This window comes from Terrapene carolina, unplaced genomic scaffold, assembly GCF_002925995.2.
Source record: "Terrapene carolina triunguis isolate 2854851 unplaced genomic scaffold, T_m_triunguis-2.0 Scaffold211, whole genome shotgun sequence".
NCBI classification, from domain to species: Eukaryota; Metazoa; Chordata; order Testudines; family Emydidae; genus Terrapene; species Terrapene triunguis.
The window spans coordinates 13,694,196-13,766,284 of record NW_020664562.1 but is presented as its reverse complement, the minus strand read 5'-3'; the positions used below and the strand labels follow the sequence as shown (position 1 = coordinate 13,766,284).

The 72,089-nt window shown below is 45.1% G+C and overlaps 1 protein-coding gene across 4 annotated transcripts; it reads left to right on the top strand.

Annotated features, from left to right (window-relative positions):
* Positions 1-47,801: 47,801 nt before the first annotated feature.
* On the top strand, positions 47,802-70,468 carry DDX59 (DEAD-box helicase 59). 4 transcript variants are annotated; one of them, XM_026656048.2, is made up of 8 exons: positions 47,802-47,887; positions 53,255-54,090; positions 61,759-61,926; positions 64,644-64,733; positions 65,407-65,550; positions 66,476-66,628; positions 67,623-67,751; positions 70,070-70,468. In XM_026656048.2, the coding sequence occupies exons 2-8, from the start codon at positions 53,266-53,268 to the stop codon at positions 70,331-70,333; spliced, it is 1,773 nt and encodes a 590-aa protein (XP_026511833.1). In that variant the 5' UTR covers positions 47,802-47,887; positions 53,255-53,265; the 3' UTR covers positions 70,334-70,468. The 4 variants fall into 4 exon arrangements, with proteins under 4 accessions (XP_026511833.1, XP_026511832.1, XP_026511830.1 ...); XM_026656047.2 differs by having other exon boundaries at positions 47,802-47,897; positions 65,407-65,658; XM_026656045.2 differs by having other exon boundaries at positions 65,407-65,658; positions 70,070-70,467.
* Positions 70,469-72,089: the final 1,621 nt, after the last annotated feature.

Here is a 72,089-nt window from a genome sequence, read left to right as displayed (position 1 = left end):
ACAGTAAAACAGATAAATCTATTTTGAAAACAGAAGGCAATAAGCATCTGAACTGAAATTTATAGTACTCCTGGTATCTGATAAAACCTTGTCCTAACTTTATGTAGGTATTCCATATTAATGGAGCCTGAACAGAAATGGAATAACAATGGATTCAAGTATCCATATCAGACAAATGGATATTATGTAGCCTATTTTGATTTCTCAGATGCATTGTGTGAATCTGTTCTATACACCAGGCACAGCTACTCTTAAGTCTGTAAAGGTTCTCTTATGAAAACATCTAATAGATTTTTAATAGGAATGAAACCAACAGGTTTCTATAGAAAAGACTTCTTAATATTGTGTAAAATTTAGTAGGGAATTATCTCTGTTCAGGTTTATATCCCCTCCATACATAGAAGTGGAAGGGATTAATTGTTTCTTTATTTTTCCTGGGTAGAATGTATAGCACTGGATATATATTTGCCCTGATTCATCCCACACTTTTTATATCACAACCCCTTTTTTGTAGGCTGCATGTCTTTTGCAGATCTTGGACCAAAGCAATTCCTGCTGAAACTCAATTCACATCAGTGAAATTGCACTAGAGATAATTTGGCCCTTTCAGCATAAGATCATTTTTGTGTTGGAGGCTGATATGGCACCATGCCAAATAAGAGATTTTATCTTGTATGTAGATTCTGGTGTTAGGGTTTGAAAAAGTAGCTACACCCTTCAGCATACAAGCTATGTGAGCATATGGCCCTATGGGATGACTTTGTAATTATATGACAATATAAATACATTGAGCCAGCTTCTTACATAATCCTTTGGAAAGAACTTTGGTTGAAATTAAGTTATATGGGTATGCTGTTAAGGGCAAAAAATTTCTCTTATATCTTTATTCCATATTCCATATGTACACCACATGAAGAACTCTCATTAATGTGAGTGGGAGTTCGTCACATTAAATTAATGCAGAATATGCAATAGATATCCAAAGTGAAGATGAGAGATCCATATTGTAACTCAGTGGAAATAATTTTGTGCTGAAGGAGATTATTTTGGAAAACTCTATTACAAGGTTTTACACTGAACACTCTACATACCAAGGGTGAAATTGGTGTATAATTTGAAGTCAATGGGCTAGATAATCACCTGTGATCAAGTAGCACTCATCACAGCTGGGGAGAGATGGCACAAAGGACACCTTTGTGACCTCAGTCCTAGGGCTGTCTGGCCACCAGGGCAGTCCCTGGTGGAAAGAGGAGCCTGAAGGTTGCTCTATTTTATGACAGCTGCCGATACCCTCCAGGGGGAAATTTTGGCAGCTGGAGATAGCTGTAGAAACACCTTGGTCTTGCTCCCAACACAAAAAGGAGAATTACATAGCAGCTCCTATGACTTCTCTGTGCCACACCAGGACTATTTTATGCAGGGGTAGGTTGGCCGCACACAATAGTTCTAAATCTGCCCTGAGTAGTGCAAATCAGCCTTAACTCAGGGCAGGATCTGACCTGTAGATTGGTATCAGGGAAGAATTTGGCACCATGATTCTTAAGGAGTCAAGTGTAGGACACCTTCCAGCACATTTCTCCCAGATCAAACCACTCATTGAGTTTAAAGCCAGAAGGGACTACTAGATCATCTAGTCTGACCTAAGTACTGTGGTTTTCTGCCATTGCTGTTACAGAAAAAAAATGTACCCATCCACTTCAAAGGTGTGCAATGTAAATCTTTTATTTGTCTGTCACACCAATAAATCATAACTCTGCGCTGCTTCTACCAGTCTCCATCTAATGCAGCTGAGATGGAGCCAGTCATGAACTGCTAAATTAAATATGTTCATTGACTAATTAGAAATATTTTGCTCTCCTAAACACCAATATGATTGGAAAGAGAGAGAAGCTTATGCGGGGGGGGGGGGGGGGGGATCACAAATCAAGCAAAGAGGTAATCTGCCACACTAGCACTAGTGATTGCTACTCTCTCGTTTTTTCCTTCTGCTGTCCTAGTCTTATGTGGAAAAATTTAACAAGTAAGAAATATATAAGAAATCTGATTTTTGTAAGAGAAAATAATTTCAGTAAGTGTCATTTTGGAATGTGTCATTCTTGTTTATGCCTCCAAATCAATTACACAGGCTATTGAGCTTGAATCTAAATGGCAAGCTAGTGTGAAACATTTGAATGTAATGTATTTTATACATTTCCAGTGAAAAGAATAAGGCAACATGGAGATTTTGGATTCCATTCATTACAAAATATCCACTACTTGCTGTTAAATATGAACCCACAGACTTGCATGATTGTTCTAATGATAACATGAAAAACAAGAGTAAGATCTGTTTATGTAACATCAACTAGAGTAATCTCTTGATGAACCATATGATGATCTATTATTGATATCTGTAGCACTGATGGAAAAAAGTAATAGTTGTCACAGAAGAAATACAGCCACGATTATGGGCTTGATAGATCTTGAAGCATTACATGAGCATTTAACACTATATGCAGTAAAAGAAAAATCCTACAACTTGGTAACAGTCAAAAATAGCATGAGTAGGTGTCGGCCAATATCTTTACTGTGCAGGTCATTGGCTCTATGCGCTGCCTGCAGGCGTCGCCTCCGCAGCTCCCTTTGGCCACGGTTCCCGACCAACGGGAGCTGCGGAGCTGGTGCTCGGGGTGGGGCCAGCGTGCAGAGCCTCCCTGTGCCTAGGAGTGGACATGCCAGCTGCTTCCGGGAGCTACGCGGAGCCAGGGCAGGCAGGGAGCCTGCCTTAGCCCCACTGTGCTGCCAACCAGACTTTTAATGGTGCTGACCGGAGCCAGCAGGGTCCCTTTTCGACCAGGCGTTCTGGTTGAAAACCAGAGGGGGGACAGTTTTTTGTACCAAATATGAGGAATGCATAAGATGCCTGTGTGCTTGAAGCTACATATAATTCTGGTACATAGACATTTGCATCCTATGATTTTTTTAAACTGGATTTATATCTTTGGAGGATGCCTCCAAATGGATGACTGCCCATGGCTACGGTCTTCTACTATCAGGGTGCCCATGTTTACAAGATGCTTAGTCTAACATTATAGTAACTGCATCATTTAAAGTATTGTTTTCAACATATGCACACAAAAATACAACCTAAGACCTAAACCTATAAATAAAATTTCTAAGAATAGCTTACTCAAGTTAGCCATTTTGATGTAAAAACCCTTAAAAACAAACAAACAAACAGTTGAGATGAAGGATTTGGGGCCATTGATTCCACACAGATGTGGCTCTACTAGGACTCTTTACCTCAGCTTTCCCTCAATGGCATCCTCCATAGTTGCCTACTTGGAAGTGATAAGGCATGGGTCATCATGGAGTGTTGGGTTTTTTTGGTAGAGGGAGCTATAGACATTTATAGAGAGGAGAACAGAAATGTGTGACAGAATTTACTTTCTAGGGCCTCAACTTATATTTTTAAAAATAGCACCTTAGGATTTACTAATGTGTGTAAGAAAAATCATACTCACAGTGTAAGTTCTGACCTGTGTGCCATTCTGTACTTAAAATTGGCAGATATGCAAATCCATGGATGTCTGTGGGAGTGGTTTGTGAATGTTGCTGGAGGAACTAGCAGTCAGGAGAGAGATGACTCCTGTGCGTGTGGAGCTTGTTGCAATGATCAGCTGCTCCAGATTTTGGAATGATAGTAAGGACCAGTGAGTAGTTTTTTTATTTTCTAGTTTAGTAATTTTGGGGGAAGGAAGTAGTTGGCTTTGTTTATTAGTTCAATGGTTATTAAGCTCTACCAATATTTTTTATTGTTTGGTGCCAACTAATTATTGACATTATTAAAGGTAACCTGAGTCTAGAGGAATGAGTACAGGGGTGAGAGTTCAACCCCCCCCCCCCAGGTCTAACTCTGCCACTGACTTTGAGTGACTCTGGGCAAGTCACGTTGCCTCAGTATTCCCTATGTAAAATAGGGATAATAACTTACCTAACTGACAGGGATATTGTGAAAATGAATTAGTAAAGCTGGACAAATAATAAAAAAATCTGGAACATTTGTTTCAGTTCAAATACCAATTTATTTGGCCCTTTTTGTGTTTACTTTCTGCCAACATCACAGCAATTGAGTTTGACTAGTATGAATTATCATGAAAGGTACATTATAAACTTGCAAGTTTGAATACTCATGGTAAACAAATATTAAATTCACTTTCCATGAGTGTTCACCCCAGAAAACCTGTCTATAAGAATTATATTTATCAAATCCAGGAAGAGGAAAGATACCAGGTAAGGCCAGGTTAAACTGAAATTTACACAATTAAGGCCAACTATTTCCCTTGCTGTAGGGGTGTGCTGGAGGGAAGTGAAAAGGATGTAAGAGCCTCTTCTTCTAGTGCAGTTGTGTAGTCTCTCTTAGCAAGCAATGTTGTTTGTATATTCTTTATCCTGTTTGTGGACTGACTTGTCTGGGGTGGGGACAATTGTCCTGTGTTCCAAAATAGAAATGGGACAAAATTGCATTCAGTTATCTGAAACTGAGTACAGACCATGTTGTGCCACAAACTCACAGCTGACCTACTCATGCACCTAGAGAGCAGTTAGGATACAGGAAAATATCAGTGGCAGAGCTGATAATAAAAACATAAGTTCTGACACAAAAATCCTCTGCACTGACCACTTGGTCAAGGTTTCTGTTCCCTGCCCCCAGAATATTTAAGTATGCCAGAAATGAAATTCATTGGCTAATTGAAATCAATGATATAATATGTAATTTACCTACCAGTTATTTGCCAACAGCAGATTTTATTAGCAATGTCTGTATTGTGCTGTGTCAGTGACTGAATGAATGCTGCAAGCATATCCAGCTCTGAGATCTTATTCTAAGTCAATGAATGAGTATCCAGTGTCCTTAGAAAAACTTGATTTACAGGACAAGTTCTGGTATACTGCAATCACAAAATTGAAACAGCTTCATTAAGAAGCAAGTGCAGGAGTAATCCATCAGTTTATATCCATGTATACTGCTGAGTTTCATGATTTATATGTACAAAAGCACAAACCTAAAAAAGGTAATCAAATTGTCTCTCCAACCACTTGACTACTCTTCTTATTAAATTGTAAGCAGAGTCAGGATGAGCTCTACCCTGACATCTGGTGGTGAATTATGGCGAGTGTGGAAAAGAACTCCAGGGGCTGATCTTGTTTGCATAGGCACACCCACTCGCCTGGCATGAAACACAACAACTGAAAATGGTTACTTTGGCTGGTGTGGGATCCCCAGTTTCTCTATTATTGGGGCGGGAAGAATAAAGTTTTGTTACCCTGATTCTGTGAATCAAGGCCAGTGGAACTGTTGTATGACAGAAGGACTGAGTGAGTCCCTCACCATTACCTAAGTAGCACTTGCTTGACAAGGGGCATGGGTTACAAAACCCAGTGAATTGAGAGAGGATGGGGACAGGTATTTGTACCTGATGGTATGGGCCCCCTCTGAGGGTTTGAAACACCAATTGCACTGCCTCCTCTCTCCACTGTTGAATGTCAGAGCTAACTTTGATTCCCTTAGGAGTCTAGTTACAGGCTGCGGAGCTAAATTCACTTTGGGCCAATGGTGCACCAGCACTGGGGCTCCCCTACTATACTATGAGCTGAAATCACTAAGAGCTGAAATCACAAAAGAGCTGACGTTATTAAGAGCTGAAATCACTGAGTGCTGTGTTAACTAGTGGGGGAGCCTGAAGCTATATTGCTCAGCAGCTGGCGGAGCAATTTGTGGGGACGACTGGAGGAGCAGCGAGCGGCGTGGAGCCTTGCGGGGCCGGTTGGAGTGGCCTAAGGAACGGCGAGCGGAGCTGTTTGCGGGGACGGCTGGAACGGCTCACAGGTTGGTGAGCGGAGCGGAGCAGCTTGTACAGCGGAGCAGTTTGTGGGATGGCAGGAAAGTGGACTGGCTCGTGGTAAAGGCTGCGGCGGAACCCCCACGGAGAAACAGACGGCTGGCCAGCCTCGGATCACGTAAGGTGCCCCTTAACACCCTGCGTGCCCGCCCCCTTTTACTCTGGGACTGCACTGATCAGGGACAGAGACTTTGGGGGTTGTTGGACTTTTGGGACTTTGGGTGGTTGCTGGACCCAAGAGACTTTGGGGGAGTCGGACTTTGGGGACTCTGGATGATTTTTGGTTTGCTGGATTCAAGAACCAAAGGGAAAGGACACAGCCCAATTTGCTGGGGTGGGTTTTGCTCATGGTTTGTGTTGTGAATCCTGTTTGTGGTGTTTTTTCCAATTTTATGCTGATGTCGTTTACCTCATGTTATTAAACATTTTCTGCTACACTCAGACTCCGTGCTTGCGAGAGGGGAAGTATTGCCTTTTAGAGGTACCCGGGGGGGTGGTATGTAATTGTCCCAGGTCACTGGGTGGGGGCTCGAGCCGGTTTTGCATTGTGTTATTGAAACTGAACCCCTAGATACAGAACCCGGCCCTTGTTGCTGCCAACTAGATGGGCAGAAGGGTTACAAAATAATCAGTGGCATTTAACGTCATCTCATTTTGGCAGTCTTCGCCATTCGGGTTCTTCCTTTTTTTTTTATTTATGAGGCTTTAAGAATTTTACATCCGTATTCTTGAAAGGCTGAATGTTATTAAAATGATTGGGGAAGAGTCGTAAGAGTCTACAATACCATATTACATTCTCTGTAGCTCAGGACTGGGAGTCAGAAAAATCTGGAATTTTCCATACTTGACAGATGAATTAAACGTATTTTTTTAAATGACCACTTCATCATGTCCATTTGTGTACAAAAATGCAAATAAAATATCCATATATCTAAATGTCAATAAATTAAAACACAAATAACTACAACACATATTTCAAATTTTCATTAGTCCCATAGTGTGGGTGTGTAAATGCGGAAGGCACCAATGATAAGGGACCCAACAAGCCCTTAAACAAGGGGTGGGCAAACTATGGCCCACGGGCCGGATCCAGCCCGTCAGGGCTTTCAGTCTAGCCTGCGGGATTGCCAGCCCTGTGGCACAGCAGGGCTAAAGTGGGCTCCCTGCCTGCCCTGGCCCTATGCCGCTCCCGGAAGCGGCTGGCACATCCCTGCAGCCCCTGGGGGCAAGGGGGAAGAGGGCTCCGCGCGCTGCCCTCACCTGTAGGCATCACCCCCCACAGCTCCCATTGGCCAGGAACAGGGAACCACGGCCAATGGGAGCTTTGGTGGTGGTACCTGCAGGCGAGGGCAGTGCGCGGCGGAGCCACCTGCCCCACCTCACCCCCAGGAGCCACTGCTGGACATGCTGGCCACTTTCGGGAGTGGGGTGGGGCCAGGGCAGGCAGGGAGCCTGCCTTAGCCCCACTGTGATCTGCTGCCACCCTGGAGCCGCTCAAGGTAAGCGGTGCTGGGATGGAGCCCAAACCCCTCCTGCACCCTGCACCGCAACCCCCTGCCCTGAGCCCCCAATCCCCTGACCTGAGCCCCTGGAGCACCCCTCTTGTACCCCAACCCTTTGCCCTGAGCCCCCTCCTGCACCACACACCCCTCCTGCACCCCAACCCACTGCCCCTGAGCTCCCCCCTGAACCCTAAGCCCTTGCCCTGAGCCCCTTCCTGCACATTGCACCCCTCCCACACCCCGCACTCCCACCCCAACCCCCGCCACAGCCCTACATTCATGGCTCTGCATGCAATTTCCCCACCCAGATGTGGCCCTCGGGCCAAAAAGTTTGCCCACCCCTGCCTTAAACATTAGAAAGTCTGGAGGAATCCAGTTAATTTTCTGCTGCCATGTAACAATTGCTCATTCATTATCACCTGAACCAGTTTCTACCACGCAGTCAATCTTACATTTGCCTCAATCCCACAATCCTTTGGCCCCGATCTTGCAATCTATAAAGTGTGAGTGTAACCCACACACCTTCTGGGTGTGGTATTCTGTCCCATTTAGTGGCACCGAGACCACTGAGAGAGCAATTAATGAGTCTGCTCTACAGCCTTAGCTAACAGCCAGTTGGCTTTTAGCTTATGTGGTAGAGGCTCATGCATTAAGCTCAAGGGTGCTTCTTGGCCATGCAGAAGTGGCCCAGGGAAATGCAGTGACAGTAGAGGCAAAGGAAAGGAAGTGACTGTGGTTCGGAGGATCCCTCTTGACAGTCTCTACCCTAGCCTGGTTCCTGGGCATGCCTTTTCTATCCTGCCTTTTCCTAAGGGGGCAATGACTTTTTATATGGCCCACCTCATGGCATTGAAAGCAACCTTTTTGCCTCCTTTTGGCCATAGGCCTCCCATTGTCCTCCTTTGCTCAGCCCCTTTACCTGGGCTAGCCTTGACTCTACAGCTCATGTACGGGCACTCCCACTGCAGGTGCCCCTGTTGCTCACAGGCCCAACATGCCTATCCCTTCCCTGTTTCCTCACATGTGGGACTCTCCTGGGCTCTTTCTTCCTCCCATTCTCTGGGTGAGGCTTCTGACCCCCATCCCGGTAGGGGCTTTCTCCCTTCCAGTGTCCTTGTCACCCACAGGCATAACACAGCCCTGTCCCAACCACCGGCCTGATGCCGTGCTTCCCACTCACACTCTGTGGCCTCTAGTGACCTCTTCCCACAGGAGCCTGAATATATACAGCTGTTGCTCAGCTAGCTGTGCCATAGAGGCCTGCAAGTACTCCTGTGCCTCCCACTATCTGCTGGGTTTCAAGTACCTGCCGCAGCAGGGTCTGGAGTCACCCTTGCTGACTGTCAGCCCCTTTCTGCAGGGGCTGCGACTCTGGAGTCCAGCCTGGGAGGGTGTATGATCCCTCGGCAAAACATGCTTCCGCATATTGCGGTTCCATTGTCTCTCCACCTTCACAGTCTCTCAAATAGTCTTCCAAATCCCTATGACAGGCAATCATCCCCACAGTGCTCTATCCTCCCCTTATAGTGGGGTGACCATATGCCAGCATTCTCCACCAAATTGTCACAGTGTGCATCACTCATCACCCAACTGGCACCTCCAAGTCATTCTCGAGATTAGCTCAAGGTCAACATCCCCGTTCAAATCTGCACACCATCACTTGATCTCCACCATCTACCTGCAGCCCCGCTTGCCACCTCAGGATCCGCAGCATCCTCTTCATGGCTCAGCCCTCCAGCCACATCACTCTCTGTGTTCCCCCCTTCTGTTCGAGATTTAGCTCTTCAGTAGTCCTTCCACTTCCTCAGTGGCAACTGCAGTCAGTTGTCCTTCCACTTCCCCAGTGGCAAACGGGGGAAAACCCATGCCCACCCACTACTCCAGGTCCCAGCCCAGGGACCCTCCAAACCACAGTCACTTCCTTTCCTTTGCCTCTGCTGTCACTGCAGTTCCCTGGGCCACTTCCGAATGGCCAAGAAGCACCCTTCTCAGTCTCAGGAACCTGTCCAGAGCTCCTTCTCCCCTCCATGGGTTCCTGCCTGCACTACTCTGTCTAAGGTGCTCCAGGATTGCAGCCTGCTCCAGACACAGTACTCCTTCCACAAGCTCCAAACAGCTACTGACCCTGCTCTGTCATGCAGCTCTTCTTATATGGGCCTGCGGGTCCCTGATTGGCCACTCCTCACAGCCCCTCTCCTATTGGCTGCTTTTTGTGCGGCCTCCCTAGGGCTTTGTTAACCCCTTACTGGCCAGTGTGGGGCAGGCGCCCCATCACACCCCTGCAGATATTTTTTCCCCTGCAGAAAATACATTCTGCTGGAGAGGCGCTGAAATTACACCTTTTGCCCATCAGGGGCTACTGTGGCACCAGAAGAGAGGACACCCAGCTCACGGGCCAGAGAGGGAGGGGGCAGAGGCCAGGTGAGGAGGCACAGGATATGGGGGGATGGACAGAGCAGGTCACATGGGGCTGTTGGGGGGATAACAGAGACTGGGTTTCAGAAGGGCTAGTGGAAGGGACAGACTGAGGCAGGGGCACAGGAACTAGTGGGATAACAGCATTGTCCAGGGGCTGAATGGGCGGGGTTGCAGGGCCACATGGGGATGTGGGGGAGGATGTGTCTGATTGGGGGTGCAGGGACACATGGGGAGGGGAATGCAGGGACACTGGTGGGAGAGTGCAGGGACACACGGTGAGGGGGCAGATGTGCCTGACTGAATGGGAGAGGCTAGGGGTCAGCCAGGGTCTGCATGAGGGAGACTCCCCAATTCTCTAACAGTCTCTCCCTGCAAAAAAACCCCAAACCCTGTTCCATACTTCTCCCATCCACACCCAACAACTCTCCAGGTCCCCTCCCAGGCTCCTTCCTAGCAATTACTTCCCTGTCCCCCGTTACCCCTAGCTCCCCCAGTCTTTGCACTGCTTCTGAGGGATGTAGGAAATATGTTTCTGTATTGTAGTTTAAATGCCTAATAAGGAATTTATTTGTCAAAAAATATTCATTGAATTTTTTTGTTGTCTCTATTGTTACAGACATACTTGCTGACAGGTATTTTGAAATAAATTACCAAAATAATTGAAAATGACAGGATTATATTGTGTTATTTTGACAAATAAAATATGCAGAGTTTTGCAGAATTTTAAAATATTGTGCGCATTCTTTAGCACAACATTTTTTTTTTTGGTGCAGAATTCCCCCAGGAGTAATAATAAACTGCAAGTAGAGGAAATTAAGAAGCAGTACTGATGATTAAAAGTGCAGTTTGTGTGTATTTAAACTTAATGAGTCTGATACTCTTTTCACTTCTGCTGGTTTTGCCCTGGGATAACTCTATTTTAATAGAATAACTCCTGATTTACTCAATGTGAGGGGAATTTAAACCCTAAATTTTCTTACTGTAATTTCTGAAAGAGATGTATTAATAACTTAAAAGTATTGAAGAGAACAAAAAGAGAGAACTGCTGTAAACACATTTTATTTATTATTATACTGGCAAAGTAAAACCTTCAGAATTTTCAAGAATGCCATAATATAGAGCAGGGCTGAGTTGACTGATCCTCTTTTGAGGCTTTGAGAATTTTAGCTCTAAGAATTAAAGGTCATTTTGAATAGTTCTTTAATTCAATGGTTTATGCTGTTTCATAAGCAGGAACAGTAAGTAGCAGGTGTTGTGAAATGTTCTGAGACTGCATATTTGCTGGAGATAGAAAAGCTTTGCTGGATATAGATTACAGGGAAACACTGTTAAGAGATTTGTTACCAGTTCACTGCTTCATTAAGTGGATCAAAATCCATAACAGTTAACAATGGACTTGTGCTCACTTATGCCAATAGTACATTTGGTCTTTACATTTTAAATTGGTATCTCATACAGTGGCAGTTTTCTCAACACTAGATTTTGGATTTGTTGTACTTAAACAAAAATAACATAGGCATTGAAAGTCTCTTAAAGGGTAAAATCCTGATTGACTTTCCCCATTTTTCCTTTCTTTAGCTGCACCCATTGGGTTTGGTCTGAAGAAGGACCCCAGGTTTTGGCCAGAAGTTAAATTTTGGCCCTGTTCTTCTGTATGTAGAGTATGTATTTCATTATAAATACATATGGTGCTCATAATTTACACATAGTGAAATGTATGCAAAGTGCTATCCTCCAAAATGTAATAAGTGCTTGTAAGTAAATTTGCAGGATTATCTCAGAGACTTTCAGTTTTCCAGTGAACTGGATGACTTGTGAAAGCCAATAGTATGCAGTTTGTGTCTCTGATATTTTTTGAAGCTACTTGAGGTATAAATATTAGCTGCCTTAGGAATAAGTTATTTATGCAACTGCACAGAGCCTTATGCTTCCAGGGGCTCTCCTTGATCTGCTATCAAGAGACAGCAGCATCCCTAACTCTCCAGCTGCAGTACCATCTGACCCTGGTGCCAGCAAGCCATCACAGAATCAATCTCTTAACTTCCCTCCCTCGCTTGGACAATTGCACTTCAGCTCTACATCCTGGCTTCCTGGGCTATATAAAGGGAGTAGGTGTCACAAGAGGACATGGGGCATTGCAAACAGACAAGAGGGGTTTGTCACTATTTGAAGATGGTTGGAGCAGGAAGGAAATTGTGTGTTGTGAGTGTGCAGAAGTGGAGTGGCCTGGTCTCAAGAAGCTGGAAGGAGCGTCATAATTAAAGAACTGTAGAACTGTAAGACTGAAGGGAATTTGAGAGGCCATCTAGTCTAGCCCCTGCACTTAGACCATCCTTGACAGGTGTTTATCTAACCTGTTCTTAAAAACCTTCAATGATGGAGATTCCACAACCTCCCTTGGAAACCTGTTCCAGAGCTTAATTAGCCTTATAGTAGAAAGGTTTTCCTAACATCTAACCTAAATCTCCTTTGCTGCTGATTGAGCCAGATACACCTCTACCCCAATATAACGCGACCCAATATAACACGAATTCGGATATAACGCGGTAAAGCAGTGCTCCGGGCGAGCAGGGCTGTGCACTCCGGCGGATCAAAGCAAGTTCGATATAATGCGGTTTCACCTATAACACGGTAAGATTTTTTGGCTCCCAAGGACAGCGTTATATCAGGGTAAAGGTGTACTTCTTGTCCTACCTTCAGTGGACATGGAGATCAATTGATCACCTTTCTCTTTATAACATCCCTTAATGTAATTGAAGACAGTGCTGCCCGGAGGGGGAGGGGGGGCAAGTGGGGCAATTTGCCCCAGGCCCCGGGCCCCACAGGGGCCCCCATGAGAATATAGTATTCTATGGTATTGCAACTTTTTTTTATAGAAGGGCCCCCAAAATTGCTTTGCCCGAGGCCCCCTGAATCCTCTGGGTGGCCCTGATTGAAGACTGTTATCAGGTGCCCCACTCAGTCTTTTTTTCTCAAAACTAAACGTACACAGGATTTTTAACCTTTTCTCATAGGTCAGGTTTTCTAAACCTCTTATCATTTTTGTTGCTCTCCTCTGGACTCTCTCCAATTTATCTACATCTTTCTTAAAGCGTGACACCCAAAACTGGACATAGTAGCCCAGCTAAGGCTTTACCAGTGCTGAGTACAGCGGGACCGTTACGTCCCGTGTGATACATATGACACTCTGCCCCAAAATGATATTAGCCTTGTTTGCAACTGCATCACGTTGTTGACTCATGTTCAATTTGTGATCCACTATAACTCCCAGATCCTCTTCTGTAGTACTACCACCTAGCCCATTATTTCCCATTTTGTATTTTTTGCCTTTATTTTTTTCCTTACTAACTGTAGCACTTCATGCTTGTCTTTATTTAATTTCATCTTGCTGATTTCAGACCAATTTTCAAATTTTTCAATTTATCATTTTGAATTCTAATCCTGCCCTTCAAAGTGCTTGCAACTCTTTCCATCTTGGTGTTATCTGCAAATTTTATAAGCATAAGCACTCCGTTATCCAAGACATTAATGAAATATTTAATAGTATCAGATCCAGGACAGACCCTGTGGGTCCCCACCAGATTCATCCTCCCAGTTTGACAGCAAACCAATGATAATTACTTTTTTAATATGTTTTTTCAACCATTTGTGCACCCATCTTACAGTAATTTCACCTAGACCACATTTCTGTAGTTTGCTTGGGAGGATGTCATAGGGGACTCTGTCAAAAGACTTACTAAAATGAAGATATATCTGCTGCTTTCACTCTACTCCACTAGGCCAGTAACCTTGTCATAAAAAGAAATTAGGTGGTCTAGCATGATTTGTTCTTGACAGATTCATGTTGGATATTACTTATAACCCTATTATCTTCTAGGTGCTTACAAATTGATTGCTTAATAATGTGTTCCAGTATCTTTCCAGGTGTTGCAGTTAGGCTGACTGATATGTAATTCCCCGGGTTCTCTTAGTATCTATGTGTAAAAAGGGGACCAATGTTTGCTCTTCTCCTGTCCTCTGGGATCTCACCCATCCTCCATGAATTCCCAAAGATAATTGCTAATCATAGCATCATAGAATATCAGGGTTGGAAGGGACCTCAGGAGGTCATCTAGTCCAACCCCCTGCTCAAAGCAGGACCAATCCCCAGACAGATTTTTGTCCCAGTTCCCTAAATGGCCCTCAATATGCTTCTGATAGTGCTGCAGCTAGTTCCTTAAGTACCCTAGGGTGAATTTCATCAGGACTTGATGACATGAATGCATCCAACTTATCTTATTCTTTAACCTGTTCTTTCTCTGCTCTAATTTATGTTCCTTCCCCCTTGTTAATATTAATTGTGTTAAGCATCTGGTCACAGTTAATTTTTTTAGTGAAGACTGAAGCAAAATAGGCCTTAAGCACCTCAGCCTTCTTGATGTTGTCTGTTATTAGCGATCCTTCTTGACTAAGTAATGGTTCCACATATTCCTGTAACTTTCTCTCGCTCCAAATTTACAGAACAACTTCTTACAGCCTCTTATGTCCAACGCTAGGTGTAACTCATTTTGTGCCTTACCCTTTCTGATTTTTTTCCATACTTGTTTATCAGTTTGTCCATGTTTCCACTTTTTCTAGGATTCCTTTTTGATTTTCACTAAAGAGAGTGGCCTCTTACCTTTCTTCCTATCTTTCCTTTATGCTGGGCTAGTTTGCTATTGTGCCTTCAATGTTGTCTCTTTGAGAAACTGCCAGCTTTCCTGAGCAAATTTTTCCCTTAGATTTTCTTACCAGGGGATCCTACCTCCAGTTCTCTGATTTGTTAAAGTTTCTTTTCTTCTTCGAGTGATTGCTCATGTGTATTCCACAATAGGTGTGTGTGCTCGCCACGTGCACCGGTGCCGGAAGTTTTTCCCCTAGCAGTACCCGTAGGAGACCGCCCCAGCGACCCCCAGAGTGGTGCCTCCATGGTGTGGTATAAGGGGCGCTGTGCACTCCCCCCACCCTCAGTTTCTTCTTGCTGCCAGTGAAGGTGCTTCGGAACTGCTCTGCTCCAGTTTGTCTGCAGATTTCCTCCAGAACTCTTGTTTGTTCAGTGTAGTAGTACCTGTAGTTGAAGTAGTTAGATTAGTTAGTTTAGTTTAGTTTAGTGCACCCGGGTTGGGGCATGCCCCATGCCCTGGGTTTTAAGTCGTGTGACACTTGTAGGCGGCCGATGCCAGTGAGTGATCCACATGTGGACTGTTTACGCTGTTTGGGTGAAACCCATTTCAGCGATCGCTGCAAGATTTGCAGGTCTTTCAAGCCTCGGACCAAGAGAGAAAGAGACATTCGGCTCCGGGCTATCCTGATGGAGTCGGCTTTGTCCCCGACTCCAGTGCGCCACTCTGAGTCGGCACCCGGTACTGTGGCGTCGGTGCGCGGTGACCCCTCGCTGCCATCTACCAATTGGCACCGCTCCCCTCCATGGGGCATGCCAAGAAGGCTAAGAAGAGGGCTTCTCCGCCGTGGCACCGGAGCAAAACCGGGGGAGAGGCTAGACCTATGTTGGGCAGTCCTCAGTCCCCATCAGCCTCTAGGCCTCCGACTCAGGTCGAGCGGAGTAGCCCGGCCCATTCGGAGCAGGCTTCCCCGGATGTCCGGATGCCCTCCACACCAGAGGCCCTGCAAGCGACCCGGAACGTTATGTCCATGCCAGTACCAGGGGCACCACCAACGGTGGCTCCACGGTCCAGAGGCAAGCCACCGCTGGGATCTCCGCAGTTGCCGCCGGCTCGGTACCGTTTGTGGTTGAGGTAATGTTCCCTGACGCCGTTCGCCGCTCAGTGACCATCCTGTGCGTAGTCCATGCCAGTCACCGTCGACCCCCACCAGGTTGTGTGTCTGGGTTCCGACTGACAGGGGCTCCAGGCACTGCTCTGCCTCGAGGAGCAGGCCCCGTCAAGACCGAGACAGACGACACTGAAGGTCTTTGTCTCTGGGGGGCTACTGTAGCCAGTCACGACACGAATGTCGACACCGTTCCCATTCGTTGTCTCGCTCCAGGACTTTGACATGGCACCGCTTCCGCAGTCCCAGGCATTGATCGCCGGTGCCTCGCCGTTGCGGATCTGCCCGCTGGAGCCAATCGCGGAGCAGCTGCTACTGGCAGTACCATTCCTCCACGTCGGGATCGCGGTCTCGTGGTCGGCACCGTTCCCGACACCACCGCTCCTCCCGGTCCAGGGACAGCGGCAGGTCGTACGCCAGCCTGGCCTCCCTTCATAGTCGTCAATCGATGAGACAGGCCAGTCAGGCTGAACAGCCTTCTCCCCCAGTGCCACAGCAGGTGGAGTGGCACCGGACTCTGTGGCCAGCGCCGTGGTACCAATGGGCCCCATGGCCACTAACGCAGCCCCCAGTGGGGGCTCGCTCAGTGGCTGGAGCCTCGGAGCAGCCGTCAGCCTCCCTGTCCCAGCCTCCGAGAAAGGAGTCGGTGGGACGTGCATCATTGGTGCCGTGCCCGGAGGGCCACCAAGTGGTGGGTCCTCCGGTACCGGTGGACACGCAAAGTACCGCGCCTGCCTCCTCACCCTCTCCTGATGAGGCGATTACAGCCCCTCCCCCCTCTGTTCCACAGGAGGACTCTAAAGCCCACCACGAACTGTTGAAAAGGGTGGCATCAAGCCTCAACCTTCAGGCTGTGGAGGTGGAGGAGCCCTCAGACTTCCTCTTCAACGTCCTATCCGCCTCAGTACTGGACAGGGTGGCCCTTCCACTCCACGAAGGGGTGGCAAAAATTTCAAATGCCTTGTGGCAAACCCCGGCTTCCTTGCCCCCCATCTCTAAGAGGGCAGAATGCAAGTACTTTTTGCCCACCAAGGGGCATGAAATCTGTACACCCACCCTGCCCCCAACTCCATGGTAGTCAAGTCAGTCAACCAGCCCCTACTCCGAAAAATAAAGACTCAAGGAGGCTGGACTTATTTGAGAGGAAAATATATTCGTCCTCGAGTTTCCAGTTACGAGTGGCAAGCCATCAGGCTCTCCTGGGTTGGTATGAGTTCAATTTATGGGGCTCTCTGCCCAAATTTGAGGATTCCCTCCAGGAGCGTGACAGGAAGGAGTTCAAGGCTCTGGTGGAGGAGCGTACAGCGGTTGCCAGGGCAACCCTGCGGGCAGCGTCGGATGCAGCAGATACGGCTGCACGGTCCATGGCCTCCGCGGTGTCCATGAGGAGGGCGTCATGGCTCCTGCTATCTGGGCTGTCCAGTGAGGTGCAGAACTCCTTGCAGGACCTTCCATTTGATGGCAAGGCCCTGTTTGCGGAACAGACGGACGTGAAGCTGCACGACCTGAAAGATTCCCGCACTATGCTTAAGACACTGGGCCTCTATGTTCCGGCTCCGGTTAGACCTAAGTTTAAGCCGCAGCAGGCTCCCACCCAGGCCACCCATTCTAAATACGAGCCCCCTTACAAAAAGTCGTGGGATTATAAAAAACACCCGCAGAGGCGGTCCTGGTCTGCCCCCTAGCCTGGGTACTCAAAGGGCAAACAGGCAGGGAAACGGCAGTTTTGACGGGATGCTTGGGGGGGACCTACCAGTTCATGCCAGGGATCCACCAGCAATAAAGCTTCCCTTCTCCAACCGGTTGTGTGCTTTTCTCCTGGAGTGGTTGCGGCTGACTTCGGACCGTTGGGTCCTCAACACTGTCTCCAGGGGCTACACCGTCCAGTTTACCTCTACCCCACCCAACCACCCTCTGTCCCCATCCCTCCTGGGGGACCCCTCTCTGGAGGTCCTGCTCGAGCAGGAGGTGGGGGGGTTCCTTGGCTTAGGAGCGGTGGAAGTGGTGCCAGCGGAGTTCAAACGCAAGGGGAACTACTCCTGCTATTTCCTTCTCACGAAGGCCAAAGGGGGACTCAGGCCCATCTTGGACCTGCGAGGCCTGAACCAGTACATGGTAAAGCTCAAGTTTCACATGGTCTCTCTGGCCTCCATCATCCCCTCCCTGGATCCCGTGGACTGGTACTGTCACAACCCAATGGCCCCCTCCCGTTAGGAAGTCCCCTGGGAAGGCAGATCAGCACTGTATATTGCTAATGCAAAGCATTTTGGGGAGGGTCAAAAGTGTGCGAGTGGGGAGTGGAAGTTTTCTTTACAGGGTACGAGAGGCTGGGGGGGGGGAAGAAAGAAGAAAGCAAAGAATGGGTTAACTCAACACTGCAGCTAGCAAGCTCAGTCCGAAGATAAGCCACTAACTCCAGCCAGTTCAAGGCCACAGCACACATCTGACTCTTGACTGCCAGCCAAGAAAGTGGGGGACCCGGAATCCACAGACCAACCATGAGAAAGGAAGATTCAGCTGAACAGACACAGACCTGCCGAGCCAGCCCATAACAAGCGAGGCAAGCGAAGGCCAGCACAAAGGAAAACAGAGGACAACAGAGTCTAGCCGGTGTGTTTTGGAAAAGCTGAAGAAACCATGGAAGGCCGGTTTGGACTGGCACAGGTGGTCCCCGAATGGAGTACTCTTTCCCCCCCCTTATGAGGAGCCAGGACTTAAAACCCTCCTGAGAGCTGGAGCAATTCGGAGAACGCAGCAACGCAGCAGATTCTTGGACGACCTGGGCCCAGGACAGCACTCCCGTCCACCCTTCCCGCCCCCGTCTTCTTCTCACGTTACATCCAGGCCTGGACGGCTTTGGGTCGGACGTATGTGAGTATGAAAGTGGGTTAGGGCTTGGGGCATTAATGCTTTCTTTCTTCCCCTGAGTGACATGGGAGAGTTCCCAGCACTCTCTGCTGTTATTTTATTATTTTATCAATAAAGCTTTAAAATTTAGACACTTGGTGTGCCTCGTCATCTCCTCCCCAAAAAAAGATCCTGTGGCCCAACCTGATCAACTATGGCCCAGACAGATTGGTAATGAGAATCTGTCACAGTACGCTGCCCTCGATCTGCAGGACGCCTACTTCCACATTCATATATTCGAGGGGCACAGGTGCTTCCTCCATTTCATGGTTGGGCAAGAGCACTACCAATTTACAGTCCTCCCGTTTGGCCTGTCCACTGCTCCCAGGGTATTCACAAAGTGCATGTCTGTGGTGGCAGCCTACCTCAGACGTCGTGGGGTCCAGATCTTCCCCTATCTGGACGACTGGCTGGTCAAGGGCAGCTCCCAGTCGCAGGTGCGGGATCACATGGCACTCCTCCTGTCCACGTGCGCCACCCTGGGCCTGTTGGTAAATGACACCAAGTCCATGTTAGTCCTGGTACAGTGCATAGAGTTTATCAGGGCAGTCCTGGACGTGACATCGGCCAGGGCCTCTCTCCCACTGGACAGATTCGAGACCCTGAAAGGACTCATCGACACAGTCACAAGGTTTCCAGTGACGACAGCCAGAGCATATCTCCAGCTCCTGGGTCACATGTTGGCATGCACATTTGTGGTTCGCCACGCCAGACTCGGGATGAGGCCCCTCCAGCTCTGGTTGGCCTCGGTGTTCTCCCAGGCCAGGGACAGGATGGACAGGGTCCTCACGGTGCCCGAGGCGGCGCTCGCCTCCCTACAATGGTGGTTCTCCCCGGGGAACATGCTCCACGGGGTCCCGTTCAGGGGCAAGCCCCTGTCGGTGGAGCTGGTGTCCGACGCATCGGACCTGGGGGGGGGAAGCCCATGTGGAGGATGTTCAGACCCAAGGTCTGTGGTCCGCACAGGTCCTTGCCCTGCATATAAATATCAAGGAACTCAGGGCGGTTCGGCTGGCATGCGTGGTCTTCCACTCATACCTGAAGGGCAGAGTGGTCAAGGTTTTCATGGACAACATGACCTCTGTGTTTTACATCAACAGGCAACGCGGGGCCCACTCCTCTGCCCTCTGCCAGGAAGCCCTCAGGCTGTGTGACTTCTGTATAGCCCATGACATTTGCCTACAGGCCTACCACCTACCAGGTGCCCAGAACTCGCGGGTGGATCACCTGAGCCGAGACTTCTCCTCTCAGCACGAGTGGTTTCTACACCCAGAAGTGGTGCACAGGCTTTTCCAAGAGTGGGTAACTCCCCAGGTGGACCTGTTCACGACTCGGCAAAACCGCCGGTGTCCCTGGTTCTGCTCCGGGGGCTGGGAGTGGGTGCTATCGCCGATGCCTTCCTCCTATCCTGGTCAGGCCAGCTTCTCTATGCCTTCCCTCTGTTTCCGCTGATCAGCAAGGTCCGAGAAAAGATAAACATGGACAGGGCCAGGGTCCTCCTGATTGCCCCAGCGTGGCCCAGGCAACATTGGTACAGGACCCTCACGAGCCTGGCGGTCACCCCGCCATTGCCGTCCCGCCCGGACCTGCTCTCCCAGGACCAGGGCCGCCTCCTCCACCCCAGCCTAGTGGCACTCCACCTCACGGCGTGGCTGCTCAATGGTTAGACCAGGAGGAAAGGACGTGCTTGGAAGGGGTTCAGCGCGTCCTCTTTGAAAGCAGGCGACCCTCCACGAGCCGAGCCTACTTGATAAAGTGGTCTCGGTTTTCCCGGTGGGTGGCTGAGTGGGGCGTTTCCCCCATGGCTGCCCCAATCCAGCCAATTTTGGACTACCTCCTTCATCTTAGAGCCCAAGGCCTGGCGCCCTCGTCTGTCAGGGTGCACTTGGCGGCCATATCAGCCTTCCACCCGCCAGTGCAGGGGCACACGGTATTCTCCCATGCTATGACTGGCTGATCCCTTATAGGGTTGGATCGTCTCTTCCTGTACGTTAGGCCCCCAGTTCCGCAGTGGGACATCAACTTGGTGCTGGCCCAGTTGATGGGTCCCCCCTTTGATCCGCTACCTACTTGCTCCTGGTCGCACCTCTCGTGGAAAGTATCCTTCCTGGTGGTGATCACATCAGCTAGACGGGTCTCAGAACTCAGGGCTCTGACCTCCGAGCCCCCGTACATGGTGTTCCATAAAGATAAGGTCCAGCTCCACCCACATCCTTTGTTCCTCCCGAAGGTGGTCTCTGCCTATCACATGGGTCAGGACATTTTCCTGCCGGTCCTGTGCCCCAAGCCACATGCATCCAGTGAGGAGCGCCACCTCCACACGCTGGATGTGACGCAGGCTCTGGCCTTTTACCCGGACCAGACTAAGTCATTCAGGAAGTCTTCACAGCTGTTCATCGCCTCAGCTGAATGCATGAGGGGTCGGCCAATCTCCACTCAGTGGCTTTCCAACTGGATCACCTCGTGCATCCGTACCTGTTATGATCTGGCGGGAATCCCTCCGCCATCAATTGTGAGGGCACACTCGACTAGGGTGCAAGCCTCGTCAGCTGCCTTTTTAGCCCATGTCCCCATTCAGGACATTTGCAGGGCTGCCACATGGTCTTCAGTTCACACGCTCACCTCGTATTATGCGATTGTCTCCCAGACCAGGGAAGATGCCGGGTTCGGCAGGGCTGTGCTCCGTCCCGAGAATTTGTGAACTCCTACCCACCTCCAACAGATATAGCTTGGAATCACCTATTGTGGAATACACATGAGCAATCACTCGAAGAAGAAAAGATAGTTACCTTTTCCATAACTGGTGTTCTTCGAGATGTGTTGCTCATGTCTGTTCCACATCCCGCCCTCCTTCCCCTCTGTCGGAGTTGTCTGGCAAGAAGGAACTGAGGGTGAGGGGAGCGCGCAGTGCCCCTTATACCGTGCCATGGAGGCACCACTCCAGAGGTCACTAGGGGCACTCCCCTACGGGTACTGCTAGGGGAAAAACTTCCGGCACCAGTGCACGTGGCGAGCACGCACACCTATTGTGTAATAGACATGAGCAACACATCTCGAAGAACACCGGTTACGGAAAAGGTAACTGTCTTTTTTTTTACTTGTTGTCTTTACTCTGCTGCTCTCTGTGCTTCCTTTCTTTAGAATCATGAAATGTATCATTTCATGATCACTCTTATGCAAATTGCTTTCTACCTATGGATTCACCACCAATTCCTCTTTATTGGTCAGAATAAAGTTTAAAATGGCTGTGGCCTAGTTACTTTCTCCACCTTGTGAAAGAACAAATGGTCCCCAACACATTCAAAGAATTTATTTGAGATTTTTACTTCCTTACTTCCCATAGAGTTTTGCCAAATTTGGAGCTACCCAAGCACAAAACAATCCAATATAATCTCCCAGCCTTCTATAGTAGAATTTTTAATAGAGTGAAATTTTACCATAGCAAGGATTTCACTGTTTTCATATTGTTAGAACTTGTGCATTGGAAAGTGTCTGAGTTTATGCCAAACTGGATCAATTATAAAAAATGGTGATACAATTAGGTAGGGGACAATTCCCCGAATTAGTATAATTTCCACATGAATTCACTCAAATTTGACTGCTGCCTCTCTTTGTACACATGCAATTTGAATATTGGATAACAAAAACAACAAGATATCAGATACTGTAGTTACATATGTGATTAAAACACATAAAAGCAAACAGATCATATCTAAAAAAATAGAATGCCAAAATATATTTGAAAATATCCAGCTATCCATTTTTTGTGAGATACTCCTACTGTCCTCTTCATACTCTCCCCTTGTCCAAATGTTTTAATTGAGATATGAAGGGTGGGGCTTTACTAAGAAGAGAAGCAATTCTGTACTGTAAGAAGGGAAAACCCAGCTAACTCAAAATGCCTACATGGAGCCCACAATCCACTCCCTTCTCCCCTCAATAGAATTTTTAATGTGACGGAAATGCAGTTGAGGGGTTCCTGTTCTCCATCTGCTATTTGGGATATTTGGTGGAGGAGGGCCATTGATTGTTCCCAAAAGATTAGCAGTTCTGCACTGTGTAGTTCTTGGCCTGGTGAACGCAGCTGTAGCATCTTATACTCTCTCTCCCAACACCTCTGTTTCTGTAGACGGAAAAGCAGAGGGAGCACCAGCTAGCAGTGTTATCATAGGCCTGGTCTACACTACGAGTTTAGGTCGACTTTAGCCACGTTAAATCGAATTAAGCCTGGACATGTTCACACGACGAAGCCCTTTCTTTCGACTTAAAGGGCCCTTTAAACCGGTTTCTTTACTCCACCTCCGACGAGGGGATTAGCGATAAAATCGGCCTTAGGGGGTCGGAATTGGGGTAGTGTGGATGGAATTCGACGTTATTGGCCTCCGGGAGCTATCCCACAGTGCTTCATTGTGACCGCTCTGGACAGCACTCTCAACTCAGATGCACTGGCCAGGTAGACAGGAAAAGCCCCGCGAACGTTTGAATTTCATTTCCTGTTTGCTCAGCGTGGAGAGCACAGGTGACCACGCAGAGCTCATCAGCACAGGTAACCATGATGGAGTCCCAGGATTGCAAAAGAGCTCCAGCATGGACAGAACGGGAGGTACGGGATCTGCTCGCCATATGGGGAGACGAATCACTGCTGGCTGAACTCCGAAGCAGTAAACGAAATGGCCAAATATTAGAAAAGGTCTCCAAGGCCATGAAGGACAGAGGCCATAACAGGGACGCACAGCAGTGCCGTGTGAAAATTAAGGAGCTAAGGCAAGCCTACCACAAAGCCAGAGAAGCAAACGGAAGGTCCGGGGCAGAGCCGCAAACATGCCGCTTCTACGCGGAGCTGCATGCCATTCTAGGGGGTGCAGCCACCACTACCCCAACCGTGTGCTATGACTCTCTCACTGGAGAAACACACAGGGAAGCGGGTTCGGGGTACAAGGAAGATGAGGATGCAGAAAATGTAGATAGCTCACAGCCGCAAGGAAGCGGAGAAACCGGTTTCCTCAACAGCCAGGATATGTTTATCACCCTGGACCTGGAACCAGTAACCCCCAAACCCACCCAAGGCGTGCTCCCAGACCCTGGGGGCACACAGGGGACCTCTGGTGAGTGTACCTTTGTAAATATTACACATGGTTTAAAATCAAGCGTGTTTAATGATTAATGATTAATTTGCCCTGGCAATCGCGGCCAGTACAGCTACTGGAAAAGTCTGTTAACGTGTATGGGGATGGAGCGGAAATCCTCCAGGGACATCTCCAGAAAACTCTCCTGGATGTACTCCCAAAGCCTTTGCAAAAGGTTTCTGGGGAGGGCTGCCTTATCCCATCCGCCATGGTAGGACACTTTACCACGCCAGGCCAGTAGCACGTAGTCTGGATCATTGCATAACAAAGCATGGCAGCGTATGGTCCCGGTGTTTGCTGGCATGCAGACAACATCCATTCCTTATCGCTCTTTGTTATCCTCAGGAGAGTGATATCATTCACGGTCACCTGGTTGAAATGGGGCAATTTTATTAAGGGGACATTCAGAGGTGCCCGTTCCTGCTCTGCTGAACAGAAATATTCCCCGCTGTTAGCCACGCATGTTCTGTGTAATGTGAACAGCAAAATTTAACTTGAAAGAGTGTACCCATTGTTCTCTAAAATGTGTCTTTTTTAACCACCTCTCCCTTCTGCTCCACCAGCTGCAAATGTTTCTCCTTCACAGAGGCTAGTGAAGATTAGAAAGAGAAAACGTAGGACGCGTGATGACATGTTCACAGAGCTACAGATGTCCTCCCACGCTGACAGAGCACAGCAGAATGCGTGGAGGCAGTCAATGACTGATTACAGAAAAGCACAATATGAACGAGAGGAGAGGTGGCATGCTGAATCGCGGGATGAACAGAGCAAGTTGCGGGCTGAAGATGATAGGTGGCGTCAGCTTGCAGACAGAAGGCAAGAGTCGATGCTCCGGCTGCTGGAGCATCAAACTGATATGCTCCAGTGTATGGTTGAGCTGCAGGAAAGGCAGCAGGAGCAGAGACCGCCGCTACAGCCCCTGTGTAACCAACAGCCCTCCTCCCCAAGTTCCATAGCCTCCTCACCCAGACGCCCAAGAACACGGTGGGGGGGCCTCCGGCCACCCAGTCACTCCACCCCAGATGATTGCCCTAGCATCAGAAGGCTGGCCTTCAATAAGAGTTAAAGTTTTAAACTGCAGTGTGTCCTTTTCCTTCCCTCCTCCCCCACCCATCCCGGGCTAACTTTGCAATTATCCCCCTAGTTGTGTGATGAATTAATAAAGAATGCATGAATGTGAAGTAACAATGACTTTATTGCCTCTGCAAGCGGTGCTCGAAGGGGGAAGGGGAGGGTGGGGTGGTTGGCTTACAGGGAAGTAGAGTGAACCGGGGGGGGGGGAGGCGGAGGGTTCATCAAGGAGAAACAAACAGAAGTTTCACACCGTAGCCTGGCCAGTCACAAAACTCGTTTTCAAAGCTTCTCTGATGCGCACCGCGCCATGCTGTGCTCCTCTAACCGCCCTGGTGTCTGGCTGCGCATAATCAGCGGCCAGGCGATTTGCCTCAACCTCCCACCCCGCCATAAATGTCTCCCCCTTACTCTCACAGATATTGTGGAGCGCACAGCAAGCAGCAATAACAATGGGGATATTCTTTTCGCTAAGGTCTGAGCGAGTCAGTAAGCTGCGCCAGCGCGCTTTTAAACGTCCAAATGCACATTCCACCACCATTCGGCACTTGCTCAGCCTGTAGTTGAACAGGTCCTGACTCCTATCCAGGCTGCTTGTGTATGGCTTCATGAGCCATGGCATTAAGGGGTAGGCTGGGTCCCCAAGGATCACGATAGGCATTTCAACATCCCCAATGGTTATTTTCTGGTCCGGGAAGAAAGTCCCTTCCTCCAGCTTTTGAAACAGAGCAGAGTGCCTGAAGACGCGAGCATCATGTACCTTTCCCGGCCATCCCACGTTGATGTTGGTGAAACGTCCCTTGTGATCCACCAGGGCTTGCAGCAGCATTGAAAAGTACCCCTTGCGGTTTATGTACTCGGTGGCTTGGTGCTCCGGTGCCAAGATAGGGATATGGGTTCCGTCTATGGCCCCACCACAGTTTGGGAATCCCATTGCAGCAAAGCCATCCACTATGGCCTGCACGTTTCCCAGAGTCACTACCCTTGATATCACCAGGTCTTTCATTGCCCTGGCAACTTGGATCACAGCAGCCCCACAGTAGATTTGCCCACTCCAAATTCATTCCCAACTGACCGATAGCTGTCTGGCGTTGCAAGCTTCCACAGGGCTATCGCCACTCGCTTCTCAACTGTGAGGGCTGCTCTCATCCTGGTATTCTGGCGCTTCAGGGCAGGGGAAAGCAAGTCACAAAGTTCCATGAAAGTGCCCTTACGCATGCGAAAGTTTCGCAGCCACTGGGAATCGTCCCACACCTGCAGCACGATGCGGTCCCACCAGTCTGTGCTTGTTTCCCGGGCATTCCACGGCATGAACCTGCCCCAGTAACACCATGATTTCCACATTGCTGGGGCCTGTGCCTTGCGAGAGGTCTATGTCCATGTCAATTTCCTCATACTCTCATCGCCGCGCTGCAATCGCCTCCTCAGCTGGTCCTGGTTTTGCTTTGGCATGTTCTGGCTCTGCATATACTCCAGGACAATGCGCGTGCTGTTCATAGTGCTCATAATTGCCGCGGTGATCTGAGCAGGCTCCATGATCCCAGTGCTAGCTATGGCGTCTGGTCTGAAAAAAGGCGCGAAACTAGTATCTGACGGACCAGGGGAGGGAGGGAGGGAGGGGCGAGTGACGACATGGCGTACAGGTACAGGGAATTAAAATCAACAAAGGTGGCTGTGCATCAGGAGAAACACAAACAACTGTCACACAGAATGGCCCCCCCCAAAGATTGAACTCAAAAGCCTGGGTTTAGCTGGCCGTTGATTTGACGGAGGGAGGGGGAAGCAAATGAATACAGAACAAATCTATTTTTTACATCTTAAGATGACGGTGCAGCATGACTGATAGCCCTCGGCATCTTCTGGGTGCTTGGCAGCAAATACTGGGCGCTTGGCAGTTAGTGTACTAAGACTGATAGCCACATTTTTCCTGTATGATGACGATGGCCTTCAGGCCTATTGCACGATCTGCTGCTCAGGGAAGACTCTGCTAATGTGCGATGATCCAACTTGTAATAGGTAAAGACTACGGGTAGGCCTGAGGGTCTGGGCGCTTGGCAGAAAATGGCATACTACGACTGATAGCCATCATCGTCATTGTGAAGGCAGCAGAATATGACTGGGGGGATGGGGGACTGGGGGACATATGGAGTTCCAGCCACTGCTGTACGATGACGATGGTTACCAGTTGTAATACACCATCTACTGCCAAAAGGCAAAAGGCAAGGGGCTGGTGCAGTGCAGCCCTACAGCTGCCAGCCCCACGGCTGCCAGCACCCAGATCGCCGATGAAGGCTACCAGTCATGCTGCACCGTCTACCGCCAAAAGGCAGTTAGCTGCTGCTGCTGTGTAGCAATGCAGTCCCACGTCTGCCGACACCCAGATGACATATGGTGACGGTGAGCTGAGCTGAGCGGGCTCCATGCTTGCCGTGGTATGTTGTCTGCACAGGTAACCCAGGTAAGAAGGCGCGAATCTATTGTCTGCCGTTGCTCTGACGGAGGGGGAGGGGCCTGACGACATGTACTCAGAACCCCCCGCGACACTGTTTTGCATATTCGGGCATTGGGATCTCAACCCAGAATTCCAATGGGCGGCAGAGACTGTGGGAACTGTGGGATAGCTACCCATAGTGCAATGCTCCGGAAGTCGACGCTAGCCTCGGTACTGTGGACGCGGTCCGCCGACTAGAGCACTTAGAGCATTTTATGTGGGGACACACACAATCGGCTGTATACAACCGATTTCTATAAAACCGGCTTCTATTAATTCGACCTAATTTCGTAGTGTAGACATACCCATAGTGTGGAAAAGAGAGCCTTCAGTGTGACTTGTTATAGATTTAATCCTTCAAAATGGAGATTAGCATTTTACCTGGATGATTCTTTATGAGAATCTGGGGTCTGAGCCAAAGCTCATGGAAGTCAATGGAAAGACCCCTATTGACTTTGATAGGCTTCTGATCAGGTCCTTATTCAGTGAAGTTTTAAGTAGCTGAAGAGACTAGTAGATCTTTGTAGGTTGGTTAAGATGTCTTCCTTGTTGAATTGTGGAAGACAACATCATGCTTTGCATGATGTACCATGTTAATGTAAGTTATTGGTAGTTATAGTAAGATCTTAACATGTTGCTATTAGACAGAAAAAAAGCAACTATAATTCAGTATCCACTGTTTCTCAAAAAGTAGATCTGCCACATTCTTAGATTCTATATTCCTAGATATATTGTCTTTATAATTTGGGTACAAAATAATATCTGCAGTTATCTAATGTCAATGGAGTAGTAGCCGTTAAGGCCAGAACCACAGGATAAGGCTGATGTTTGCCCTTTTTGGAGCTCACAACCTCTGTATAATATAGACAAATTCATTAAATGCTTGGAATTCATTATTTTTGTTTGCAAAAAAGATATGGCCACTTTTTTATATCTATGAATGCTTCTGTCATGGGGTAGGTACACTCTGTCACAGGGTGTCAGATTGTGGGGGTTATCAAAATGGCTATTTGGTGGCCCAGATGGCCTGGAACTAGGTGAAAGCCCTGTAGCTCAGGGCAGTATGGTCCAATGGCCAGTCAGTAAGACTGTCCTGCTCAGAGTTCACCCCTCAGGGTGTCAGTTGCCCCCAGTGGCAGGGCAGCTGGGGTAGGGGGACCTAGGCCCACCCTTCTCCATCGGGTCCCAACCCAGGGCCATAGGGAACCGGGACTTCTGTAATCCGTCTCAGTCACCCATTACTAGAGTTCCATTCCCTCAGCCACTTCCTACCCTTCCTTCCGATGCTGGTAGTCTCACGGCCTTCGCTCTCTCTCCTCTGTCAGCATCAGTAGTCAGCTGGGGGTCCACCGGAGTCTCAACCTGGCTGTCTCCAGGGTGCAGGGCAAATGGTTCTGGATCCTTATGAAGCCTGGAAGGCATTTGTTGTAAAACTAGCAGTTTCTCGGGATATTCGAACTTTGACTTTCCACTACTTCAGTGTTCTGGTAGCTTCAGTGTTCAGCTCTGGTAGCTTCCTGGCAGAAGCCTGCAACACACATCTGCTCTTATTGGTAATCAGCCCAGATTGAGCTGAGCGACTCCCTTTTATACTCTGATTCCGGTTGGAGCATGCCCAGCAGGGTGAGGAGTGTGGCTTCCTTTGCCCACAGTGTGCAGTTAACCCCTGCTGAACAGGATAGATACATCCTGTCACAGCTTCCTAAAAAGGACATACGTAGGTCAATCTCCCAGTTTCTCAGAACTGTACAAAACAAAAGGGAAATACACTACAGAGTGAGTTTCCACAAAACATACAGTATTGTGATCTATTAGTGCGCGGGTCAGCAACCTATGGCACGCGTGCCAAAGGTGGCACGCGAGCTGATTTTCAGTGGCACTCTGCTGCCGGCTTGGGGTTCCATCCGCCGGCCCCCTGTCAGCCGGGGTCCTGGCTCCTGGCCCCGCTCAGCCCGCTGCTGGCCTGGGGTCCCAGACACCAGCCTGGCGCTCTGCTCCTGGCCTCGGCCTGGCACTCTGCAGCCGCCCCCAGCTGTGGCCCGCTGGCCCCAGCCTGGGGCAGTGAGAGGTGCAGACAGGGACAAGAGGGGGCGCAGCTCAACACCCCCACCTTAAAAATTGTTCCAGTGCCACTGGGATATTTTTAAGTCCTGATTTGCTGCTTATACCACGCCACGTGGAACAGCACACTGCGTTTGACGTGCTTGCCGTCTGTCGTGATTTTTTTTCCCCGCTGTGAGTTGAGGGGTACATTTGACAAAATGTCAGCTCCTAAGAAAGCAAAGTTAGATGTCTGTTCATTTCAGCCTTCTTGGACAGACACATTTGGATTTATTCAAAAGAAGGAGCGTGCTGTTCATGCTTTCTGTTGTAAAAGTGTTGTTTGTCACACATCAAGTGTTCGACGACATTTTGAAACGAAGCACGAGTAAACCTTTCTTGATGAAGCAGACAAGACTGAATCGATCAGAAAGGCAGTAGCAGGATATGAGAAGCAAAGCAGTGTTTTTAAATGCTTAAGTGTAATTAAAAATCAAGCTACAGAAGGAAGTTACAAGATTGCACAGTGCATTGCAAAAAAAAGGAAAGCCGTTTACAGATGGGGAAATATATAAAAGAAGTTCTTCTCAGCAGTTCGGAGGTTTCGTTCAATGATTTGCCAAATAAAAATACGATCATATCTAGAATAAAAGAACTGCCTGTCTCTGCCAGAACAGTTGAGAGACGCATAAGCGATATGGCAGAAAACATTAATGAAAAGCAGACGACTGCATTAAAAGACACAGCAGTGTTTAGTGTTGCAGTTGATGAGAGCGTGGATATAAACGACGATCCACGTTTGGCAATTGTTGCAAGATATTGTGCTTCCGATGAAATCCAAGAGGAACTTTGTTGCCTGAAACCCCTGCATGGCACAACAAAGGGGGAAGATATAGTGGAAAGTTTTGTAAACCATTTTGAAGAATGACGAGTTGACATCAGAAAAATATTTTGTGTGACAACAGATGATGCTCCTCCCAGAAGGGATTTGTAAAGTTACTTGAACATCAAATTGGCCGCCTGACAGTCAAATTTCACTGTATCATCCATCAAGAAAACCTGTATGCTAAAATTTCTAATTCAGAGCTTACTAATGTGATTAATACAGTGGTGCGAATTGTGAATTTCCTTGTTGCTCGATCTGCTTTGTCTCACAGACAGTTTCAAGCACTGCTAGAAGAGATGGACAGTGCTTATAACGACATTCCACTTCACAGCAACATTCGGTGGCTAAGTCATGGCAAGGTTTTGGTGTGCTTTGTAAACTGTTTTGATGCAATCAAGGCCTTTTTGTCGGAAAAAGCACAAAACTACCCTGAACTGGATGATGACAAATGGGTGTGTAAACTCATGTTTCTAACTGACATCAATGCTCACCTAAACGAACTCAACCTCTGTCTCCAGGGTGCAGGGCAAATGGTTCTGGATCCTTATGAAGCCTGGAAGGCATTTGTTGTAAAACTAGCAGTTTTTTCTTGGGATATTCGAACTTTGACTTTCCGCTACTTCCAACACATAAAAGAGCTATCGACACATTGCACTGTCAGTGTCGATGAGATTGGAATGTACATGCAAGAACTGGAATCAGAATTTTCTGACAGATTGCAAGATTTCCAGTGATTTGGCCCAATGCTTTCTTTTCTAATTAAACCTGAAAAGTTCAACGAAAGCGACTTGGATTTGTCTGTATGTCAGTGGATGGGTGTTGAAGATTTTGAAATGCAGCTCATTCAGTTAAAAAGCTCAGAATTGTGGGCATCAAAGTTTGGAGATCTGCGGAGTGCACTTGAAGATACCGAGAGAGATCCTGGGGCCTCTATTCTGACCTGCTGGACGTCCCTGCCAGTGAAATTTAACTGTTTGAAGAAAATTGCGTTTGCAATGCTTGCAGCATTTGGATCCACTTACCTGTGTGAACAGGTATTTTCACACATGAAATCTGTCCTCTGTCCCTCTCGGAGCCGGTTAGCAACTGATCACTCAGAAGCCTGTGTGCAGCTTAAAATATCCAAATACGTGCCAGACATTGGAAAACTCAGCAAGGAAAAGCAAGGGGAAGGATCACACTAAACTGATAAGATCTGCATTTTAATTTAATTTTAAATGAAGCTTCTTAAACATTTTAAAAACCTTATTTACTTTACATACAACAATAGTTTAGTTATATGATATAGACTTATAGAGAGACCTTCTAAAAATGTTTAAATGTATTACTGGCACGTGAAACCTTAAATTACAGTGAATAAATGAAGACTTGGCACACCACTTCTGAAAGGTTGCCGACCCCTGCATTAGTGGGTCACAGCTTGTTTGTGATGGTAGGGTGTCAGACATGATAAAGGTGGCCCTGGTAAGGTTCAAAAAACCACCACCAGGTGATGTTGACAGTCTTTCCACCTACTGTTCTGTATTGAGCCCCTTTTTGGGGGGAAAGATTATTGAGAAAGTGGTGGAAAAACACCATTGTCCCATGCTACTTGGAGTTTCTAATAGATGCTTTTACATTTACATCTGATCTTGCTTTACTCTGAATCCTTTATTATTCATAACAGGAAGAATTGGTTCATACTTTTAAAAAATGATTGTGGAAGTTATGGACTTCATGGGAAAGGAGGAACTAATTTATTATTTAAAAGAGATCCAAGGAGCCAAATTCATCCCCTGTGTCACTACATCGAAGTCACATATTGAGTGAATCCTGCACAAGATCTCTAACAAGAAGTGGCCCCTGCTACTCCATTTTTTTTCTGACTCCCTCAAATTGACAATGTGGATAATCCTAAATTTGTGTCTGAATGCATTTCAGTCTTCATTTTATTTACTTGTAATTGTTATCTTTTTTAATGTAGAGGTAACCACTTATTTATATTTGCAATTATAATGAGAGCTCATCAGCGTCTTCCCTTTAATTGTTATTTAAGACAAATCTCTTCCAGCTAACACTTAGGGTACGTCTACAGTACGAAATTAATTTGAAGTTATTTTATTTGAATTTCCAGAATCGAGTTCATATATTCGATGTTATGTGTCCCCACTAAAGTGTGTGAATTCAGCGGAATGCGTCTACAGTACCAAGGCTAGCATCGAATGTCGGAGCGGTGCACTGTGGTAGCTGTCCCACAGTTCCTGCAGTCTCTGCCGTCCATTGGAATTGTGGGTTAAGCTCCCAGTGCATGATGGGACAAAAACATTATCGCGGGTTTTTCTGGGTGTGTGCCATCACTCGCTCCTCCCTCCGTGAAAGCTACAGCAGACGCCATGCTGCCAGCAGACGGTGCAGCACGGTGCACCGCCTGTCTCCTGGTATGTTGAATCCACTTCGAATGTCCTCGGCCATCGTGAACAGAGCCGCACAGCTTCCGCTGCTTTCTTCAGATTGTCTGTGCTCAGCTCCCGTGGAAGCTACAGAAGGCAACAATTCCCTGCCGTTTCTCGGCCATCGTGAACAGAGCCGCACAGCTTCTGCTGCTTTTTCCATATTGTGTGTCCTGGGCTCCCGTGGAAGCTACAGAAGGCAACAATTCCCCGCCGTTTCTCAGCCATCGTGAATAGAGCCACACAGCTTCCGCCACAAACTCTGCTAATGCTTCCGCCGCAAACTCTGCTCTCACCACTTTTTCCATGTTGTCGGTCCTGGGTTCCCGTGGAAGCTACAAAAGGCAACAATTCCCTGCTGTTTCTCGCCCATCGTGAACAGAGCCCACAGACAATCTGGAGAAAGCGGCGGAAGCTGTCCTGGGCTCCCGTGGAAGCTACAGAAGGCAACAATTCCCTGCTGTTTCTCACCCATCATGAACAGAGCCGCACAGACAATCTGGAGAAAGCGGGAGAAGCTGTCCTGGGCTCCCGTGGAAGCTACAGAAGACAACCATTTACCACCTTTTATCAGCCATCTTGAACTGAACAGCTCATTTCGCGCCCTTTTTCAAGGATTAGCCGTGCAGGCGCCATTGCGCGGCAAACATGGAGCCCACTCAGATCTCTGCTGCAGTTTTGACCGTTGTAAATACCTCGCGCATTATCCAGCAGTATGTTCAGTACCTGCAAAACCGGGCGAGGAAGCGACGACAGTGCGATTACTATACTAATGAGGACATGGACACAGATGTTCCTAGATGCACGGCATGTGGCGATTGGGAGATCATGGTGGCATTGGGCCAGGTTCATGCCGTGGAATGCCGATTCTGGGCCCAGGAAACAAGCACAGACTGGTGGGATCGCATAGTGTTGCAGGTCTGGGATGATTCCCAGTGGCTGCGAAACTTTCGAATGCGTAGAGCCACTTTCATGGAACTTTGTGACTTGCTATCCCCTGAAGCGCAAAGACACCAAAATGAGAGCAGCCCTCACTGTTGAGAAGCAAGTGGCCATAGCACTGTGGAAGCTTGCAACGCCTGACAGCTACCGGTCAGTCAGGAATCAGTTTGGAGTGGGCAAATCTACTGTAGGGGCTGCCGTGCTGCAAGTAGCCAATGCAATCATTGACCGGCTACTATCAAGAGTAGTGACTTTGGGAAATGTGCAGACCACTGTGGATGGCTTCAATGTGCTGGGGTTCCCTAACTGCGGCGGGGCAACAGACGGAATGCATATCCCCATCTTGGCCCCGGCACACCGTGGTGGCCAGTACATAAACCGCAAGGGGTACTTTTCCACGGTGCTGCAAGCACTGGTGGATCACAAGAGACGTTTCACCGACATCAACATGGGATGGCTGGGAAAGGTGCATGACGCTCGCATCTTCAGGAACTCTGGTCTGTTTGAATAGCTGCAGGAAGGGACTTACTTCCCAGACCAGAAAATAACTGTTGGGGATGTTGAAATGCCTATAGTTATCCTCGGGGACCCAGCCTACCCCTTAATGCCATGGCTCATGAAGCCGTACACAAGCACCCTGGACAGTAGTAAGGAGCAGTTCAACTATAGGCTGAGCAAGTGCAGAATGGTGGTAGAATGTGCTTTTGGACATTTGAAAGGGCGCTGGCACAGTTTACTGACTCAGTTAGATCTCAGCACAACCAATATTCCAATTGTAATTGCTGTTTGTTGTGTGCTCCACAATATCTGTGAGAGTAAGGGGGAGACTTTTATGGCTGGGTGGGAGGTTGTGGCAACTCACCTGGCTGCCAATTTCGCACAGCCAGACAACAGGGTGATTAGAAGAGTGCAGCAGGGTGCACTGCGCATCAGAGAAGCTTTGAAAGCCAGTTTCATGACTGGCCAGGGTACGGTGTGACAGTTGTGTTTGTTTCTCTTGAAGTTACCCGCATCCTATATATATATGAAAGGAAATAAAGTCAAACTTGTTTAAAAACTGTTCTTTATTATTTGATGCACAACATTGAGAGAAATTAGAAGGTAGACTCAGGGGGTGGGTTAGGGGGGTGGAGGAGGGAAGGACAAGTCCAGAAAACAAATCAAAAGTTCGCATATGCCAGCTTTCTGGTGCTTGGGTGATCCTCTGGGGTTGAGTGTGTGGGTCCCCGTAGCCTCCCCGCTCGTGTTCTTGGGCGTCTGGGTGAGGAGGCTATGGAACTTGGGAAGGAGGGAGTTTGATTATACAGGGGCTGCAGCGGAAGTCTGTGGTCTTGCTGCCTTTCCCGCATTAGATCCGCCATACAGTGGAGCATGTCAGTTTGAGCTTGACCATAGCATCCTGCCTGCTTTCATCGCACGCCTCTCTCCTCTCTTCGTGTTCCTGTAATGCTTTACGGGACTCCGCAATTGTTTGCCTCCATGCATTCAGCTGGGCCCTATCAGTGCGGGAGGACTGCATGAGTTCGGCGAACATGTCGTCCCGAGTTCATTTTTTCCGCCTTCTAATCTGGCCCAGCCTCCGGGACGGAGTAGATAGGGGCCGCGTTGAAACATTTGCACCTGCGGGAGGAGAAAAAGGGAGGGTAGTATTTTAAAAAATACATTGCAGAGAACAAAGGGGGCACTTTGGTATGAGTAAGGCATCACACACGGCTGGGCAACAGAATTCATCTTGCAGGCAGTCCCTAGGGGCACACGGGGTTCTGCTTCTTCTACATTCATTTCAATGCTTTCAAACTGCTGGGCCCCCTTTCCCACAGCAACAATGCCTGGTGGGTTTGCCATATAAAAGGAGGGCCTGCAGGCTCTCTGGGATGATCACTGCACACAACACCCCCCTCCCCACCCCCCACCATGTGGCTCCGATCAGGCTCAGAGCAGGGATGAGCTGAGCCATTTACTCTAAATGCAAACAACCCAGCACAGCTGGGTTCCCCCCCCCTCGCCCCCAACTGCGTGGCTCCGATCAGGCTCTCACTCACCAGAAGTACCTTCTCCAGGCCAGGGTCATGGAACAGGAGCCCGCCTTGGGAGTGAGGGGAGGCTATTGGATCCAGCGTTAAGATTAGTTCCTGGCTAGGGGGGAAAACGGATTCCCCATTTGCTGCCTGTGCACTGTCCTCTCCTCCTCCTCCTCCAGTGTCTCTTCCTCCTCACTCCGTGCAACTCCCCCCTTGCAGGTGTCCACGGACAGTGGTGGGATAGTGGTGGCATCACCCCCCATAATTGCATGGATCTCACGGTAAAAGTGGAATGTATGGGGCTGTGACCCAGAGCGCCCGTTTTTCTCCCTGGCTTTTTGGTATGCTTGTCTGAGTTCCTTGATTTTTGTACGACACTGCTCTGTGTCCCTGGAGTAGCCTCTTTCCGTCATGGCCCTGGAGACTTTAGCGTAGGTATTTGCGTTCCTTTTTTGGAACGTAGTTCTGCCATAACAGACTTGTCTCCCCAGCATGCGATGAGATCCAGTACCTCCCGTTTAGACCATGCTGGAGCTTGTCTGCGAATCCGGGACTGCGTGATCTCCTGTGATGGTGGACTCTGCATGGTCGCCTGTGATGGTGGACTGTGCTGATGGTCACCTGTGGTGCTCGTGACCAAACAGGAAATGAAATTCAAAAGTTCCCAGGGCTTTTCCTGCCCACCTGGCTAGTGCATTGGAGTTGAGAGTGTTGACCAGCGTGGTTACAAGGGAGCATCCTGGGATAGCTCCCGGAGGGCAATAACGTCGAATTGCGTCCACAATACCTTTAACCCGGGATTGCGATCTCAATTTAAGCGCTACTCCACTTGCCGAGGTGGAATACAGAAATCGAATTAAAGAGCCCTTTAAATCGAAAAAAAAATGTTTCGTCATGTGGACGGAATCATTTTTTTTTCGAAATAACTCAGCTAATTCCAAAATAACAGGTTAGTGTAGACCAGGCCTTAGCTAACTCATATTGTCTTACAATTGAATTTATTCTAGTTTTTTATGTGTTCTTTCATTTTTGTTGACATACCGTTTGTTTTAGTAACTTCTCTGAAATGGCAAATAGTACGAAAATGAAGCAGATGTTGTATTTGTTAAATTCAGTATTGACTTATTGAACAATAAAGAATAATTTCCTTAGCAACCATTATACCATAATAGACAGGATAGGCTATCACACTCATTCCACAGATTAGACAAGAACAACTTTACATCCTACATTATATTTCTTGATTTTTTTTAATCAAAGAAAGAAAACAAAGGGAGGGGAATTGGGATATATGAAATATGGGAAACAGCTTTTGAGACAACCGGGAAACCTTACCAATGTCCCCCTCCATTCCCCACTTTCAGGTAAAAAGGTCAGATTTAATTCAAAAGACTGTCCATTCACTTTATCAAGTCTTTAAACCAAGTTCACAACCAGCCAGTGTTTGAATTAATTCGTTTTCAAGAGGTAGAATACTGGACTAACACCCTTGCAGGATGTCTAAGAGCATTGTTCCCTAGGCACATTTTGGATAATCTGATGCATTCTAAAGGCACAAAACTTGCTGTTAAAAATTCTGTTTAGGAGCCTGAGATAAAAGTAATTCCTGGCAGATTTGGTTTGGCAGCATCAAGAAATGGGGAGGAGGAGAATTAAATCCACCAGAACTAACTATCCATTTTTCTCCCATATATTTTAACATCCTGACACAATTGATTTTCCTAAGAGTCATAGACTATGCCTACATTACAGACCTTACAGTGGCACCGCTGTACCGCTGCAGCTGCACTTCTGTAAGGTCTCCCGTGTAGCTACTCTATGCCGACAGGAGACAGCTCTCCGACCAGCATAATTAAACCACACCCAATGGGTGGTGGTAGCTATGTTGGCAGGAGAGGTTGGACAATACCTGCTTTGGTATTTCAAGAGGGCCAAAATCTGCTTTTGGGCTGAGTCCAAACCCTCCCAAATCTCAGTGCTCTCTGGGGAAATATGGTTCTTTCTCTCTGTAACTAAATCAATTAAAGGGACAGAAAATGTTCCCTCATCAGCACAACAAATCATACTCACATTCATCTCTCTTTTGTGCTAAGTTTTTAACCGATGGACACGTACTGTCTGCAGTGCTCCCCTCCCACGGGGCTTCAGTACATTGTAAGTGACCTCATTCACTCTTTTTATCACTCCAAAAAGTTCCTCCCAATTGTCTTGCATCTTGTTTTTCTTTACTGGAATCAACACTAGCACCAAGTCACCTGTATCAAAAGATCTTTCTCCAGCATGCCTGTCATATCATGTTTTCTGAGATTTCAGACTCTTTTAAAGGTTCTGATGCATTAAGTCCATCATTGCCTTTACATCCGCTTTAAAATGAGTGACATGTTCCCTGACAGGCTGGTTCTTCGGTACTACCCTCTGTGGCAAACCCAGGACAAACAGCTACAAAAGGGGCGGGGGATTAGTAATCAGTCCCAGGGGGTTAAAAAGGCCTCTCCCAAGCCACTGAGGAGAGAGAACCATGGGGAAATAAGGTTCAGCTGGGCAAGGGGTTACCAGGGAACTAATTAGGTTCAGTTGGCTCCAACTGCTTGGGACCTTTTTAAACCCTCCCCGGCGTGGAAGGGAGGGGGGAGAGAGAGCGAGAGAAGCAGGGAAGCTGCCAGTAAGCTAGGAGCAGCAAGGCTCTGAACCCTTCCTGCAAGGAAGGCCGCACTCTGTCCCCAGAAGGGAAGATAAACAAGCACAAGGGACTGACTGAGGGAAGGAATAGCCAGACCCTGTGCTACCTACAAGGATTTGCTTTGCCCAAGCCTGTGTGTCCAAGGCTAAAAAGGACTGAGCCTGCTGAGGAGAAGAAGGTACTCTGCCACACCTCCCATGAGTCTCAAATTAAATCTAGGGCTTCCTTTACCTCTCTCCTGTAAAGGCGGTCAAAGGGGGCAAACCCCATAGACTCTTGGAGTATACTCATGTAAGAAAATAACAAATAAGGGAGTAACACATCCAAATCATTGTCTTGACAAGTAACATACGTTCTCAACATAGATTTCAGTGTTCTAGTGAATTTTTCTATCAGACCCTTGGTCTCAGTCTCTGGATGATAAGGGGTGGCTTTTATATGCTACATTCCACACAACTCCCATAAAACTTTTTGGAAAATACAGACATTAAAATTGCTCTGACAGGATTTCCCTGGGAAAACCTACCCTGCTAAAAAATGGTAATTAGGGCAGTAGCCACGGTTTCAGCTTCTATGTTAGATAGAGCTGTAACTTCAGGGTAGCTGGTGGCAGAATCCACCACACCGAGTATATATTTCTTTCCATTTCTGGAAGGTCGGGTTAGGAGTCCCACAATATCTACAGAAACTCTGGCAAACACCTCCTTAATGATGGGCAAAGGCCACAAAGGTGCCTTGGAGGGTCCCTTTAATCTCTTACGCTTTTGAGATAAAACACAGTAATCTTTCACCATTTCAGACATGTGAGGCCAACAGAAATTCTGTATGAGCCTATCACATGTTCTTGCCACACCTAACTGTCCAGCAAAAGGACAGTCATGAGATACCTGCAGCACCTCTGTCCTGTACTTAACAGGCACAAGCACCTGTTTGCAGATCTCACCAGGGTGCCTCTTTTTTGCTATAGGATCCTCCCTGTTCAACAAACCTCCTTTTAGAAAAAAATCTACCCTTTTCTTCCCCAGCTGGGGCATTCTGAGCTGCATCCCTCTCCTTGTCCAGAGAAGGATCAGCCTGGTTTGCCTCACTAAATTCCTTTTGAGTGTCACTTAAGAGCAGATTCTGGCAAAATGACGGAATCCCAAATCCCTCCTCTGGGAACAAACTGTTACTTTTATCTGACAAAGGACTGACTGATGGAATTTTCTTTTGCTACCTTCACAGCCCTCCCTGCTGTCCACAGACAAGCCAAGTGAGGCTGATCCATACTCTTTCTGGCTGCGAATTATATTAACCTGCTCAGATATGGCTAATGTATCATTCCCAATTAAAACATCAATGGGAAGTAGATTTCTGATACTCACAGCAGCTCCTTTAAAATTCTTGCATTCTACATAGACCTTGGCCAAAGGTACAGTTACAGAGAATTCGGCCAAAACTAATATATTTAACCTTTTGCCAGGAAGTCTGTCTTCCTTCCTTACCAAACTTCTCCTGACCAAAGTGACTTGGGACGCAGTGTCCCTCCAGCCTTTACAATCTATGCCATTTACCTTAGCATTTTTAATTAATTCTTCACTGCCCTCCCAGGACTTAGTCCTAATATAGTTCACTAGGATATTCTTTTGCTCCACCGCTGCCTCTGAAGCAATGGTATTGGCGTTCACTGGAGAAGATGGGAGTGTGGATCATAAGGTTACTTTGAGCCTTTCACAATTTGGTTTTATATGGCTAGGAGCCCCACAATTATAGCAGATTAATTGCTTTCCCTTTTGATATGAGGTTTTAAACCCAGGGCTCCCGCGGGTTATTTTTTTTTTAATCACAGTTGGGGTTAGGTTTATTTCCAATCCCCTCTTCCTACTTAACTTAGGTGACATGGGGATTTTCCTTCCCCTGGGATCTGTGCTCCCTGAAGGCCCTTGAGTCTACATATTCATCAGCAAATCTGCAGCTTCTAAAACCGTGGGTAGTATTCTGCCTTTACCTCATCTGTAACTACATATAACAATTGCTCCTGGGCCAACAGATCAAATAGTTTTCTATAATCACCTTCAGCCCCCTCCCCATTACCTATTTTATGTACATATTCAACATGAGTGATATTGTCAAACATTTTGAGATTTCTATACATCAATTGATAGATCTCAGGGATAATCTTCAATCTTTTTCAATACATTTTTTTTTTAATTTCTCATGCACCTTAGCATCACCCTCCTCCATATCATTAAAAACTTGTCTCATTTTCCCAGCTAATCTGGTTAAGAGGACAGGCATCTGTTTATTCTCTGGAATATTGTGCATCCCACGTGGCCTCTCAAAGGTAGACAGGTACTCTTCTATATAATCTTTATAAATTGGTCAGACTTTTTTCCTCTCCATTTTGTTGTAGCAGATGTACTCACTGGATGGGAAAGCCCCTTTTGCTGCTCCACTATTTTGAGCTGCATTGCTTGAGCTTCAGTCAGCCTCCTGTGTGCCTACTCCTCAGCTTCTGCATTGGCCTTTGCTGCGTTGCGTGTGTTTTTTGGTGGGCTTTTTCCTCAGCTTCTTTGTTAGTCTTGACTGTGTCCTGGGCTGCTTTGGTCCTCCTGATCTGCAATTCACCATCAGTCTCTAGTGGTAGCATTCTTCCTTGGCTCTCAGGTACTGCAATCAGGCCAATTCCACTGAAGTGGTCACCTTGGTGGGATCTTGGACAGGATGGTTCTCACCCTCTGGATCAGACTCTATCTCATCTTTTTTCCTTTGCACCTGATCACAATTTGTGATTTAGGCATTCATCCACCCATCTTCCTCCAATTTATGAATCACCTGGGGCTTAGGTGGGAGATAAGCACCCAGATGTCTAGAGGGAGGCTGCAGTGAGCATGCCCCAGGATATAAAACTTAGGGGCTAAGGGATCTTCTACAGTTGAAGGTAAGGTGCTGAGTGAGTGTAGGCACCTACAGGGTAGGTGGAAGCCAAGCGGAGTTTCGTGGATTGCAGTAGTTCTGCGTACGGTGACTTAGGCGCTGAACTCTGGAGTTTGGATGCCTAAGTTGCTTTGTGGATGGCACCCAAGCTGCCTAACAATGACAGGTAATGAGAGGTAACAATGACAGGTAATGAGAGGTAATTGGAGATAATACATTTTTTCTTAATATATAGACTATCAAAACTTGGTCAGTCACCACATGAATCCCTTTATCTGTATGTTTTCTCCTTTCTCCTACCCATTGTCTGTATTAGACTATGTGCTTTCTGGGAAGAGATCATGCCTTCTCCTGTGTTTGTACAGTGCCTAGCATATTGTGGTCACTAGTGAAAACAAATAATAAAATAGTAATAGGGCAAAAAAAGTGTTTTTTCCCTCCCTCCTAATGCTTTCATGTTCATCCTAAGTGTAAATGTGATCTAGCTCCAGTTCTGTGTGAATACTGCTATGCTTCATGTTACCCTACAAATTCTAGTTAGAAATTATATAGTTAATTAGTTCTGGTATAGACACAGAGGAAACAATTGGCATATGTGTTTATGGTTTCTCATCTTCCTTCTATTCTTGGCTGTATTAACCTCTTCAGGCAGTAAAAAAGTTTTCACCTCAGGAAAGATTAACAATTTATGACTTCATAATCAAATCTAACATTCTAATATTGAACAATTTAAAACAGGTTTCTAGACAATTAAGCATGCTATGAGAGCTAGTGGTATTTTACAGTTCCTTTTCGGATTAGTAAAATAATCCCCCAGATTGCTCACTGAATACTCAGTTTCTTTTAGTCTCTAACTAGATTGAATAATTATATCTCTAGCAAAGCTTATTAAAATGTTTAGATTTCAAATATTTCTGTGACCTGCTTTTATCTCTTGATGCAGTAGATCACTGTGATGGAAAAGTATGAGCTCATCTACTAATTCATTAAACACTGAAGAAAAGAAAGCTGCTAAGTGGATATATAGTTGTAGGCAGGATTTCTGATGAGGGAATCTCAGTGTGTGCTATTATGTTGCATTTATAACTAACAAATAATAATCAAAAATGTCAAATCTAATCAAAGGACACTCATATTACAAATGCATTAGTGTTCTCATGGAACAGCGTACAATACAGAGTCAAAAACTGAAAGGCATGCAACCAAAAATGAATCATTGCATAATATGAGAAGAATAGAAATACCCACTGATTAAATTATTCTTTCCATAGAAAGACACATATTAGACTAAGAAACTTCCTGTACTTTGCAGCTCAGAACAGCAAGATCATGCTGTGTGACAACAAAAACATGGAATTTCTTTATCCTGTAGACCAATGGTCACCAACCAGTAGATCGCGATCTCCAGCCGCTAATCTGGTGATGCAGTGGGGTTAACCAGGCTCCCTGCCTGCCCTGGCAATGCGCCGCTCCCGGAAGAGGCCAGCACGCCTCGAGGCCCCTGGAGGTGGAGGGGCAGGGGTCTCTGTGCACTGCTCCTGCCTGCAAGCACTGCCCCTGTAGCTCCCATTGGCCTGGAACAGGAAACTGTGGCCAATGGGAGCTGCAGAAGTGCTGCTTGCAGAGAGGGGCAGCCTGCGGAGCCACATGCCCCCGCTCACCCCAGGGCCGCAGGGGCATGATGGCCGCTTCCAGGAGTGGCGTGGGGCCAGGACAGGCAGGGAGCCTCCCTTAGCCCCGCTGCACTGCCGACTGGGAGCCGCCTGATGTAAGTGCCACCCAGCAGGAGCCTGCACCCCAGCGCTGAGCCCCCTCCCATAGCCAGCACTCAGTACCCCCTCCTACGCCCCAAACCCCCTGCCCCAGCCCTGAGCCTCCTCCTGCACTCAAACTCCCTCCCAGAGCTTGCACCCCCAACCCCTCCTGCAACCCCACCCCCTGCCCCAGGCTCAGCCCAGAGCCCCCTTCCACACTCTGAACCCCTCGGCCCTAGCCCAGAGCCTGCACCCCCTCTCATACCCTAACCCCCTGCGCCAGCCCGGTGAAAGTGAGTGAGGGAGAGCGAGCGACAGGGGGGGGGGGGGGGAGGATGTGAGTGGGGCGGGGCCTCAAGAGTGGGGCGGGGTAGATCCTAGGTTGCACTTAAATTCAAAAAGTGATCTTGTGCGTAAAAAGGTTGGAGACCACTGCTATAGACAGTATTATTCAAGTTTCGGAGTTTGAACCTAAAACATCATTAATGTACAAAGATTCAACAACACATTAGAGAATGCTGCTGCTGTTACATTGGATTTGTTCAAAGCTCAGTTTTCTGTAAAACAGAGTTATCAAACTCAGGCCTATGAGATTATGATATTTGGCAATGTTCATGTTAGGTGCAGTGGTACATATTTTACTCTAGAGTAGGAGCCATTATAATTGTTATCATGCCCTTCCTTTCCCTTGAGTGTTGATTACTGTTTTGACACAGATAGAGTGATCAAAGATCACCACTGTGTTTGTCTCCCATTAGGATCTACAAACATGATACTCAGTCCTAATGAATTTGACAGATGCACAACCTTTGTATTTCAGTGCCCCAAACTCTGTCTGTGTTCTGGAAATGTGCATTCCTCAGCATTACAGGACAACTGTAGAGATCCTAGAATTCTGAAAAGTGAAATATTTGAAAATACTGTGAAACAGTAAACATTCTAAGTAAATCCTGTAAGAAACAAGAAACTTGAATTTTGTTCATGAAGCATAATTTTGGACTCTAAATAGTTTGAATAAAAAAATATACTGAGCCATTACATTTTCAAGTCTGAAGTTCTGCCAAGATATTCAATTACAGAATATTTTTGTGGTCTTCCATACTATCATATGCACAGTTTGAGTGGATTGTCCTACTTCTACAGTCATAAGGTTCTTAGCTATGAACATTATCTATTGTAGTACATATGATTTCTAGTCTACATTTAATTTTTCAGTCATTTTATTATGTTCATTATACAGTAGTATTTGGTATCTTTGAAAATATGTTTAAACAAAAAAACACGGATATGTTGTGTCCAAATAAATGAAATCTGAGCTAAGGGCTTGTGCATCAGTTAAAAAACATAACACATATACATCGTGGTTATTCCACGTTGTTACATTTTCTATTCCAAGTCTTAGTCATCTTAAAGTGACAGTTGTTATGGCTATAGAACACACAAATTCAACAATTCTTGTATTAATGAGTTCATCCTGGATACACTGTAGGCAGCATATTCCCCCATTCTTCCCTCCAAGTATAACAATCAACAGAATAGCCTTCTGAATATGCAGGTCACTGGTCATTTCAGCATGATCTCCCAGCTGACAAGAGTTGCTGGATCACCAGAAAATTAGTAGAAATAGGAAATGGCCAGCATCTCCAATTACTTTGGTGAATTTCTGAGGTCAGCAGCAATAGGTACCAGGAACTGCTGTCCAGTGAAACTGATTGTAGACAGGGACGGATTAACCTTTTGTGGGCCTGGTGCCAAACATATTTGTGGGCCTCTATGGTGGCAATGGAGCATGGTGCAGGGTGGGGGGGGTTGGTCCCCGGAGTGAGGGGCCGGCCAGGGGCATGGCATGGTAGGGGCGGTCTGCCCAGCCCAGTGCGAGGGCACTATTTACAAACCAGCACACTGTGCCCCCTCCCCCCGCAACTGGCCGAGACTGGCCAGGCTTCTGCATCAGTCCCAGGCGGTTCAGCTCCAGGGAGACAGGTGGGGCCCCACAGGTGGTGGGAAGCAGAGACTACCTGGAGCCGGAGGTGCACTGGGGTCCAGCCAGGAGGCAGAGAGAAGCCGGCGGGTGGGGCCAGGGGGGAGAGGAACCCTCGGCCGGCCAGCGGGCAGGCCAAGAGGAGCAAGTGGTGAGCATGGGGGAGCCAGCGGGCTGGCGCGGTCTCAGGGAACAGTGCAAGCAGAGCAGGATGGGGCCCCTTCTGAGCATGGGCCTGGCTCCATGGCGCCATTGTAAACCCAGCACTGATTATAAGCCACCAAACGATATGCAAATACAGCTATAGCATGTTAGACTCTGTAGTTTAGTTTTGGTGCAGACTGGGACCAACACAGAAAATAATTTTAACTGGAGGAAGTTTCAGTTAGCCAAACACAAAGCTTTTGCAATATACACCTCTACCCCGATATAACGCTGTCCTCGGGAGCCAAAAAATCTTACCGCGTTATAGGTGAAACTGCGTTATATCGAACTTGCTTTGATCCGCCGGAGTGCGCAGCCCCGCCCCCCCCGGAGCACTGCTTTACCGCGTTATATCCGAATTTGTGTTATATCGGGTCGCGTTATATCGGGGTAGAGGTGTATATCTTTATTGCAACAGGCAAGGCTACTATGCTACCATTGTTGCTACATTCAATACACCTCTACCCTGATATAACGCGACCCGATATAACACAAATTCGGATATAACATGGTAAAGCAGTGCTCCGGGAGGGAGGGGCTGCGCACTCCGGCGGATCAAAGCAAGTTCGATATAACGCAGTTTCACCTATAAAGCGGTAAGATTTTTTGGCTCCCGAGGACAGCGTTATATCCGGGTAGAGGTGTATATCTGTATATGCAAATTTCTGTAGAAAATGGGGATGCGGTTGTAGCAGATCTTAACCCGTTTTTTCTTAACTCGTGTATGTTTCTTCTAATATTATATCCTCTTGGATTAAAATGAAACTCCCAAATTTGAGGGAGAATTTTTATGAATGGATACTAAGAGAATTTAATCATCTCCAATTTTGCAGTGCTCTGTTAACATATAAAGCTGGAATACTGTATAACAGGCTTAGGCAGTTCCTGACCCCTTTAACAGAATGTCACTGCACCAGGCTGTTCTAGCATGGAATCAAAACTTGGCTACTGCATCTTTGGGCTGGTCTACACTGGGGGGGGATCAATCTAAGATATGCAACTTAGTCGAAGTATCTAAAATCGAATTACCTGGGGTCCACACGGCGCGGGATTGACGGCCGCGGCTCCCCCGTCGACTGCGCTACCGCCGCTCGCTCTGGTGGAGTTCCGGAGTCGACGGTGAGCGCGTTCGGGGATTGATATATCACGTCTTATCGATCCCGGATAAATCGATTTCTACCCGCCTCAGGACCACAAGGATCTGCTAGATCCAATTAATGAAAGAGGAAAAGCTCTTCCTGGGAGAATTTATATTCTGAAACTCTAATATAATTAAACATGCGTGGATTGGACTACTGCATTCAGTGCACTGCAGAAAAGGGTGCAGAATTGCTGCAACTAGATTGCAAGAAACGGTACAGAGGTTTTGATATTAATTCATAAGAACAGCCATTCTGGGTCAGACCAATAGTCCATATAGCCCAGTATGCTGTCTTCCAGTAGTGGCCAATGCCAGGTGCTTCAGAGGGAATGAATAGAACAGGCAATCATTGAGTGATCCATCTCCTGTCATCCACTCACAGTTTCTGGCAATCAGAGACTAGGGATACCCCATGGCAAATAGCCACTGATGGACCAATGGTCCATGAACTTATCTAATTGTTTCTTTAACCCCGTTATAGTTTTGGCCTTCATAGATTGACTGTGTTGTGTGAAGTACTTCTGTTTGTTTTAAACCTGATACCTATTAATTTAATTGGGTGCTCCTGGTTCTTGTGTTATGTGAAGGGGTAAATAACACTTCCTTATTCACTTTTTCCACACCATTCACAATTTTATAGATCTCTCTCATATCTCCTCTTAGTCATCTCTTTTCCAAGCTGAAAATTGATAGAAAATACCATATTGTGTATATACTATGTGTCACTTAGGTACACGCCCATTATATTTATCCCGTGAGAAACTCACTTGGGAGCATACAGCTACCTGGTTATCCAGACACCATTATTTCCCCATTCCATTCTTTTCCCCTCACCCAAGGCATGCGTTTCTTACTGAGGAGTGCATGCACATGCCATGTGTGAAATCTTAGTCACATTTAAATTATTCCAGAGAGCAAAAAAAAAAAAAAAAAAAAAACCACCCACCCACCCACCCTTCTTTTGAAAGCCTGCAAAACAATAATTCCGCATCAGCGAAATGTTGTAGAAAAGATGGAGACCAAGGAGAAATTTCAGGCACAAGATGCTTTTCTTCAGAAAGTTAGAAGGGCCGGCGAAGAAGGGCTGAGACTGCGGGAGCTGCCTCCTCCGCTGTAACTACAGCTCTGCTGCACAACCGCCACCTGCCCGTCCACTCTCTTTTCCCCTCCTGCGTCGTGCGCTGCAATTGAGCCCGCTGTCTGTTTAATCGCCTTGCTTTCTGGGGGGGTGACCTCGGCGTTGGGCGTCGCCGTGTCCCGTTCCCTACGCGCTCCGCTTTTTGACATTTTGATTCTTGCATTTCCCGCCAGGGGCAGAAACCCCGCCGCGCATTGTCCCCTCTTGGCTTTGCTGCCTGTTCCACCCAGACTCGCCCCCCTTCGCCGCCACCCTCTGTCCTCAGGCCCTGTCAGGGTGTCCCTCTTCTCCCCCCGTCCTATTCGATCTCGTCCCTCTCCATCCCCAGGCTCTCCTTTCCCGCCCACGTCAGCCCACTCCTCTCCCCGCCCCCTGTGAGTCGCTGCTCCAGCGCGTGCACTCTGGTTCCCGTCGCCGCCCGCGCCGCCTGCGTGGGGCTTGAGAGCCAGCCTAGCCTGGTTGCTCGCTGCCTCGGCACTCGATTTTCTCGCTGCTTGTGGTGTCGCCATTTTCTAAGGGAAGTTCGGGCCGGTGGCGAGGTGCATGTCGGGTAGGTACCGGTAACTTACGTTACCCAGCAACTCCTCGCCCCGGGAGCGCGCTAGCTCCAAAGCAGCGGCGCCGGCGGGGCTGTGGGTCCCGTCTGCGGCGAGGAGCTGCGCAGCGCCGGGCGCTCCTTGTTGGGGGACGGGCGGGTGAGTGTCTGCACCGGGCAGCCCATGCCCTGCAGTGCGGGGTCCCCCGGGCGGGGCCTGCAGCCACCTTGCCGTGCAGAGCGGTATGGACGAGACCCTGCGCTGGTTGGCCCCGGAGAAGCGGGATGGCTGAGCGCGCTCAAACCCCTCCTGTGTCCCCGGGGAGAATGTAGGGCTCGGCTGAGGCCTTGTCCACACTAGGCGGGGTTTGCCCCATGGCTACACAGCAAGCGAGCGCTTCTGCCAGACTGGTTTCACTCCCTGGCCAGAGTAGCTTTTCGGCAGGCGGCTTCTTTGCCATTGTCACGCCACCTGCACTAGGGCTTTTGCCGGTATAGAAATGTCGCAAAAAGAAAATCCCACCCCATAAGTGGTGTTATCTAGACAGGCGAGTTACTAGTGTAGATCAAGCCCGAGCTTCTAAGGGTACGTCTATACTTACCTCCGGGTTTGGCGGTAAGCAATCGATCTTCTGGGATTGATTTATCGTGTCTTGTCTAGGCGCGATAAATCGATCCCGGAAGTGCTTGCCGTTGACACTGGTACTCCTGCTATGCGAGAGGAGTACGTGGAGTCGATGGGGGAGCCTGCCTGACGCGTGTGGACCTGCTGTAAGTACCTTGTAGTTCGAACTAAAATACTTTGACTTCAGCTACATTATTCACGTAGCTGAAGTTGCGTATCTTAGTTCGAACTGGGGGGTTAGTGTGGACCAGCCCTAACTGCGCTGCCCCACCATTTCTGTGTCTCCACGGCAAACTTCTTCTGTTGGCATAGCTAGGCCAGGGGTGTGATCCCTGATTGACATAGGTATGCTGGTATAAGCTCCACGGTAGGTTTATTTTGGAGCATGTGGGGTCTGGGATGGTTGGTAAAAGCTCAGTTTTGCAAGTTTAAGTTGTGTCTGTGATAGAAGCACTTTGTCATTATAGTTTAGGACCCTTCCAAATTCACTGTCCATTTTGGTCAATTTCACTGCCAGGGATTTTAAAAATTAGTCAATTTCATGTTTTCAGATATTTACATCTGAAATTTCAGTGTTGTAACTATAGGGGTCCTGACCTAAAAGGCTTCAGGATGGGATGGTTGCAAGGCTATTGTGTGTGTGATGTCATGGGATTGGGCGGGTGTCATGGGATTGCTCCCCTTACTTCTGCCCTGCTGCTGACAAGTGTGCTGCCTTCAGTGCTGGGCAGCCAGAGAGGAAGGCTGCTGGCCAGGCGCCCAGCTCTAACGCTAGTGCCTCCACCAGCAGCAGTGCAGAAGTGAGGGTCGCAGGGTATGGGGTGTATGTATGGGCTTTCCTGGAAGTCTGCTGCCTAAGAGGGAGGCTGACAGCTGGAGGTGTGGTCTCTGTGCGCTGGAAGGTGTATGTGACAGCTGGAGCTGTGGCCTCTCCACAGGGTGGGGTGTGTGTCAGGCAGCTGGGAGATGCACTTTGAGTGGGGAGCCCAGCCCTTAGAGGAGAATGGAGAGCTTAGGAAACTGAACTACAGGTCCCATGAGGCACCACAGCAGGAGATCCAAATCAAAATATTTGGATTTTTTTGGATATGTTTTTTTGACAAAAAAGCGAAAGTTTCTACAGAAAGCAGACACTTCCTGAAAAATGTGGCTTGAAAATCCAACTTTTGACTGAAAAACAATTGTGACAGAAAAATGTTGACCAGTCCTATATGCCATTATTAACTACTGAAAATATCAATGCACTCCTTGGATAATATCGTAATGCTGTTCTAAAGGAATCTTACAGTTTACATTTAGCTCACCAGAAGAGTGTCATGTTATGTCTCTAATAAAATCCTGTATCTCTCTTATCATCAATATTATTGTGAAATGTATGTACAGAAACTATGTAAGGAGTTATGTGTATATATACTGAAGTTCTTAATGTCTCTATCTATGAACTGGTCACTAGCAAAGGTGAAAAATGGGTTTTCTGTCAGATAAACATTTCTTGTCTATCTGGCTCCTTAAATGTACATTAAGTATTGTACAGTTCACAAGGAGTTGCCACTTACCAGTCAGAACCAAATGCAAATGAAATATTATGGGAACTTCAAAGAAAGAAACCAACAGGATGGAAAAAAAAGTGAGGGTGGGAGGAGGACGGAGATCCCTATCTTGAAGTGCACATCATGGTTTGCTCTATTTGGGGGACAAAGAAGACAGCCTATCACCCTTCATTGAGGAAGAAAATGGACAGCGAGTTTGCTTCATGACAAAGCGTTCTCAACCAGTCTTGATTGAAAATGCTGGATGAGTGAGAGAAACTTTCAGTAAGAGAAACTTCTTTAGACAGGAGGTTACACTTTCTAGAAACCAAACTTAACCAAGAGGTTATTATGATTTTGTTTTATATTTAACCATTTGTTTCTAATATTTTTATTCACTATCAATTGAATCTCTATTCTTTGATAAGAAATGTATCTTTGTTTTCACTATAAATATACCTAAGTGCTGTGGTGGCAAGCAAAGTGGTGGTCCTGAGCTGAATCTTACAAGCTGTTGTATACTGTTCCTTTTGGAACAACAGGTCTGGTATTTCTGGGAGTGTTCAGTGAATAAGGAACTGGCTGCTACAGGGAATGCTTATAGGGCTCCAGTTGGTTTGTATTTATCACTAACCAGTACGTTGGGGAGTGGGGCCTAGAAAGTAGTGTTTGTGTTGTTAGAGGCTGGTGGCTTCATGGAGCTGATCCACAGTAGGCCCAGACAAAACTGCTGTACGTAGGTTGTGGTGTGATGTCTCACAACCCTTGGTGCTCCTCAAGAGGATCACAGAGATAAACTGAATATATAATCAGACTACCTTAAGCACCTTGCCAGAGATCAGTCTGGGTGGCGCTCGATTTGCAAGGAATCTGTGTTCCTTTTGGAATTTGCCATCCTGATGATGATGATGATTTTCCATAGACACTGGACTGGACAACTGTGTTAAAGTTAAACCTGGGTGATGTCTCATTTCCAATTAAGTTATTTTTTTAGTTATTAATATAATATTCACAAAATTGTCTCAATTTGACCAACAGTGTATCTGTGCTACTGTACAACAAACTATTTTGTAGCCCAGAAATATACTTTTACTTATGCAGCACTCAAAGTATACTAGGTGCTTTACAGATGCGTAAGAAACAGTTCTTTCTCCAGGAAACTTGCAATCTGAGCCCTGTGTCCTGCAAAGGAATCTAGTTGATGTCACTTGGACTTCAGGGCGGTGAGGTGGTGGGTAAGGGCCTGGTCAATCAGATGTATATGCAGGATTGGAGCTAAGCACAGCACAAGTTGGAAGGCAAGAAATAGTGGCGTGGGGAAGGTCAGGGAAGGTAGGATGAGGTTAACCACAACTTATTGTATTATTTTGTTGGTCTGCACGTGAATCTCAAAGATTGTGAGATACTTTTTATTTAAATTTTTTACACACATTAAGAGCTAAAATTAGTAAATGATTTCAAAGGATTATGTGGGCTATCTAGGAAGGCTGAAGGGGGCTGGCGAGAGAGTATAAAAAGGTGATGGGAAGAAAATGAGATAAAAGAAGGTGGAAACATGAGATAGAGATGGAAGGGGAGAATATTAGGATGAAGGTGACAAATGAGATGAAAAGTGTGAGATTCATGGTAGGCACCTCGACCAACGTTCCCTCTAATTTTTTATATCCATATGTGGAATGAATTTTGTTATGTGCACCAATATGGAGGTGGGGTGTCGGGGTGGGGCTGAGGGGTTCAGAGTGTGTAGGGGGCTCAGAGCTAGGGCAGAGGGTTGGGGTGTGTGTGGAGGGGATGAGGGCTCTGGTTGGGGGGGTACAGGCTCTGGGTTGGGGCTGGGGATGAGGGGTTTGGAGTGCGGGAGGAGGCTCAGGGCTAGGGCAGAGGGTTAGGGTTTGGGGGGGGTGAGGGCTCCGGCTGGGCGTGCAGGCTCTGGAGTGGGGCTGGGGATGAGAGGGTTGGGGTGCAGGCTTCCCCGGGGCTGCGGCGGGCAGAGAGGACTCCCCACAGCCCTCTCTTGCCGCAGCAGCCCGGGGCCAGTGGAGAGTGCCTCTCCCTGCCCTGGCAGCTCCGGGGCTGGGACTGGGGGAGAGGCGCCTCTCCCTGTCTGCGTGGCCCTTGATAGCCTGCTGCATGGCTGCACAGCTTAGAGGGAACTTAGACCTCGACGTGCGTGGGGTCAGGCTTTGGAAGGGATAAGTAAAGAAGATGGCAGGATGGCTGAAACAAGAAGTGATACTACACTCAAGGTGAAAAGTTCAACAGTGAAAGTCTAGATGATGTCTAGATGAGCATAAACATTTTCAATATTGTTTAGAGAAAGGGAAGATGCTGTCATTGTGTGAGGGTCCCAAAGGCCTTGAGGTGTGCTCTATGAGCCAAAACAACTGTTAATTAACTACTAGGTACTTATCAGTGTTGATTCAGTCTCTTGCCTTGAAAACACATTTCACTGATTGTAATGTTTCATGGTAAAAATAAACCATGATGATTATTATTAATCATGTTTATTATAGTGGAGCCTAAGGGCCAACCAAGAGTGGGGTCCCATTGTATTCTACAAAGTCTCCACTCTGAAAAGCATACAATCTAAATAGACAAGACAAACCCTAAATAGACAAAGATGGGGGAAGAGGTATAATAAACAAACGGCATGAACTGTGTGTGTGTATACACACACACATCTTTTGAGTGCATTTACTTAGGAGGGGATAAGCTAAATGGAAAGAAAAGGGAAGTGGTAGACAGGACAGGGGTCAAGAGGGTCAGAAGCCCAGGTGTTGAGTGAAACTGAGGTGACGAAACTAGGAAGGAAGGTAACAGAGAGGGTTGGAGCAAACAGTCAATCAGCACAGGGCAGAGAAAGTCCAGTCAAAACTGCAGAAAATTCTCTGAATGTCTAAAAGTCCATGCTTTGGCTTGACTTCTCCTACTGGCTGGAATCTTGGGCTGGCTGCTCTCTGTATTTTTTTCTCCAAAGCCACATGGTGGGGGAAGGCACATGTGGGCCCTAACACCCCCGGAGTTGGGGTCAGGGGTCTCCCCTCCACATTTCTGTGTACTCGGAGGGGTGACCCTGGCTGGACCCTATTTTACCCCTTGCTTCCCTGCTGCAGTGCAGCAGTCCCTACTTTGGCTACCAGCTGGAGTCTCTGACTAGCTCCTCTCTGCAGCTTTTCCCCCAGGGCACATTAAAATACCTTTTAATAATTGTAATTATTTTCTTCACAGAATATTGAAGCATGTTTGTTCCAAGGTCTCTTAAAGTCAAGAGGAATGCTGATGATGACCTAAGCTGTACAGCAAAAATAAAAAAGTTGTCTTCTGGAGAACCCTCATTAGTGGAGGCCACAGACTTAAGAGATGTTAAGCCAACTATAAAAGATGCGTCTGCTTCAGGATGTAATTTATATAAAGCAGTACAAGAATGCACAGAGCTACAAACTTTTCCAGATTCAGACTTCCCCTTTGCTGATGAATCTTTGGGAAGTGACAACCAAAATGTTGATGAAGACAGCTCCTCTGTAGAACCCATTAAATCTTTCAGCAAATCCCAGCGCTGGGCAGAACCTGGAGAACCTATATGTGTTGTTTGTGGTCGTTATGGTGAATATATTTGTGATAAAACAGATGAAGATGTTTGTAGTTTGGAATGTAAAGCCAAACATCTTTTACAAGCTCAAGAAAAAGAAGGGTTAAACTCTGACAGTCTTGTGAAAGTAGAATCAAAACCAGAAACTCTTTTGCCTGTCACCCTTTATACCTATAAAGAACATTCCTTTATTTTAAGCCTGCAAGATGACCAGATCAAGAACCTTAAATTGCAGTTAGGTATTGTTGTCCAGGGCAAAGGAGTTACAAGACCTATTATAGAGTTTGAACACTGTGGTTTTCCTGAAACTTTAAACTATAATTTAAAGAATTCAGGCTATGAAGTTCCAACCCCTATCCAGATGCAGATGATTCCTGTTGGACTTTTGGGAAGGGATATCGTGGCCAGTGCAGATACAGGCTCAGGAAAAACTGCAGCCTTCCTGCTTCCAGTTATTATTAAAGCCTTGGAAGAGGTAATTAAAGTTTATGTATATATTCAGAAAGAGGTGAGACGCTTAAAGAGTCCAGAGTTCTCAATGTAATTAAAAATGGCAGTTATTGTTTTGAAGCTCAGTAGTTTACTCTATTTTTTTTAAAGAGTTTCCCCCCCTAATATTGTAAATATTTTTCTAGTTGGGTGGGCAGGAAATATAGTCTGTTCATTGACATTAATGTACTTGCAGTTTACTTTTGTTCACAAAAAGTAACCTATTGAAAGGACACTTTTTTGGTGTTTTTTCTCCCAATAATTATGTAGTACTCCCAGTAACTTAGGAGTTAGTTGCTAATATCCCAGCATGCATCATTCTGTGACATCACAAATACTATGAGGGCTGTAAAGACATTCCTGGTATTCATGTGATCACATGATTTCACAGATGAATTCAGGCTGCAATGTCTTCAGCCAACCAGCAAATATCCAGAGGAATTCAGAGGGTAAAATAATTTTTAAAGGTTAGGTAAAACTTATTTCTGTGCTGACTGCTCCCCTCAACCTCATCAAAAGGGGCCCATCAGTGCATACTTGAATACTTAACTCAGTTTTCATTTTTGCTTTGTAGTTTATCTTAATCTTTGACAATATCATCTGAAGTAAGTGCTTACATTTCATATGGCAAGTTTTCAAGCTATGGGTGATCTTGCATACTACACCTCTACCTCAATATAACTTGACCCGATATAACACGAATTCGGATATAACGCGGTAAAGCAGTGCTCTGGGGGGACGGGGCTGCGCACTCTGGTAGATCAAAGCAAGTTCAATATAACGCGGTTTCACCTATAATGCGGTAAGATTTTTTGGCTCCCGAGGACAGCGTTGTATCGAGGTAGAGGTGTATTCTGTGCTTCAGTTTCAGGATACAGTGTGGTGACTTTTCAGTCCAGATTCCATTTGAATGTTGAATTTTTTTTTTGGTGGGTTAAATCAAAGTGTCTCTATAACTTAGGAGGTTTTTTTTTCCCCCCCTTTAATACACAATGGCTTATTTATATCCTGGTGATTTTGCTTGTGACATCTGAAAAACTTTAGTTTGTCTCTCTAACTTGTTAATTTTTAGGATAATAATTATTGTCTATTATGGGTGGGAGGGAAATGGCTTTACTTTTTCAAGTAATTGGTGGCAGGTTAGGGTTGGATGATCCAAAGTGCAGCAGAATCACTATAGTTCTTCTAGTAGTATCCCTATGGGTGCTCCACTTCAGCAGTGCATGTGCCACTCAAGCAGAGATTTTCAGTTAGTAATGTGCTTTCAGCCTGCACATGTGCCTTATGCCTCCTTATGCTGGACACCAAGTCCATACAGGTGAGTACGAGCAAACTGCCTTCAGTTCCTTCTCAACCGTCTTGGCCTTAGTGTGTTTGCCTCGAGCATGCTTCGTCTTTTCTCTTTTTCTATAGTTGATTGATTAATTAGTATAGTTATAGTTAGCTAGATAAGAAGTGAGAGGATTGTTTTCTCCTCTCCCCCCTTCTGACAGTCACAGGGAAGATTCTTCTCATTATCAAGGGTGATGGAACCAACCCTGCATGCCACTCCAACTTCCATATGGGCCCCCCTAGCAGCCACACTGGGACCCCTGGGATGCTTATTGGCAGCAATTTGTCGGACCACCTATACTGTCTCATAGGGAGGCTAGAGTTGCACAGCTCTCCTCCCCAATGAGGCTCCCCCCTTTTTCCCCCCCCCACACAAAGAGACGTTTGAAGACCAGGAATCCAGGGCAGATAAAGAGAACACCCCTCAAACACTTATTTCATCCTCTTCTCTGGATGAGATGGTTATACCTCCACCACCATCCATTGCCAGAGATTTTCAGCAATTTCAAGAAGTCATAAATTTCTAGTTAGCAAATTTCTCTTGAAGTCAAGGATTCACGCACAAATTGTTGGATATCCTTTTGTCCACACAACCTCCAGGGTGGTGTTACCCATTAGTGAGATACTCCTAGATCCATCTAAGACTGTATGGCAGAGACCTGCCACTGTTCTGACCACATGTAAACAGGCAGATAAGAAGTATTATGTTCCCCTTAAGGATTCTGACCTTTTGTTCTCCGATACTCCACCTAACTCCCCGGTGGTGATGTGCAGGGAGTAAATGAGCATGATAGACAGTACTTCTCTAAATCTACCCTGTAAGACAAAGACCAGAAGGCACTGGATCTCTTTGGATAAAAGAGCAGTGGCAGCAGTGGCGACTTACCCCTGACAAGAAGCGATTATAGTTTTCCCATACCTTGATGACTGATTACTCAAGGGCAGCTCCTACGAAGCAGTGCTGTCTTCCACTCAGACAGCCCTTGCTCTGTCCCATGTTAACCCCTGCAGTTTAGCCTGAAACGGAATGTAAAAAAATCCACTTTAACCCCTGTACAGAAGATCCAGTTTATAGAGGTGTATTTGGACTTGTTGGCAGCCAGGAACTACCTTCTCTTAGACAGATTCGTAACTTTGGCAGTTCTGGTATGGGCAATTCAGTGCAGCCCTCAGACTACAATAAGGATCTGTCTGCAGCTCCTGGGGCACATGACAACTTGTACCTTTGACCAATCATGCAGGGCTACACCTCCACTGCTTCCAGGGTTGGCTCAGAATGATCCATTTTCCAGTCAGACACGTTGGACAGACAGGGGAGGAAGTCCCTACACTGGTGGAAGGATCAACTCAGTGTCTTTTCAGGGATTCCTTTCTGTTGCTCAGCTCCATTGTGACTTTAATAACAGATTGATCACTGTTGGGATGGGGAGCCCACCTCAATATCCTCACAGCTCAGGGAAGATGGGCAACTCAAGAAACCAGTCTCCACATCAATCTGTTGGTGCTTAGGGCTGTCAGGAATGCTTGTCTTCATTTCCTATCCCTCATTGGGGTTGTCAGGGTTCCCTCCCTACTCTGAACTCTGGGGTACAGATGTGGGGACCTGCATGAAAGCCCCATATAGCTTATATTCCACCAGCTTAGGTTAAAAACTTCCCCAAGGCACAAATTCCTTTCCTTGTCCTTGGACAGTATTGCTGCCACCACCAAGTGATTTAAACAAACATTCAGGGAGGAGCCGCTTGGAGCCCTATCTGCCCCAAAATATCCCCCAAGCCCCTTCACCCTCTTTCCGGGGGGGGAGGGCTAGAGAATAATATACCAACCGATAGGTTAACAAAGTGAGCACAGACCAAATCCCTGGTTTTTAGGACACTGAAAATCAAACAGGTTCTTAAAAGAAGAATTTTATTTAAAAAAAAAAAAAAAGTAAAAGAATCACACCTGCAAAATCAGGATGGTAGATAACTTTACAGAGTAAATAAAAAGAATTAAAACACAGAGGATTCCCCTCTAGGCTCAACTTCAAAGTTACAAAAACAGGAATAAACCTCCCTCTAAGCATAGGGACAATTCACAAGCTAAAACAAAAGATAATCTAATGCCTTTCCTTGCTATTACTTACAATTTCTGTAATTTTTAGATGTATCAGTTCAGGATCTTTTTAGGAGCTGAGTTACCTGCTGGTCTCTCTCTTTGTCCCGAGAGGGCACACACAAAGAGAGCACAAACAAAACCTTCCCCGCCCCAGATTTGAAAGTATCTTCTTTCCCCATTGGTCCTTCTGGTCAGGTGCCAACTAGGTTAATTGAACTAATTAACCCCTTACAGGTAAGTGATTCTATACCTCTGGCCAGGAGGGATTTATGTTACTGCATACATAAAGGTTGTTACCCTTCCCTTTATATTTATGACGGGTAAATCAATCAGGGTCATGACGGACAACGTATCCTGCATGTTCTGTTTCAATGAGCAGGAAGGAACAGGATCCTCCTTCTGTGTGCCAAGGCCATGAAACTATGGAACTGGTGCATAGCTCATCAGACCCAAATTTCAGTAGTCTTATTTCCCAGGTATTCAGAACAACACAGCTGATGATGTTGGTACTGCTCTCAAGACTATGAATGGGAGCTAAATGCACAAGTTCTCCAAAACATATTCAAAAAATGGGGACTGCTGGGGATCTCTTCGCCACCTCCAGAAACAGGAAGGGTGCCGCCTTCTCTGCTCAAGAGGAGGTCTGGGCCATCAATCCTTGGGGGACACCTCTTTTCTGTCTTGTAAGAAGGGTCTGTTCTATGCCTTTCCCACAACACTGCTGATACTAAGGGTGATGAGCAAAATCAGACAGGAGAGGGCCAAAGTTATCCATATAGTGCTGACATGGCTGAGACAGGCTTAGTACTCTTACCTGCTTCATCTGTGTCCAAATGCAGCTCAAGCTCCTGTCCACTCCTCATCTCCTCTCATTGAGTGTGGGCCATGTGCTTCATCCTAACCTAGCAATTCTCTGCCTCAGGGTGTGGTTTCTCAATGGTTCACAGAGTTAGAATCCTTCTGGTCTATGGAAATACAACAGGTACAAGAGGTATAACAGATGTTATGGAACAGTAGAAAGAGGTCAACTTGTACTACTTACCTGCAGAAATGGAAGAGTTTCTTCCATTGGTGGTGATGTTGCTGCTTCCTACCAGAATCTGTGCCATCCTGCATTACCTGTTGCATCTGAAGAAATAGGGGTTATCAGTTAGTTTGATTAAGGTTCAAGTATCAGCCTTTCATCCTTTGTTAAAAGTTGCTCCCTTGATATTGATTAGGTTTATTAAGGTTTTGGGGAATCTCTACCCTCAAATTAGAGACCCCACCCCAACCTGGAACCTCAACTTGGTACTTGGTTACCTTATGAGACCTCTATCTGAACCTATGGCTACCGGCTCTCTGCTCCATTTATCTATGAAGACAGTCTTTTTTTACAAGCCATCATGGTCAGTCCATAGGGTTGGGGAGATTGGCATCTTGATGGCAGATCCACCTCCCTCCCCCATATATCTTTAAGGACAAAGTGTCTTTAAGTCCACACACTAAATTCTTACCTAAGATTCCATCTGAATTCCACCTTCACCAATCCAGTCATCTAACTGTGTTTTTTCCAGTCTCATAGCGCTCTGTTTTTATACCTTGGATGTTCAAAGGGCATTGGCTTTCTATTTAAATAGGACTAAGCAATTCTGAAAGTCACCTAGACACTTCATCTCCTCCATGGATAGATTCCAGGGGTCCACAATCTCTGCTTAGAGTTTGAGATGGATATTTGGATTTAATCATCACTTATTATGCTGCTGCAGGTGTTCATCTCTCCCTCCTCCCCCCCCTCCCAAGAGTGATAGCACATTCAACCAGATCACAAGCAACATCTACAGCATTACTTAAGAATGTGCCAGTATCTGAGAAATGTAGGGTCACTATATAGGCCCCAGTACAAACGTTTTTGAAACATTATGCTTTAATCGATGCCAGCAGATTTGATGAAGCACTTGATACTGCAGTACTATCTTCAGTTCTAGACTCAATTCCAAAGCTTCCTCCCTCTAGGAATACTGCTCAGAAGTCATCTGAAGTGGAGCACCCATAGGGACATCACTTGAAGAAGAGGTTATTCACTTTGTGCCTTAACTGTGGTTCTTCGACTTGAGTCCCCCTATGGTTGCTCCACTACCCACCCTCTTTTTCCCTCTGCTTCAGGCTGTTCTCTATGGGACAACTGGGTGGAAAAGGAACTGAGGATGGTTCACCCGCACACTCCTATGTTGCTTTGGTGTCTGACCTGAGTAGGCATAGTGCATGCATTGTGCAAAAGGACACTGCAAACTGAAAATTTCAGATGGAGGGTTTGAGAGGTGCATGTACACCTGAAGTGGAGAACCCATAGGGATTCACATCTTGAAGAACTGCAGTTACTGCACAAAGTGAGTAACCTTTTCTGCTGCTGTTCAGAAGGGACAAGATGCTGAGAATCTGTACAGTAGGTTTGCACAGCTGTGGAAATTCTTTTTGTGGCTGCCAAGGGGCAGAATTGAGCCTGATAATTCAGTGACTGTACCAGTTAAGTGTTTTTTTTTCCGCAGTTACTCCACAGAGAGGGGTAGCCCAGCACACACAATAACTACTGTAGCCCAGAGACTAGTCCAGGCCATGGAATGGCTCCACTTCTGATCTGTCTGTCTTGCGGGGAAGGCAGGGAAGGGATGGATGATCCTTGTACCCTATGTGTAGATAAAACCAGAAATGTTAACTAATTACATCTGAGCCCTGCTGCTCACTTGTAATTCTGGGCTTTAGGGCTTGTCTACATGGCGCGTTAGTCCACACCAACGAGGGTGTAAATTTAGTGTTGTGCAGTGACTGGCCTGTGTGGACCCTGCTGGTGCTACAAGTTCCCTCGTGCACGTTAATGTAAAAACAGGAGTGTTTTTGAAATGGGACTACATTAGTACACACTAGGGAACTTTTAGTGCGTGCCAGCATGGTCCCGTTAATGCGTTATTCATTAGTGGGGACTTATGCACCATATAGACAAAGCCCTATGATTGTAGTAGTGTTAACAGAGTATTTTTTTTAACTTATTTATTGAATGTGTCAATATAGGCTTTTGGATTCTAGAATTAAGTAGGGCAATATAGTCTTCCAAGGATTTGTAAATCCACTCTTCTTTATCTTTTTTTAAATGAGTAACAACCGTTTGAATAAACAATAGTCTACAAAAAGAGAAATCTATTTTCTTGGTAAACAAGTCCTTGTTATTGTAATGTTGGGGAAAACAAGCTAGATAAATATTATTTTCAGGCCTAGACAGTTGTGATCTTTCTAGTTTCACAGCTGTATAGATGTATTATTTATACAGTAGACTAAATTAAATTACAGTTTCAGCATATTATAATGGATATACAAATTATGATCAAGTTAATTCTACTTCTTGGTTAATTCCCGGTTCAGTTATCTCTTAATGCTGGCAGGGGAATAATGACACATCTAAGAGAATTTTCTATTTTCCTGTTTTAAGGCTTAGCCTGCATCCTGTCTTTAGTATCCAGTTCAGTATTGAGAAAAGTAGTTAAAGGATTCTTTGATTCAGAAAACAGCTAGAAGTGATGCATTTGTTACCTGACAAAAATAAATAAAAGGCATTATAAATCACATAGGTGTCTGCCTGTTTTAGTATTTTCTTTATAAAAAGAAAATGCACTGAATTGCTTTGAAAATTCTGGGCCTGATTCTCATTGACACTAAAGGTCTACTCAGCAAAGAAAAACCCGTGGCTGGCCCATGCCAGCCGACTCAGGCTTGTGGGGCTGTTTCATTGCTGTGTAGACTTCCAGGCTGGATCCCGAGCTCTGGGACCCCCCCTTCCACACACATACTTTGCTCCAGCCCAAACCCAGAAGTCTACATAGCCATGAAACAACCCTGAAGCCTGAACCCCTCAAGCCTGACTTGGCTGGCATGGACCAGCCGGAGGTTATTCTTTGCTGAGTAGACATACTCTAAAGGCCCTTTACACTGCTCTGGCTTTGAAGTTGGTATACATTACATTGCACTCACTGCCAGAGCAGTGTAAAGGGACCTAAATGTCAATTAGAATTATTTATCTTTCAGTTGAATATTAGAGTTGGCTTCATGAATGATTTTAGTAGGCTGTTTACTAGCTAATTAGATCAAAATGACTGCACTACATAACTGTGTCACTATAGAAAGTTTTATGTTAGGTTTTCACCTAAGAATGAAAATTCTATGGTGGATAGAAGTATTTTTTTTTCCTTTTTAGACTAAAACTCCATCTGCACTTATTCTGACACCAACGAGAGAGTTAGCAATTCAGATAGAGAGACAAGCTAAAGAGCTGATGATTGGTCTGCCAAACATGAGAACAGTTCTTCTTGTAGGAGGTTTACCACTGCCACCCCAACTTCATCGTCTGAAACAAACTGTTAAGGTAAGAACTATTGTGTGAAAGAGAGTCCCTTGAAGAAAGATGTTTTTATGGTATGTGTAGAAAATAAAAAATGATGACTTACACACACATTCAAGTCAAAGGTTTTTACATCATTACACAGGAGGGCCATATAAATCTAAGCCACAACCTTGTGTGGGCCAAACAGATTCTACATATTTTAATCAGATTTATAGTCACCTGTATTGATTTATATTTTAAGTTCAGCTGGTTTTGTGTGTATTTAGATGGGTTGTTTCTATGTACAGTATTGTCTATTTAAAAACAAAGAAATCAGTGTATAAAAATGTATCAGAATTACAGAAAATGGTAAAAAACAGTAAAGAACACAAAACACTAATGAATCGGCTGTTAGTATATTGTGTTGAAGCAGGCTATGGGCCTTATGAAATGCTCTGGTGGGCTGTAGGTTGGGCACCCTATCTCTACACAGTGAATCTAGACCCTTAGCAGTAAAGATTAGCTCCTGAATTTTTATAGTAACTAGGGCTGTCAATTAATCGCAGTTAACTCACGCTATTAACTCAAAAAAATTAACTACGATTAAAAAAATTGCGATTAATCACACTGTTAAACAATAGAATACCAATTGAAATGTATTAAATATTTCTGGATGTTTTTCTACCTTTTCAAATATATTGATTTCTATTACAACACAGAATACAAATCGTAAAGTGCTCACTTTATATTATTTTGATTACAAATATTTGCACTGTAAAATGATAAACAAAATCAATAGTATTTTTCAATTCACCTCATACAAGTACTGTAGCGCAGTCTTTATCCTGAAAGTGTAATTTACAAATTTAGATTTTTTTTGTTAAATAACTGCACTCAAAAACAAAACAATGTAAAACTTTACACCCTACAAGTACACTCAGTCCTACTTCTTGTTCAGCCAATTGCTAAGACAAACAAGTTTGTTTACATTTACAGGAGATACTGCTGACTGCTTCTTATTTACAATGTCACCTGAAAGTGAGAGCAGGCATTCGCATGGCACTTTTGTAGCTGGCATTGCAAGGTATTTACATGCCAGATATGCTAAACAGTCATATGTCCCTTCATGCTTCAGCCACCATGCCAGAGGACATGCTTCCATGCTGATGATGCTCATTAAAAAAATAATGCATTAATTAAATTTGTGACTGAACTCCTTGGGGGAGAAGAGTATGTCTCCTTTTCTGTTTTACCCACATTCTGCCATATATTTCATGTCATAGCAGTCTCGGATGATGACCCAGCACGTTCGTTTTAAGAACACACTCGCAGCAGAGTTGACAAAACGCAAAGAAGGTACCAATGTGAGATTTATAAGGATAGATATAGCACTCGACACAAAGTTGAAGAATCTGAAGTGCCTTCCAAAATCTGAGAGGGACGAGGTGTGGAGAATGCTTTTAGATGTCTTAAAAGAGCAACACTCAGATGCAGAAACTACAGAACCCGAACTACCAAAAAAAGAAAATCAACCTTCTGTTGGTGGTATCTGACTCAGATGATGAAAATGAACATACGTCGGTCTGCTCTGCTTTGGATCGTTATCAAGCAGACCCCGTGATCAGCATGGATGCATGTCTTCTGGAATGGTGTTTTGAAGCATGAAGGGACATATGAATTTTTAGCATACCTGGCACGTAAATATCTTGCGATACCAGATACAACAGTGCTATGCGAACGCCTGTTCTCGCTTTCTGGTGACATTGTAAACAAGATGTGGGCAGCATTATCTCCTGAAAATTGTAACCAAACTTGTTTGTCTGAGTGTTTGTCTGAAGTAGGACTGAGTGGACTTGTAGGTTCTAAAGTTTTACATTAACTGCATTCAAAAATAAAACATTTTTTGTACATAATTCTACATTTGTAAGTTCAACTTTCATTATAAAGAGATTGCACTACAGTACTTGTAGTAGGTGAATTGAAATATATTTTTTATTTTTACAGTGCAAATATTTGTAATAAAAATAAATATAAAGTGAGCACTGTATACTTAGTATTTTGTGTTGTAATTGAAATTAATATATTTGAAAATGTAGAAAACATCCAAAATATTTAAATAAATGGTATTCTGTTATTGTAACAGTGCGAGTAATTACGATTAATTTTTTTAATCGCTTGACAGCCCTAGTAATAATATAAATTTCTTTACAGATATGAAACATTTATATGTATCCTTCTGAATTTTACATATAAAGAATAAGATTTCAAAATGATTTCTCGTCTTTATATTTTTGCTGCTTTCAAAGGGTACAATTTGCCACTTACTTAGGTGAGGAATTATAATTTACAACAGGAAACACATTAGTTCCTTGACTTTAGGATTTAGATTTTTCTGGCACGGAACACACTGCAGACATTCATAAATTCCAGGTATCTTCAGAGGGCTAATTTGTTCCATTTGTTTTCAGATACACACAACTTTGGAGAATCATGTACAGGAATTTCAAGTCTCTTTGCATCTGAGCTTGAATAATTTACACAAATATAGATAATTAGTACAAATGTGCTGTAACTGTAACTTACCTGTGATAGTCACCCACTGTTTTCTGTCTCTACTAAAAACAAAAAACGAAAGCTTGTCCTCCAATGCTTGCAAGTGCTAATGTCAAACATATTATTTTTCAAGGACTGAATACAGTTTTCGTATAGCTTTAACTCATATTAGCTTGCTTTTCTAATGTTTTGATTTTTTCTGATAGGTTATAATAGCAACACCCGGAAGACTCTTAGATATTTTAAAACAAAGCTCTGTTCAGCTCCATGATATTAAAATTGTAGTCGTGGATGAAGTAAGTTCATATAAAGTTAAATACTGCAATTAGAAATGAGTGTTATCTAAATATAATGATAATGGCTACTGTTAGAGCTCTCATATTTCTGACTGTTAACAAGTGGCTGCCTAATATAGGTCCTGATCTAGCAAAGCACTTATGCAAGTGCTTAACTTTAAGTTTGTGTGTAGTCCCACTGACTTCCTCGGAATTTTGCATATGCTTTAAAGTTAAGCACGTGATTGAGTGCTTTACTTGATTAGGGCCATAGTGTCTAATAAATGGTTTAATTGGAGTCCCAGGCGAGGTGGTGGATCGTCAACTAAACACACAATGTTCATTAAAATATAGTTTATACTTCTGAGGGTTAAAAAGTGAATGTAGTGTTATGTAAAAGATGCTTGAGTGGCTGTAGTCATCTGTCAGTTTACATGACTGATAGGAGCGCAAGCTCTGCCACAATGACCCACGAGTGTTAACAGAATAACAGTGTCTATTCCTCTTCATAGCTTTTCTTCTGACTACCCAAATCAGAACTGATTTTAATGTGGTGACAATGTCGCTACACTAGTGTTGATTGTCAATTAAAGAATAGTGCATGATCATCAGAGCTTTCCTGTGTCTTTTTGTATGCTATACTTAAAATTATTAGGAAAAAATCATACTGTCTTAAATTAATATTTTCATTTAGGCTGATACCATGTTAAAGATGGGCTTCCAGCAACAAGTGCTGGATATTTTGGAAAACACCTCCAGTGATCGTCAGACCATATTGGTTTCAGCCACAATACCAGTTGGCATTGAGCAGCTGGCAAATCAACTTCTGCAGAATCCTGTGAGAATAACCATTGGAGAAAAGAATCTGCCATGTTCCAATGTTCGCCAGATTATCTTGTGGGTAGAAGAACCATCTAAAAAGAAAAAACTATTTGAAATATTACATGTTAGTATAGTGTTTTATTTAGCAAATTATGTCTATGCTTGTAGTGAATAAAGTTTAATTAATTGAGTTTAATTTAGCTCTTGCCTATCTAGTTCAAATATGTGTGAGGAAAGCAAGAGCAGTAATGGAAAGTAAGTTTATCTACCCCACCATGTTCAAGAATGTCTCCCTGGGGGTTCCCTAATAAAACAAAAAGACATGAGGGTACTTTGTAATTTAAAATGCCATTAAAAAGATGGATGAGTGGGCTAGATTATTCCTTTTGAACTAACTCTACTGAAACTTCTCCAGAAAATAATAAATAAAACACCCCGCTCCCTCCCCCCCCCCAAACCCCCCAAAAAACAGTGGGTCTTAATCCTCACAGTAATTCTAGGCTTATTTTATGAGCATTCTGAAGTAATCTTAGCTGCAGTTGTGTAAGAGATTGATATATGCATTTAAGTGAACCTCAGATCTATTTCACATTTTAGAAAGTCACCATTTTTGTATTTAAAACACAACTTCAAAAAGATTATTTTTGAAGTTGTGTCAAGGCAAACTAGGGACCTGATTTTACAAACCCATATGCATGTGTTTAATTTGACTCATGAGTAAAATTACACACGTGTGCAAGTATTTGCAGAATTAGGGCTTAAATCTTGTCCTATTTTATTAGGAGTTTGGGAGGATTTTTTTTTAATAAATATGCTTGTTTCAATCTAATGTATAAAATCTACTGAAGAGAAAACGAGCAACTGTAAACAAACAGCTGTGGTTGACCAGCAATAAACTATGCGGATACAGTAGGTTTTACACAACTATTTTAATTTTACAGGATAAGAAACTCTTCAAACCTCCAGTGTTGGTATTTGTGGACTGCAAGCTAGGAGCAGATCTTCTGAGTGATGCTGTTCATAAAATCACAGGATTACAATGCATATCCATGCATTCTGATAAATCACAATCTGAAAGAACAAATATATTGCAGGTTTGTACTTACTAAAATAGAGATCTCCATGTCACTATGAAACATTCCATCTTATTTTTAAAAAGATAATTTAGTTTTAATGAGTTAGTAAAGTAGGCATCTTGTCGTGGTCTATCACTTATATAAAAGCTTCTGACTAATGCAATTCCAGATGCCACTGGATTTAATGTTTGTTTTTTATTAAACTCCAGGCAGAATATTGTTCTTTGGGGTGAAGGAAATGCATAATGATAGTACTTACATCTGTCTTGTATTACTGAGTTTTCACAATGAATGCTAGAGTTTATGGAAAACTGAAATGAAAGCACAGATTGTATTTCTACTAATACTTCAAGAAAGCGGCTATTTTAAATACTCTAGATTACTTTATAGATTATTGTTATTTATTTTAAATGGGAATTGACTTGAACATTAGTCTGTGACTGCTTTTGTGCCTTGCTGAATTGCTGTTTTGTATCATTTTAAGCAGGACTTAGTGAATCACAAAATTTTATTTTCTGTGTGTGCTACATAAATCAAGAGTACAGTAGGGCAGTGGTTCTCAAACTTGGGCCGCCGCTTGTTCAGGGAAAGTCCCTGGCGGGCCGAGCTGGTTTGTTTACTTGCCAATGGGGGCTGCAGGAAGGGCGGCCAGCACATCCCTCGGCCCGCGCCGCTTCCTGCAGCCCCCATTGGCCTGGAGCAGCGAACTGCGGCCAGTAGGAGCTGCGATTGGCCGAACCTGCGGACGTGGCAGGTAAACAAACCGACTCGGACTGCCAGGGACTTGCCCTGAACGAGCGGCGGCCCAAGTTTGAGAACCACTGCAGTAGGGCACTATTTATTTTTCTTCTTTTTTCAGCAGCAAAATAGACTGTTGTGCAAATTATGACACTGCCCTTTATTTGAACCAACTGTATCTTGCCCTTCTACAGCAGGTCTCAAAAAGGGAATTGTAAGGAAAAAAAGCATACATAGAAAGTAATTATAATTTATTTTGTTTCCAACCCCTCAGGGATTATTTCAGGAAAAATATGAAGTCGTAGTAAGCACTGGAGTCCTTGGGCGAGGGCTTGATCTTGTCAATGTCAAACTGATAGTAAATTTTGATATGCCCTCAAGCATGGACGAATACGTACATCAGGTAAAGAGATATGTGTATCTTAAACACTACATGAGATATTTGCTAAAACATTGTTGGAAAAATAAAACATGATTTTATAAAGCATGATCTGAATTGAAAGATGCACGCATAGGGATGGACGTACCTCCGGTAAAGTGCCCTTTAGGAGGGGAGGAAGAAGGGAATCCTGAAGAATCTCTCCTCCATCCTATGCAAGAAACACCAAACCTTCAGTCTGAATTAATGGAGAAACGCTAAAAAATAATGCCTCTTTGCCAATGGTGTTTGTATAGCTCTCCCTCTCCACCTCAGTGTGAAGGAGTATGTCTGTTCCTATACCTTTTTGAAGCATATGTGTATATTAAACATCTCCTTTCATTTTTTGTTGGAAAAAACTGAAATGTCAATGAAATAATGAATGGGAACTCCGCTTATCGGTATAGCAATATTTGATGTTTTGCTTAGTTCCAACCTATTAGACTTCACTACTCTAAAGGAACAACTGAGAGCTAGTAGAGCATTCAGAGTACTGACTTGCCTATGACAATACTATATATTAGGGCTGTCAATTAATTGCAGTTAACTCATGTGATTAACTCAAAAAAATTAATCGCGATTAATCACACTGTTAAACAATAAAATACCAACTTCAATATTTTTGATGTTTTTCTACATTTTCAAATATATCTATTTCAGTTACAACACAGAATACAAAGTGTACAGTGCTCACTTTATATTATCTTTATTACAAATATTTGCATTGGAAAAATGATAAACAAAATAAATAGTATTTTTCAATTCACCTCATACAAGGACTGTAGTGCAATCTCTTTATCATGAAAGTGCAAATTACAAATGTAGGTGTTTTTGTTACATAACTACTCAAAAACAAAACAATGTAAAACTTTAGAGTCTATAAGTCCACTCAGTCCTACTTCTTGTTCAACCAATCGCTAAGAGAAATAAGTTTGTTTACATTTACGGGGAATAATGCTGCCCACTTCTTAATTACAATGTCACCTGAAAGTGAGACCAGGCATTCACATGGCACTGTTGTAGCTAGTGTCGCAAGATATTTATGTGCCAGATGCGTTAAAGATTCATATCCTTCTTCGTGCTTCGACCATCTTTCCAGAGGACATGCTTCCACGCTGATGATGCTTGTTAAAAAAATAATGCATTAATTAAATTTGTGACTGAACTCCTTGTGGCAGAATTGTATGTTTCCTGCTGTTTTACCTGCATTCTGCCATATATTTCATGTTGTTATAGCAGTCTCGGATGATGACCCAGTACATGTTGTTTAAGAACGCTTTCCTTGCAAACTTGACAAAATACAAAGATACCAATGTGAAATTTCTAAAGATAGCTACAGCACTTGACCCAAGATTTAAGAATCTGAAATGCCTTCCAAAATCTGAGAGGGATGAGGTGTGGAGCATGCTTTCAGAAGTCTTAAAAGAGCAACACTCTGATGCGGAAACTACAGAACCTAAACCACCAACAAAATCAACCTTCTGCTGGTGGTATCTGACTCGCGATGATGAAAATGAACACGCATTGCTCTACACTGCTTTGGATGGTTATCAAGCAGAACCTGTCATCAGCATGGAGGCATGTCCCATGGAATGGTGGTTGAAGCATGAAAGGACATACAAATCTTTAGTGCCTCTGGCATGTAAATACCTTGCGACGCTAGCTACAACAGTGCCATGCAAATGCCTGTTCTCACTTTCAGGTGACATTGTAATCAAGAAGCTGGGAGCATTATCTTCTGCAAATGTAAACAAATGTGTTTGTCTGAGCAATTGGCTGAACAAGAAGTAGGACTGATTGGACTTGTAGGCTCTAAAGTTTTACATTGTTTTATTTTTGAATGCAGGTTTTTTTGTACATAATTCTACATTTGTAAGTTCAACTTTCATCATAGAGATTGCACAACAGTACTTGTATTAAATGAATTTAAAAATACTATTTCTTTTGTTTTTTACAGTGCAAATATTTGTAATCAAAAATAAAGTAAGCACCTGCACTTTGTATTCTGTGTTGTAATTGAAATCAATATATTTGAAAATGTAGAAAATGTCCAAAAATATTTAAAGAAATGGTATTCTGTTTAACAGCGCAATTAATTGTGCGATTAATCATGATTAAATTTTTTAATCACTTGACAGCCCTACTATATATCCAGTTTCATGTAAGAACACCCAATATACAGTATTGCTGCAGCAAAAAATAATTTTTAAACTATCGCACAATGGAGTTTAAGCAGGCTTCTTTTATTTTGAAGGGGGAGAGTACTAATGCTAATTTAAAATAAACTTTGTTTTCATTTGCAGGTTGGAAGAGCAGGGAGGCTGGGTCATAGTGGAACTGCAATTACTTTTATCAATAACAACAGCAAGAAGCTTTTTTGGGATGTTGTAAAGAGAGTAAAACCAACAGGCACGATTCTTCCTCCACAGTTGCTAAACTCCCCTTATCTTCATGACCAAAAGAGAAAAGAACAACAGAAAGTTAAACAATCACAGAATAGTCTTGTAACAGGTGATAATCTTATGGACATTATTAGAAAACATGACAAAAGTAATTCTCAGAAGTGATTAATGGTATTATTTATAAATGTGTAAATATAATGAAAGCACTGTATTTCAGTAATAATTAAACATGAATTTATATCACTGGTATAAGATCTGTCAAAGTTATTTTTGAAAACGTGTAAGTTTTTTTCTGGAGAAATCCTGAGTCTGATTTTCATCTCCATCCCCAAATAGTGCTGATCTAAAAGGACATTCTAAATCTAAAAATTGCACTTCACTCTAAAAGTACAGTAACATCTAAAAGCATTTTTTCAGTTTGTTTACTTTGTGTGGGTGACATCTTCTATATAGTTATTTTCACTGTTCCCATTAAATATATAGTCTTCTTTCCTTGTTGTTTCTGTGGGGCTTTTGCATCGCAGTGGAAAAAAGAGGAATATTTTTAAAACAGGAAAAGTTGATTATAAAACTAAAAAAATTGGCATGGACATGTTTACTATCTGCAAATGTTTTTAACTCTTGTTAAATGAACCATGTTTTAAGTTAAGAATCTCCCTTTAACCCTCAAATCAATATAATTGTCCTCAATACTGGGCACCCACACAGTTTTCATTTATGTGTCACAATGAATTATTAAAAATTATTGCTTTCTTCTTGCCATCTCATGTCTGAAACAGTAAAAAAATCCTGCTCCAGTACTCTACAACATCAACAAGATTTATTCCCTGCTGTCATTTGGGCTAGCAAGGACTATGGTTTCTTCAACTTCATAGTAGAGAAATGAGGAAAATTAGATCTAGTAATTAAAACATGAAATTGTGATCTCATTCTGTTAATGGGAACATGATTGGGTTGCTAGGGTGGAATGTTATACTATTAAAAAAAAAAAATAGGGCTGTCGATTTACCGCAGTTAACTGACATGATTAACTCAAAAAAACTAATCGCGATTAATCGCAGTTTTAATTGCACTGTTAATAAAATACCAATTGACATTTATTTAATATTTTGGATGTTTTTCTACATTTTCATATATATTGTATTCTGTGTTGTAATTGAAATCAAAGTGTATATTTTTATTACAAATATTTGCACTGTAAAAATGATAAACAAAAGAAATGGTAGTTTTCAATTCACCTCATACAAGTACTATAGTGCAATCTCTGTCGTGAAAGTGCAATTTCAACAAATGTAGATTTTTTGTGTTTGTTTTGTTTTTGAGTACAGATATGTAACAATGTAAAACTTCAGAGCCTACAAGTCTACTCAGTCCTACTTCTTGTTCAACCAATTGCTAAGACAAATAAGTTTGTTTACATTTACAGGAGATAATGCTGCCCTCTTCTTATTAACAATGTCACCAGAAAGTAAGAACAGGCATTTGCATGGCACTTTTGTAGCTGGCATTGCAATGTATTTACATGCCAGATATGGTAAACATTCGTATGCCTCTTCATGCTTCGGCCACCATTCCAGAGGACATGCTTCCATGCTGATGACACTCATTAAAAAAATGCGTTAATTAAATCTGTGACTGAACTCCCTGGGGGAGAATTGTATGTACCCTGCTGTTTTACCCACATTCTGCCATATATTTCATGTTATAGTAGTCTCGAATCTGAAGTGCCTTCCGAAATCTGAGAGGGACGGGGTGTGGAGCATGCTTTCAGATGTCTTAAAAGAGCAATACTCAGATGCGGAAACTACAGAACTTGAACCACCAAAAAAGAAAATCAACCTGCTGGTGGCATCTGACTCAGAGGATGAAAATGAAGATGCGTTGGTCCACACTGCTTTGGATTGTTATCGAGCAGAACCTG

Coding starts and splice junctions, on each gene's coding strand:
- DDX59 (XM_026656047.2), top strand. CDS start 53,266: ATGTTTGTTCCAAGGTCTCTTAAAGTCAAGAGGAATGCTGATGATGAC. Junction 54,091..61,758: donor TTATTAAAGCCTTGGAAGAG/GTAATTAAAGTT, acceptor TTTCCTTTTTAG/ACTAAAACTCCATCTGCACT. Junction 67,752..70,069: donor TGGACGAATACGTACATCAG/GTAAAGAGATAT, acceptor TTTCATTTGCAG/GTTGGAAGAGCAGGGAGGCT.